The sequence below is a fragment of the Pteropus medius genome, unplaced genomic scaffold, assembly GCF_902729225.1.
Source record: "Pteropus medius unplaced genomic scaffold, Ma_sr-lr_union100, whole genome shotgun sequence".
In the NCBI taxonomy this organism is placed as follows: domain Eukaryota; kingdom Metazoa; phylum Chordata; class Mammalia; order Chiroptera; family Pteropodidae; genus Pteropus; species Pteropus medius.
In genome coordinates this window covers 227781-288728 of record NW_024342471.1, presented here as the reverse complement: position 1 = coordinate 288728, position 60948 = coordinate 227781, and the positions used below count along the sequence as shown (strand labels likewise).

The 60948-nt window shown below is 36.9% G+C and overlaps 1 protein-coding gene and 2 pseudogenes across 1 annotated transcript; 1 reads left to right on the top strand and 2 right to left on the bottom strand.

The window, feature by feature from the left end:
- Positions 1-10217: 10217 nt before the first annotated feature.
- On the bottom strand, positions 10218-51789 carry TMX4 (thioredoxin related transmembrane protein 4). Its single transcript, XM_039863740.1, has 8 exons — positions 51388-51789; positions 38597-38712; positions 31162-31207; positions 30149-30277; positions 27308-27353; positions 20010-20111; positions 15865-15928; positions 10218-14346 (listed from the first exon to the last, which is right to left on the bottom strand). The coding sequence occupies exons 1-8, from the start codon at positions 51561-51563 to the stop codon at positions 13985-13987; spliced, it is 1041 nt and encodes a 346-aa protein (XP_039719674.1). The 5' UTR covers positions 51564-51789; the 3' UTR covers positions 10218-13984.
- LOC120604013 (uncharacterized) lies at positions 20557-20675 on the top strand (annotated as a pseudogene).
- Positions 34377-34495, bottom strand: LOC120603992 (uncharacterized; annotated as a pseudogene).
- Positions 51790-60948: the final 9159 nt, after the last annotated feature.

Below are 60948 nucleotides of genomic sequence, written 5' to 3'. Positions count from 1 at the left end.
CAGAGAGTGAGAGGGGACAGTGAGAGGGGCAGTGAGTGGGACCCTGAGTGTTTGGGAAATTCAGTTTATATATGTCATTGTTTAGTTCCTGTGAGTTATAGTTTAAAAGACTTTGTTGACCCATTTCTTTGACATGGACATACAGTGAGGAAGGATAAGAGTATGTCATGTAAAAAGGTAAGAATGCATAGCTTGAAAGGACTGTTGGCAGTTCTCAGCCTTTAATCCATAGATTCCCCGTGGCTTTCGCCATAGGGAATGACTCTGTTGGTTCCTGTTTCCCCTTTACAGGTATGGGGAATGGGTTGCTATCAATCTCAGCAGAAATCTTCCTTTGTTCTGCAGGTGTCCTCCTGGCCTGGCTGCAGGACTGACCAGCATATTGCAGGCTCTGAGTGTAGTGAGATTAACATTTTAATTCTCTTGCCTCCTCCCTACACTATAATCATTATCAAAAGCATAAGCTGTTAAACTAAGACTTCTTGGGTTCAAATATAAACTCTTAGATTAATGAGGTAGTGCATATAAAGCACTTTATACAATCACTCAATAAATGTCAGTGGTATTATTATTATTATTGTGTTTTTAGTTCAAAAATGTTTCTAGTCTTGTGCTCTGTAACCTTTGGCTGCACATTACAGTCACTTGAAGTTAAAAATGCTCATGATTTATCTTCCAAAGGCAGGACCAGTGACATAATTTGCAGGGCCCTTATTTATAAATTATTAAGAATTTCCAAACAGCAACAGCATCACATTTAGGCCAAGCCTTGAGCCCTTCTAAGCAGGGGGCACTGTATGACTGTGCAAATGGCAATCCTGTGGAACCCATCTTGTACAAATGTTCTGAAATAATTTTTCTAGGATAATATTCTGGTATCTGCGATATTTAAAATCCAAATAATTCTAGGATAAAGCCACAGTTAAGAACTACTGATGTAGCCCAACAATATCATTAAATAAATCAAAAACACTGAGCCCCATGTCCAATGCTGGCTCCCCAGAATATCACTAAAACAACCTGCTGAGAAGACAAAGTTGAGTTTATTGCTCACTATGGTAATGCAGAGCACCATCTCTACAGATTCTTACTAACATCTCCAAGGGGGGAAGGGCAAAATTGGGATATAGTTTGAAATTTGGAAGTCTCTTTTAAGTCATTTCTTTTTCATGAGTGATGGACATACAGGCTTGGATAGGGACTGGGTAAGAATCAGAATACAATAATTAGGAGCAGTGAACACAGTAAACCAAAAAGACTTGTAAATTATCATTTGATGCCTTCTATTGAAGAGTCTGATGGAACTTTTAAACACTTTCTGGAAATAACATAAAGTTATTTGCAACTTTTAACTTCCTTTGCAAGTGTTTTTGGGAATATTAAAATTAACTGATGAAGACAGTAGAATAATAAAGTCATGTTAATATAGGCTATAATCTATGTTAACAACCTGGATTCTCACCCAGAAGGGTTAAATGATCTGCACAGTATTATGCCAGTTGAGTCAAGCTAGAACCTATATGTTCTAATTCTGAATAATGTTCACATAGGCTGCTTCTAGAGAACACAAGCAATGTGCAACCATCTAATTAAAACCTCTCTAGTTACACAGAATTTTCACAAAACATTTTAAAGGCACTATCCACAATAGAATAATTGTGGATTAAATTCAATTTTCAGGAAAACTGTAAAATAGTAACTTCCAATTGGGTTTTATAATAGAAAAGCTCAAAGTATTAATTTTTTTATCATTAAAATATATTTTCAAATTTGTAGGTAAATTATGAGAACAATTTTGGGAATTTTTAAATTGTTATGCCACATATATAATATATTTGTAAATCTTAAAGTTAAGTTTGTATCAGGGAATATTGAATTGAAGAGGAATTTCCCACTTAAATGGCTAACTCTGTAATCAGTTCTTTGTTTTGCTTCTGTAAACATGCTTGCTGCATAGGCCATAGATCTCGGGGTCAACTGAGAACTCACACTCCCCTTTAGATGTATTGCCTTAGTACCCGTTTTAAAAAAAAAATTATTCTGCTCTGTAACTGTCTGTAGCCCATAGTAACTCCTGGCGTCTGTAAATCAGCCCACGCCAACTGTAACAACGCAGGTATAAAAGTGAAATTGCCCAGGACCCAGATTTTCAGAGCACTAGCTCTTCTGGGACTGCCGGCATAATAAATCCGAGTTCTCCAACCCTCCGAGTGTGGCTTGATTTCTCACTGATCTGAGTTTTGCAACTGTTCTGCAACAGAATGAATTTGAGAAAGTTTCACAAATTATTATTTCATGACTGCTACTGTAAATTGAACCCAGTTTTCCAGTTTAAGTGTTTTCCTTTTTTCAAATGATGAGACAATATGTTTTAGAAACTTTTACAAGAAATTCTCATCCTTCTATGTTTACTGAGTTACATCAAGAAGAGAAGTCTTCATTGAATTTTACCTAGAGAAGTTGTTTTGAAGAATCAGCCCATATTTTTACAAACTTTTACAATAAATTCTGTCTAATTTCCTATTGGCATTAGCAATTTTTCTAAAAGGAAATCCAATTAATAATCTTTTCTTTAATAGAGAGACTGTTTCTTTGAGTTGACAATGGTATAATGCTAAAAAAGAATGCAGCCCTCTGGAGAAATTTTAACATATAAAATTAAATTGTATACAGAAAACAAACATCAGTCATTGCATACTCTTTGTTGGAACTTGTGATAGTGACATGGAGGGAAGAAGAGGGGCTGTAGCAGAAAATGTGAGATTTTCTTTTTCTACACCCTCAAAACTAATTTACTTCTGGGCAAACAGAAAGAAATGAATGAAATAAATACCATTAACTTGGGAAATCATTATAATATCTTTCACTCAAATGTGAAACTTCCTGGAATAGAGGAAGAAAAAACGTTTTCATTCTAGTTTTAGATTGAAGACTCAGAGTCAAACACAAAGAGAGAGAAGAAATGGGGGAGTGGGGAAAGAGATGGTAGGCTAAAATATGGTCCATAGAGGCAACCAATTATATCAGCTGTAATTAGTATTATTTCATTGTAATGTGACAGGGACAATGTATTAATTTATGAGTACTTGATGATTCTCCCCCACCCCCCAGCAAGGAATAGCATAGCTGTATCCTATTTCTTCCTTTGTTCTCCTCCTTACTCGTGGACCTTATTATATAAATTCAGAGCAGTCAAGTGGAGAAAGAAAGTAAAAGATAAAAGTAGCAGAAAAAGTTAAATTTATTTGTGAAAGGAGAAAAACAATGAGGCAGGAGAAAAAAGGAAGGAGGAGAAAAGAAAACAAGAGCTTAAGCAGAGTCCAGGGGAAAATTCTTGGGGAAGAGAATAGAGAATGAGAAAGGGGTGGAAACTGAAGGGTAGCCCCATGCACCCATGTAAGGAATAGAAGAATAAAAGAAATGTTAATCTAGGGAATGAACTGGACATTCTTTATTATTTTTCCAGAGATAGAATTAATTATATGTTTCTGGTTCCTGAGTTGTGTTGGTTGGAAAGACTGAACCATGTAGAGCCACTGAATTTAGATGGGTTACATTTTGGGAACGAATCTCCAAGCCTTTGGATTTGTGATGTGACATCCAGCTGCACCTTGAATTAAATTATCACCTGAGTCAATAGTATATTTTGATACGAAAGCCAGACTTTTGGAACAATGAAATAAGAAATTGGAAACTGAAGAGTATGTTCTTGAATTAACTCCAGAAAGTCAGAACAATGTGTTTGAGGCTTTGCTAAAATGAAAAGTGTAGTTGGGAGAGGGAAAAGGAAAAATAGTTCCAATTTGGAAATCAGATTTATGAAGTAAATATCATGTATTAAATTGATATTGTCTTTAAAAGAAAAATTTTCTTGTGAAATTGCAAACTGGACATTAATTTTAAGACAGTTTCGTTGGTTATCTAACCTCTTAGGAAGTTATATTTTATTCTTAAGAGAAAAAGAAGGCCTAACTCAATCCTACTTGGAGTGGTCAAAAGCTGCTGCTCTGCTCCACTGGTGGTGAACAGACTCATTCCAAAGTGATCTGGCTGCAGCAGCAGAAGTCAACTTCGAGTAGACTTTGGAACCACTAGAACAGGATAATAGCTCCCAGAAACTTGAGAAATTTGTGGGAAATACCATGCCAAGAAAGGTCAAATCACAAAAACCTTGAGTTGTGATTTGAGGATCCCAACAAAATGGTACGAAGATGCACATACACAAAAATAAAGAAATGCCAGCATCTAAGATCCTATACCAGATGACTTATGAAGTCAAAGCTAGAAAAGCTGTCATTAATGTTATAGATGGTTTTGAGAGGATATGTCCATAAATAGTTAAGTGGCTGAGAGAATGAATTCCTAACGATAACTCTGCTAGGGGTGGTGAGGTTTGACAAATCTACTGGTTGGAGCAAGTAAGTGAATGAGCCATGATATGCTGAGTTTTAATCCTAAAGCAAGAGCTTCGTAAAGTCTCACTATTGGTGAAACAGATCTAGGCTGAGGATGATAAAGAATGGGTTGTAATGGCTTTTGGATCACCCAGCGGGGCTCACACCAGAGGCTTTGAGCTGATTTAGGGAACTGGTTACTGAATCTTATTGAGTGAAGTCTTCTCTGGTGAACATAAATAGAATCCAAATCTCAATTAGGGACTCTGAGAGACAGCTTTTCTTACAGATTGGGACACCAATTTGCTTCCAGTACAAGTAGGTTTCCTGTGGTGAGAGATTTGAAAGAACCAGGCATGGAGTGAGTACATGTAGGGATCTGCCTCATCCTGCCTGGTCAAATCTGGGGTACTGACTGTAGCCAGTGTTGGCTCTTGTTGTGGAGAAGAAGAACATTTAGAGGTAGTCTCCAGCTTGAGGGTCTCTATCAGATGAATGACCTTTCATTATATGAGGAATGGGGACTGGAGGAGTGAAGTGGAGAGTCTCAAGAGTGGAGATTAAATTTTAAATCTGACATGTTGGCCATTAGGGAGTTTTTTCATTCTCTGCCTCCAGTGTTTGTAGAAAGGACAATGATGAATTGTGGCAGAGGTAGCTGAATCTGACATGGATTTTGATCTGCCCAAAACAACCTAGAGAAGTTGGGGGCAGCAGATGGAAAGTGTAATAGGCACAAAGGTACAACTTATTTTGACACACAGGTATTTGTGGCCTCCCTCTCACATTCCCTCCCAATGAAGAATTCTGGCAATGTCATTTTGATATTTACTACTTTTCTGGAGTCTGTGGCTTAACTGTGCAGTGAGAAAAACCTTATAAGCTGAGATGGGTTATCTGTATCAGGGTCTTTCTCCATAAAGTATAAAAATGGAGAGGTGGGAGGTAAAAGAAAAATGAGAGGGGAAAAATAGTAATTAATGTTCACACTTTGGGAACACCATAGAGAGTTTTTCAGGGATAGACTAAAGAGTAAGGGGTGGAGGGGGGAGGGTGAAGGTAAATGCTGGCTTGAAGAAGGGATTGCTTTGGGAACTAAAAAAAAACAGAAATAAAGAAATGTTTACTTTTGATTGTTAGCTTATGGTCCTTTGAATGCAACAATCCACAAACACAGGGCTATAGGAAGCCCAGGAATCCTACCTCATAGCAAAGCACAAAAAGCAAGAGAACCCACAACTCAAGAACTCAATCATTACCAATTTACTTCCTCCCAGCCTTTACATTTGCTTCCAGAATTACATCATCTTGTTTTCAGGAGATGAGTAGATCAAGGCTGAGCTGTGGGGGCCTGCATATTTTTGGTTCATCCTTATTCCTAGTGTGAGTCCTTTCAGAGACCCAACCCCCAAAATGGGGATGTCACAGGCCCTCACATCCTCAGCTAATCCTTGGACCCTCAGCCAGACAAAGCTCTCAAAAGCATCACTCAGGCTCTGTAACATTTTCCATACCTGCTCCTAAAAACAGCAAATGCCACCAGGATCATATTCCTGACCTTTCAATTTCCTCTAGATCCTGGTAACCTGGTAATCCTTTGTTATCTTTTAAACTCTGATGACTTCAAGAACTTTATTAATAGATCCCTTGCTACTCCTCCTGTAAAGATGAGGCACAGGGAAGTTAAGTAACTTGATTAACACCACTGGCAAGTGGCAGACCTGGGATTCAATCCCAGGAAGTGCTGCTGCAATATCTGTTTTCTCAAGCATCTGCTCCCTGTAAGGGTGATATGTGTTGTTCTCTGGTGGTACAAGAACAAATCTTGGAAAGTCCTAAGGAATATATTTACAACATTCTAGCATTTCTACTAAAGATTATTAGTAGTAATGTATTCTTCGGAAAGTCTCATAATCAGAAGAGTCAAAAGGCCAGCCAAGAAGTGGAAACACTCTACATGTCTGTCAATTCATTTTGTAGAATGAATAAACAATGGGATATATATTTATGCACTGAAATACCATACACTAATAGAAGGGATTGAACTACTGATGCATGCTCATGGCTCAACCTGAAATGTTTTTCTGAGGAATATAGTACCTGATTCTAATGTATTTTATGTTCCTTCTTTCATGTTTTAATATTTTAAAAGCTTGAAGTTTTCATCTAACAATATTATTTCAAGGATTAGGGCAAGTCTTAATCCTGCTGTCTGATGAATAGTTTCCATATGTAGTTTGTAATTTTGAGTTGTGAATTCATCTTAAGTGGGGCTTTGTCTATAGGAATATTTATGCCAAGATGAGTATTTTCAAGGGCAGTTTGTTCTGTTTGCTTCTGTTGGTATACCTTCCCATTAGCATTTTTTAATAAGAATTGCATGGGTTGAAGACTAAGAAGCTAGTGTAAATTCACATTTCAATTTGTATAAGGTCAGGGCCATATGATTTCTCAAGGAAGTCTATTGTTTTTCAGCACAAAGACAAGGCCAAGACAGATGAGCTTTCTTATAGTCTCCATTTGCTAGTGACCAGATTTTTTTGGTTTCACTGAGAATGGAGCTGGGAATTTTATGTAGTTTCAGTTCCAACTTCTCACTTTGCTATAGTTAAGACCCTGAATCCTATCCCTGAGGCCAATGAAGCACACTCTCTGGTTACCTAGGGCAGCAGCTCTTTACCACCACCACCACCACCGGGGCAGTCCCAGTCCTAGGTCATGTTATTTGCCTCATGGTTTTTGGCCTCTTTGTGAACTTTTCTTTCTTTTGTGGCCAGCTCTGCCTTTAAAATAGTGTCAGTTACATTTTAGCCAATATTTCTAGTTTTTATAACGGATGGGTATTCGATTTTTCTGTTCCACAATATTTGTTGTCAACTAAGTTTTGGAAATGCTAAAGTCCTCCTTGTAGACTCATATCATTGGCCTGCTAAAAGGCCAACAATTTAACCCTGTTAGGAACAACGAACACTAAGATGTCTCCTGACTTGGGTTTACCCTAAATCACCATTTTGTTTGTATATTGTTATATACAAATCATAAATTAGGCAGTTCTCCTTGCTCAAGGATAGTCATAAGTTTAACTGTTCCTTGAGGCCACTATTTTAATCTGTCACTAGGATTGTGTTGTACTCACAGGACAGGGGGCTTATCTTTCTGCTACAGCATGAGTCCAAACCTGCAGTTTTAAAACAAATGCCAATACTATTCATTATAGAAGAAAAAGAAATCACCCAATTTTGTGCCATTTTAAAGAGTAATTTGGTCTTTTAGGAGTCAGCTCTTACTTTTCCAGTCAGTAGAATAAACAGTCTGAAGAAAGGTCGAATGACTCGATGCCATTGTATGATCGATCATATGGCTTTGCCCACAGCTGGTTCCCATTTATGAAGCAGTCAATGATATGAAAAGTCTTGGAATACTCTGTACAATATTGTTATTAGTCAAATAGTTAAAAGTCAATGGTCAACCCATAACCTGCTGGTTACTAATGATTGAGACTCATGCTTAGAATTAATTTCAGAGAGCTAGAGTTTGAAGGACAATGCTGTAGAATGACAGCTCTATATTTTGTGAGCCTAGCAGTTTGTCCCTTGGGCACAAATGTGCTCTGGATTTATCCTATGGTCTCTACTCCAGTAACTAATAATAAATAATTTTAGGAGTTATATACCTCACCAGTGACAACAAAACACAAAGAATTATCTTTCCAAAGGATAATTTTTAGATTAACTTGATTAATCAGATGTCTTAACTATAATCACACTTGGAGAGATTTACAGAGTTGATAAATTACTGGTTTCAATTTATACTGATTTTAGAGATATTAAAATGAGAGATAAAACTCATGCAAAGATTAGTAAGAAACAATGCCTCCATCAACAGGAATGTGAGGCCCAGAATCTACCGATGGCTCCGCAAAGAACCTCCCATTGAGATAAATACTAGTCCTATTTTTCCACATGTGTAGCTTAAAGGTTGCTTGTGTGCACCTGAGGGATCCCAAGTCCATCTCTGCCTCAGCAAGTCCTAACCTTGCCCTCCTGGTTACATATACCATCTAAACCATCAGCCTAGATCAGGTTCCTTTTTTATTCACATAGTATCTCTTAAGTTTCCCATTTGTAACTGTTATTCTACTTATTAATGTCCATCTTCCCAAGAACATATCACTCACAATTTGAAAACTTTGGAATCTTGAGGACCAATTACAGCAAAGTCCAGAAGGAAGACAACCAGTGTTGGGTCCATGTGTTCTTTCCTCTTCTGCCATGTGTGCATTCGTACTAACATTTCTCAGCAGCTTACTCTTTGTGAGGCACTCGAGTTACAAAAGTAGGGAAGATGAAGTCATCGTGCTAGATATTAGCTCTCGAATCTCCCTTTGTTCTTAAGCACATGGCAAGACGACATACTCCCACCTCCCTTTTTGTTAGGTGTGACCCTGTGACTAAGTCTTCTCATAGGAAATATGAACAGAAGTGATGTATGTGCGCCCTTGACAGCCTACTTTTACAATCTCCCAGGAATGCTCCTCCATTCACTTTCCCCTTTTGACTAGTTGAGATGAAAATGACTATAGCCGCCTTTGAAGCTGCACGTAAGAAAGCAAAGCATTCCTTGACCTGGGTCCCAGAAAAACCTGCATGAAGCAGAGCCACTACTGCCTGAGATGCCGCATGTGAGCTAAGTGAAACAATAAAAGTTTTGTTCCTAAGGTCCTGAGATTTGGGAGTCTGTTAACACGGTCTAGTCTAGCCTAATATAGTTATCAATCTCAAGAAGTTCACATGTTCTAAGAAAGAGTTCTTGTTACTGTGGAATATATTACAAAGAGCCTTCAAGACTGGGACAAAGCAGGGGGTTGCATTTTGCAATTCAGTGTCATTGACTTCAAAAGCTACAGGTTTTGTTCCCATCATGGATGAGTAACCAAGTTCATGGAGGCTGAGACACTGCATACTGGATATTTTTTGCTATATAGACAAATAAGCATTCTGAGCCAGTTTCTGAGGAAGGGACTTGGCAGTATGGAAGTTTAGTCAATTTTTTCTTAGTACACATCCCCCTATTATTATTCAAAAGTGAAAAATCTAATCTCTATTATTCAATCCCCAAGGGTGTTAGAAAGTCACCACCATCTCTTGTGCTTTTCCACTGCTATATAGGTGTAGACCAGTCTTCTGAATACCCTAGGGGACCAGGTCAGTCTAGTGTCTTGAAGGATTCGCAGTCTCACTTGCCACGTGCTGCAGCCTTGGCCACCCCCAGACCTCAGGACAGGGGGGAACCTGAGAGGCGAGTGCATCGAGTTTCTACAGACAAGACAATGGGCCGTGACAAGGAGAGGTCCTTTTGATCTTTCGTTCCTCATTGGTTTTGTGTACTTTCCAGAGCAGGTAAGACACATAGTTTGGGTTTCACCAAGTCGAGAAGAGGAGAAAGAAAGAGGGAAAATGAACAGACAGGGTGGAGGACAGGCACAGAGGAAAATGATCTTTTTAACAAAGTAATATTTTTAACTGCCTAGGCAAATGACTTTTGTGAAAATACTTACATGAAAAGCAATACACTTTTGTTTTTACTTAGTTTTCACTATCATTAGGTTTTGAGGTAAATAGAAATTTACCATAAAAAGAAAACATACTAGATCAAGGATTATGTATAATTTTCTGATTAAAGTGCTTTGTAATTCAGGCAATGTACTGCTAGAAACTCATACCTTGCTTTTCCATTCCAGTTGCTGCAGATGCTATTTGAGGAAGCAAAGAATACATGGATAAAGAGAAAAATAATTATCATTGGGCCAATTAATGAAGACTATTACAGAGAATATAAATAATAAATTTATAATATATTGCAATACAAATAAGCATTATTTTTAGTATAAAAATTGCACTTGCACAAAGAAACTATTTAGTAACAAATATGATTAAACTATATTGAGAACACATCAAAGTTGTGAGTTACATGTATACAATGTCACAGGTTACATGAAACTTTACTGAGAATAAGCCATCTGAAGGCCATGTCCTGGTCTGAAGCTATCAAAGACCTTTTGATTGAATCTCAGGTTCAGGAAAGCTTTCGAAGCTTTCAAAGTCATCGGACTTGATTACTCCACGTTTGGTTTTTCAGGACAAACTATAATCCTCAAGAGGATCAAAACGTAGGACTGAGGTAAAGGGATAACGAAAAGGAATTTTTTTGTTAGCACAAAAGACTTACGTGAATACAAAGTGTTGTTATATTTGACAGGATGGGTCAACCGCATTTATAATACTGGCAGAAATAACACTTCAATACCGAGATAAAGGATAGATAAATATTGATATTCACTAGCAAAAGCACCAATCTCTCCTCTCACTCATATCAATTTAAGGTTGTACGCTGAAAAGTCAGGTGTATTCCATATTTTCTACTTTTTTGGTTCTTTAATATTTCCTGTACTGTAAAGCACACATAGGCTTCATTCTTGAAGGACTTGGTAATAAAATGTCACATGTTAAGTACTTGCCTTAGGACATTTTTATCATCTACCTCCAAATGTTTTACAGGATGCAGGCTCTGCAGGCTTACATATACCCAAATCATGTAGCAACACCGTAGCTATCAACAGGATTTTGGGCCATAAAAAAGTCAAAATTTTGCTTTCTCCAGTGTTAAGCCAACCCAGCCAAAGCTTGTTTACTTTTTACTACAGTAGTTATTTTGAATTTCTTTATGTAAAGAGGCCTGTGGCTAACTGGGATCACACACATGAGGTCAGGTTGTAAGTACAAGCCCATGTAGAGAACTGAATGACTCCTGACTTCACTCCATTCAATACTTATACTTTAAAAAGAAGAGAAGATGTGAGATTGCCTGTTTGTTGCCTCAATATGAGATCTCTAAGCAATTGGGATGGTGTAGCTGATCTAGCAAGAGATGAATAATACAAGAAACTAAGAAAAAGCTAGTTAGAAGTTTCAACCTCCTTCTAACTGATGGAAAGATAACCTGCTCCAACTATTCACACACCCCCATTCCAAAATCCCCAGTTACTTTAATTTAATTGACCTAATTTTGATTATATAAAATACTATTGTATAATTAAATAACTGATATTGCAATACAGGGAAGCATGATTCTTTTATTTTTTAAATCACGTTTCCATGCACTTGACTTCTGGAATGAATATATTATCTATAGAAAATGTCCATAAAATCCTATTGAAATGTTAATCTAATTTCAAATTATTTACGTTGACTTTTTTCCTTTAGTTTTATTTTCAGTAGGTATTGAAAACAAACCTAAAGTTATTAAGTAAAAAGAAATGAAATTAGATGTATATTCATCAGACGATTTAGTAAAACCCCATTTTTTGGTGGGCTGTTAAAAAAAAAAGGAAAAATAGGAAAAATGGTTCTCATAGTGAGATACTTAAACTTTTAATTAACCCCTTCTCCAAGATGTTTTTCTCCCCTCACTCCATTTTTTTTAAGTATTGCTGAGAAAGAAAATACATTTTTTAAAAATTATATAATTAGGTACTTTTTGCAGGTCTAACTGGAAATTGGCCTTATATTTATAAAAAGCCAAAGTAGATTTTATTTCTTCATTCCCTCCCCTCTAGTCAAATACTTTACTTAAAAAAAAAAAACAAAAACAAAAAAACCAAAAAACTATAATATGAGGGTTATGCAGAAAAGCCAAACTATGAAACCTTTCTTATTCCATACATCTGAACTTGAACGTAATAATCTTTGAAAACTTACTTTGGCTAGTTAAGAGAAATAAATTCGGTGACAGGAGGACAGGCCCAGCTCAGCAATGAGCCAGAAAACTTCCTAGTGTCAGGTAGGCAGAGCTGCCACCATCAGAACCATGGTGCTTTAGGTAAGGATGTTTCAGAGATTTACGTGGTGGGAGGGAAAGGAAATGGGCAAAAGTCAAGGTTTTCCTAGTCTCTCAGTTCTGTGATGGCCTCAAACTATTGAAAACAATAGTTTTCAAACTAGAGAAAAACTATTTTCTTTTAATGAACCTCACCACACTGGGGAATGTGACTGTCAGATAACTGAGTTGGAAAAATGAAAAATAACCATCTCTAAAAATTGGATTCTGGCAGAATAAAAACTCCCTTTGTATGAGGCTTGCAACAGGCTCATTCAAGCACAAGAGGAAAGCAAGTTTGAGAACCTTCCACTCCTTCCAGTGATCCAGTGTTCAAAGTTAATACAAGGAAGGGGTTATCTAAACAGCCAGATAGTATACCGCATATTTCTTTTTTAAAATGACAGAAACTTTTTGAATTTCATAAACCTGTACTACTTATTATTCTGTTCAGACTCGAGGGGTGTAGAATCAACTTTACTCATCTTTCATAACCCTGGAATCTAATTTTATGAATTTATTCAAAGACATAAATCAGGTAAGACAGAAGTAGATGGATGGATTTTTTTAAAAAAAGAAATTGGGCCCTCTGGGTACTTTTAGTAGATTGAGTATTCAGAGATTTACAGGGATAAAAGTCTTTGCAAGATTAAGGAAGAAGGAAATGAAACCAAATCTTTCATTTCCAGATATTCACTTTCACTAATTCTTTCACCGAAAGCACATCACTGTAGAAAAACCAGAAATGGTTTTTCAGTTATTATTAAAGTGGTTAAGATCAGGGAACAAAACAACACAGTGTAGAAGTTCTCTTCACAAGACTACCTTGTGAAGAGGGCAAGGCTTAGGGGACTTCTAGGGTTTAAAAAGAATATTGCTAAAAGAACTTTTTGAAAAAAATTACTACATTTTGGCAAAAAACCAACAAAACTCTTTCCTGTAAAATCCCTTCTTTCTTTGGAATCTCCAAAAGTTATAACACTGCATTAGAGATGCTTGGCTGTCACAGTTTCATGGGCTGTGGTTCTTGATTATCTAAACCCTTAAGTCAAATAAACATAGCTGATGTCAACCTGGCTGCTGTCTGCTCACTAAGGAAATACTGTGAAGAGTGTGGGGAGCCTGCAGGCCCATGTGGGAAAAGTTGGAAATGTTAAGAAATGAAACATAACAAAGGAGATTTAAGAGTCAGGATGAATTCTAAGCTCTTTTCTTCAATAATATCCAGGCCCTCTCAATTTCTACCTCTAAAAATGTGTCCCTGTACTATGGTGACTGATGTTTCTTACAGTTTGATAAAAATAAATATTTAACACAAGAAGAAGCAAGACTTCTGCTATACTTGAGGATGCTCAAGCTGCTTTGCTTTCATTTTATGGGGCTTGCGGCCTTGTCAACGAATAGTACTCATGAGAGCTAGGGGTTGCTTCCTCTGGTCAAAACTCTCTAGCCCCAAGTAGATGAGCTTGTGCCTCTCCCAAGTCCCCAAATAGATCCTAACACCATATTTGTTTTTCTGTATTCTGATTGTCATGCCTCAAAGAGTCTCATCAATATACATGAGGCTTAAAGCCATAAGACTACATGACTAGAGATCATTTTTTAGAAGAAGCTTGCTCACTCAGGAAAAAAATAATGATTTGGTTTAAATTACAGACCAGAGGGAAACTGACTTATTCTTCTGGTCTATATTCTTGGAAAGACTGTCATTGAATCTATGGTCCCGGATCGGCATGCTGACTTTTGCGTTGCCTCAATGTGTCTTCTGCCAGCTCTGTGTCAGTTGAACGGGGCTGCTCAGGAACGTCTTCTTTAGGCTCGTCGGGTTCTACTTCCTCCTGGGCCTCCCTTGGGGACCCCTGATCCTGGGTGTCACTCTGCTCCTCATCCACACCCGTGGTTGGGCTGTCTTCTTCTTCTTCTTCCTCTGCTTCATCGTCATCACCAAGATCTTCTTTCTCTTCCTCATCATCTCCAAGGCTGTCCTTGTTTTCTTCTTCATTTGAATCATCTTTTTCCTCCTCTGCATCCTGTAACAGTTCAGCCCTATGAGCCTCCTCTGACCTCCGACTCTGCTCTGTGGAAGGAAGAGAGAGGAATATTCTCTAAATAAACCATGGTCATTCAGCAATCAAGTGCTTGTGTTTAAGTGAAATGAGAAAAAGGGCCTATATCAGTTTTCTCCATCTTGAAGTTATATTATTACACAGGACAGATGTCTGGTTGGTGTCCTAGTCCCACCCCGGGCTTCCCATCCCTCTCTGGAGATTTCACTAACCATGCTGACTTTGGCAGAGCATGTGGACAGGGAGAGCAAAGGTTCCTTCGTGCTTTGTATTTTGTACCTTGTAGAAGGCTCAGTGATCCACTCACCAGTGATGGTAATTTGTTCACCATGTGACTTAAGCTGAGCCAGTCAGAGTATTCCCCAGGAGTTTTGGGCCAGAGTCAGGAGGAAAAGCTTTCTGTCTTTCTACAGGATTGCTACTGCTATCGACAGCCACTGAACCAGTCACATAGAAACAGAAATCTAACATGTCTTCGGTTGTGCTTTAAGCCAGAACATCCCTGGACTTTTCAGTTTAGTGAGCTAATAAATTCCCGCCCCCCTCCCTCACCCCCGGCCCCACTAATTTGCTTTAAATTGGGTTTCTGTTATTTTAAAAAATTTTAAGGAACATAATATGCTTTCTAACTACAGTCATGTGCCACATAACGATGTTTTGATCAACAATGTACCACATATACCACAGTGGTCCCATAAGATTATAACAGAGTTGAGAAATTCCTATTGTAGCTATCATAACATAGCAATGCAATGCACTACTCACGTGTTTGTGGTGATGCTGGTGTCAAAAAACTTACTGTACTGCCAGTTGTATAAAAGCACAACAGATACAATTACAGTGGTAGACCATACCATCTATGTTTGTATAAGTGCACTCACACTATGATGTTTGCACAAAGACCAAATCGCGCCTACTAACAAAATCGCCTAATGATGCATTTCTCGGAATGTATCCCTAAGTGGTGCACAACTGTATCTATGGAAGTCTTGAAGCCTTGAAAACTTCAAAAACTAAAAAGAAATATAAAGTTATTTAAAACTCCTACATAGAATTCAACAATTACAAAGTCTCATAAAACATTTCATGCAAAGTCTCAAAAATAGGAATAAAACATGCAAATCTAGGGCTATTTGGTCTCAGAAACAATGTGGAATAGTGAAAATCGGGGCAGATTTATTTTAAAAGACTTAGAATAGTTACTGGTACACAGCAGAGACTTAATAAAGGTGAGTTCCCCTGCCTCCTCCCTTCTCATTCTAGTCTGAATGAAGAAAAAGGTGTCAATTGATTAATGAAGGGCATACACTTAAAGGTAAAAACAAATTGCTAAAATAAAATATTCCCTAATTTAAAAGAAAATAAAACTTTTCTTCAAGCCTACCTGGAGAACATATTTCAAGGAATCTGGTAGTTGTGATGGTTTGCTAACCTAGCAAATGAGGGGGAAAATCCACTGCCTCTATGAGCACAAAAGGCCACACCACACAATTCCAAAAATACTCTATACATGAGTTTATCGTACTTACCAGAACCTTCAGATAAATGCCTTGGAAATGGCATATAGAAACATTCTGATATTAACACCAAGACCTAGAGGAGAAAAAGAGTAATTTTTAAAGTGAGTAGATAAGACATTTGTTACAGAACTTCAAAGAACTTCAAAATTAGACCTTGCTTCTATAACCAGAAATTCATAGACAAATAATTAGCAGTTGGTCAAAAGTCCTCACAAAAGAAAAGGCTATATAATTTTTAAAATTTCTTATTTTTTAAGTGTGACACAAATATGGGAAAATACTATTAATTGAGAACAGGGGTCACAAAGTCAAATGTCTACAAATAACCCAGTAAAAACAGATGAACCAAACAAGTATAAGAAATTTAGACACTATTGACCAAGTCTAAAATGGTCTTTTAAAAAACTCTCTCCTGGACAAACAAAACTCATGTGTACATGGCCTGCACCTCACCAACAAATATGAATAGTGCTTTATATATTAATGTTTTAAAGCTAACTCTAAAATTTTAAAGAACTCAAAGTCATAGTCCTTTTGATTCAATTTTATAAACATCAAGTGAATATCTTACTTTGTGTTCAAGATTATTATCATCTGTATTTTCATATATTACTTTACTCAATACTTGGTTCATTAGGTTCAAGGTATGTTAATATTGGGGGCAAGATTCAAAAAGAGAAAAAATGGCAGTTTAATTATAAAGCAATATGGAACATGAGTTTTATAAGAAAAATGAATAAAGCATTTTGATACATACTTAAGAGACACAGAGATTGCAACTAGCAATAGCATTAGGAAGAATCAAGAATGACAGCTTGAAGAAGGTGCATAAAGGCCCTGGTCATAGTCAGGAGAAGCTGGATAGCATCAGAGGTCTGGTTCCTCTAAGCTACAGCAAATTGGACCATAGGGCCTCTTGTATCCAGAGCAAGCTAAGAATGTCAGGCTTTGGAGACCCATGTCGTGGGGCAACAGGATGCACAAATTTCTGGAGGCTGGGGAGGAACAAGCTCCAAGCCACTGAATTGATCTGAACACCAAAGAGGAAAACATTTCCACATGAAAAGAATGAGCCTGAAAACTTACATTTTTAATATGATAGTCAAGTGCTTATTAGCTATTGACGGGAGGGGAAATTTTTGGTTCTGACATATTGCAAAAGAAAGAAACACCAGCCAGTGACAAGAAATATCGGCATTCAAAATAGATGGGGGGTGGAGCAGGAGTAAGTCCTACTTGTGATCCGCCTGGGTGATCTGGGTAAGGGCGCCCTGAAAAGACTTGTGGGGCACTAAGCCTCAACTTTGTCTCCAATTAGCTGTGTAACCCTGGACAAGTTCTCTCACTTGTATTCTCTCTTGAAAGGACAGGTTTGGGTTAGCCTATCGTCGAGGTCCATCTGATGTCTAATAGTATATAATTCCATTACATAGTCTTTCTTTCCAGAAACTGGGAGTAAAACCCTCTCATTCTCTCATATTCTCTCAGTTCGAGATCTATTTTGTGGTCCAGAGAACCAGTCCCTTGGAATGGGCCACTTTTTAATCCACTTATAACGGCACTATTTAATAATAAGGTCTAAAGGGAATGGTACCTTCCTCTTCACTTCCCTTCCAGGGTTATATTTTCAGGTTTCAGCTTTTACCCAAGCAGGTGCAGATAGCCATACAGTTAAATTAGGAAAGCAGAGAGATTTATTGTCTTTCATGGAGCATGACATGCCTCCCAATACTGGGAAACCCTCCTCTGTGGCAGGCTCTGTGCTAGGCACTGGTCAGCAGCAAATAAGTACCAAAATTTAGACAGTGTCTGTACCAACTGATAATAGAGGCAAAAGTGCTGCCTGTGTTTGCCATTGCTTTTCTGCTTTTCTAGAGATGTGCTGTCTTCCATTCTTCAGAGCGGAATCACTGATGGCAGGAAATGATGATGCCAAAGTGATTTGATATATAGACTATGCACTTAAGGATCTTTCCCATGTTGGTTTAAAGTACAGAATATATATTTGGTTTCTAAAACTGAGTCCTTTGTTTACATGTGAAAAACAATTTAGTAAAATATTTCAACCATCACTAGGTTCAATCAAGAAAGTAAACAAAAATCAAACTAGGAGCCTTGTTTTGACTTCCCATCTTTTAAAATTAGGAAAAATTAGGAAATATAATAGTCAGACTTATAGGAAACAATGACTTCATCAGGAAATCACTTCCCTATGGAAAACATCCTGCCCCTCCAGGCATAGGTAAATTCCATAAACTCAAAGTGGGAAGGAGAACCTACAAAGTCACCAGGACCAAGCTTCACATGACTGCATGCCCGGGCTCTACTTTCAGCTCCCAGTTAATAGCAAAGGTGACATAGAGCACTGAACTGCACATCTGAAGACCTCACCGATGGTACAAATTCTAGCTGTTTTGTGTTTAACACAATTTACAGTCAAAGAAAGGGCATTTTGAGCAGAAACGTGTATGCTAGTTTATGAAAATGTATTAAAAATTTATGAGTCTGTTACTATTTTGAAATTATTATTTTATTAAAGTTCTCTTTGTAACTTCTTATAAAAGAATAATATTCTATAGCACTAATCATTTGAACAGTCTAAAATCAACTCTCTTTTTTCATCAAGCCACTTAATAACCTTCCTACACTGATTATTTGAATTTAAGTTTCCAAATGAACTTAGGGCATAGGCAGGACTTACTTGATTTCTTTGACTTAAAGTCATCCTCAAAGATAACATTCTAAAACTCTTTATGCTGAGAAAAAAAAGTTTTCAGTGGTCTTCCAATAGGCTCACACTCACCCTACATTCTCCATAACTCTACCTCAGAATTTCCCAGGATCTCATACTATTCCTCCTAGAAGAGCCTCACACTTATGTGGTTCCAGAAAACAGAAAAATCTAGCACTAAGAAGTAGGTAGGAGTAGTACATGTATATCCAAAGTCAAATCCTTTTAGACCAGAGCATTAGGGCCATGTTATGTAGCAATAAGAATAATGCATTAGGATAGAACGTACCCAGCACCTAATGAAAGACATCTGTAAGTTCTATATCACCACCCTCCCACTCGGAGAAGTTAACACTAGCAGTCAAATCTCAAATATAAACCATGATATGAAATAAGCATGTTTCTGGCAAAACAAAATTGAGCCTCCTTGGCTCCTTGGAATATGACTTGTTGCTAAGTTATATTTACTATAAAGGCAATTGCTAGTATTTAAAGTTTATTTTTAAAAAGACATTGCTAAAGAGCCAAAATTCGCTATAAAATGTAAAGACAGACTTTTAAGATAATCTTAACTAATAGTTTGTATTTTTTTAATAAATTTTTAGTAATCGTCAATTCCTATCATATAGCTTTTAGAAGCTATGTGATTAATATGCAGTATAATGGCTTTTATGAATTAACTTAATTAGTTTAAAGCTCAATCAAATTGATCAATTGCAGGTAAAGAGAAAGCTTAAAACTATATCAAAGAGTAAAACATGCCAAAACACTTATAGTTGGCTATACAGTTAAGTAAATAAATTTATTATTCCAACTCCCACCTAAAACACCTAGGGAGAAAATGAACGGATACCTACTAGGTACCAATGGTCACATCCAAAGAAGACACAGTGTTGTGCTCTGCATCTTTTATTTTCCCCACAATACTGAATTATAAAATTCACCTTGAGAAAACCAGAGTGTATGTATAAGCAGCTGGCCAGGATTAGAGGTTCAATTGGAGGATAAGAACAACAACAAAAAAATCATCATGCTCACTCAAGGAACAAATTCACAGATATGGCCTTATCACCACAGTGTTCTAATCAAATAGGCATTATGTGAAACCATAGATGACTCAGTTGTATTGCAGACTATTAATTCAAGTAAAGTCTCTGTATCTTTCATCATTGCCTACATTTTGGGGAGCACATATCTTCGAAATATTTAAGGGATAGATAAGGAGATAATAATTTAATGAATTTTCCATTATATCTCAAATCGCCACTGAAAGTCTTATCAAACAAGCAAGTGCTCTTTAATTGCTTAGATTATACACACAATGATGTTTGTTTATGTGCTTTTTCTTTTTTGGTGCTTTCTAGTTTTGCATGAAACCCACCTGGCTTTAAAGACATGAAAAAAGATTGGTATTATATCTTACCAGACCCATGAGAAGGCCAAAAATCAAGGTGGCTATGACGAAAATGGCGTAAGAACACCAAGCAGGAATTCCAAGGGTTACTGTGAAATAGTTGTGAAGATGCTGTAATCAGAGGAAAAATAATTATTTATTATAAAGACCAAAAATGTTTGAATCTCTCTCTCTAGCTATAACTCAAGTCTGCAAAATGTTTCCACATACAGGTGCTTCCAAAAGGTCATCCAGGGGTTTAAGCATCTATATGATTCTTCAAGAACAAGTCAAATTTTACAACATTGAGAACTCAAGAGAAATATTCAAGGTTATATCTAGTAAGAGTTATATTTCCTTGGAGTTCTTGATCTGATAGAACTCTGGTAGCATTGTTTTTTCTAGTCCCTTCTTCTATGACGATAGTTTTTTCTTTTGGTCACTCTCCCCTAATAATTACATATATCTCAATTTTTACTCATAATATGGCACTCATAAAAAAACTTTTTGGGCCTTGATCAGTTTTTGAAGTAGAACTAAATAGTACTTATAGTACATTAACTATTTAAAATGTCTTAACTACGGCCATGCCACCCTGAATGTGCCCGATCTTGTCTGATCTCGGAAGCTAAGTAGGATCGGGCCTGGTTAGTACTTGGATGGGAGACCACCTGGGAATATTGGGTGCTGTAGGTGTTAAAAAAAATAAATAAAAAATAAAGTAAAATAAAATGTCTTCATACATTCCTTTATCTAGTCAGACTCTCATTGCTCTATTCCTACCCATCCTTAACAACTTTCCTCAATCATCATGAAACTTAATGTAATATTAGACAAAAGGAAATTTTTCCAGTTAATTCATTATGAGGAAATGAGATTTCATCAGGCTTTGAGTAGAGTGCACCTCCTTTTATGCTTACTGTTCCCTAAAACTCTATTTAACACCAAAGCCAAAAAAGAAAATGAGTGCAAAGAGAAAATTTGAGCTACAAATTATTTCCATGCTAAATCAAACAGGAATTCAGGAATTACAGGCATGAACTGGTAGTTCAGAGTCAAAGTTCACTTATATGTAGACTTATAGGAACCATGCTTCCTCATGATGATTTAGTGACATTACAGCTTCAAAAACAGCCATTCGCTATAATCCGAGCAACTACTAGGCACAGGTTAAAATGGCTCCAAGCTAAATGCTACCAGGACTAAATAACTTGCCTAAAACATATGTGATAGCTGAATATGAGTCCAAGCTTCTATTTTAATTTAAAGTTTTCCAAAATCTAAATTATTTAAGTTTTTCCTGTTGGTTTCTCAGTTTATAAATGTCAATATAATTAAATAATATATCTCCTTCTGGCTTAAATCTTAATGATAAACAAACAAAAAAGCTTGTTAACTGATCTAGAATATGAGATTGCCTCTCTCCAATTTCTTATTCTGCAGAAGAGATGGCTCTAAAGACACAGCAAATATTTTAAACACTGACATATAATTAGTGTCTAATGAGCATTAGGTGAATAAGGAAAAGATACTAGCAAATCCTTAAACTATTTACAGAAAATACAAACAACTCTTGATTTATAAAACCGTCATCTGTCTTCTGTTGACTGCATTGATCATCATTCTGTTTTCAACCAGGGCAACTGTTTATTAAGAATAATCCAGCATTCTGGAACCCAGCAGGCAAAAGAGGTATTGGGTTACCAAATGTTGTATCAATAGAAGTTCTAAAATGTAATGCACAGGTTCCTGCTTTAGCAAATTCTACGTACTGAACATAGTTGATGCTTTTCTTGATGATTCAATTCCACCATCAGCATTAAACTCAGAAATCTGCCAAAGAATTAGAAGATATAGAAAGCCAGTCAGCCTTTGTGCTGACCCAAGGATATCTGTATTCTGGAACTTGCTTTATTAATAATACCTGTCCATTTGCCTTACTCATATGGTTAGAAAGAATACTGTGCAGTTACAATCCTTCCAGATGGTATCTTATGCCTTTTCTTCAAAATAAATGATTAAAGTAGTCCTCGAGAAACTTTCTATTTTCTAGAACGCTGTAAATTATTTGCCTTTGTGTGACTGCATTCTGAGTCACACACTTCTTAGCAAATTCAAAACATCCTCTTATTTTAATAAGCTCTACTTAAATATTCTTATATTGACTTACACTTTAAAGAGCTTCTTAGAGAAAGCCTACCATCTTGTAGTCTTTTAGGTCAGCAGTCCCCAACCTTTTTGGCACCAGGGACTGGTGGTCCTACAAGAATCTAATGCATGATGATCTGAGGTGTTGCTGAGGAGGTGATACTAGTGCTGGGGAGTGGCTGCAAATAGATGAAGTTTCGCTTGCTAGGCTGCCACTCACTTCCTGCTGTGCGGCCTAGTTCCTAACAGACCACAGACCAGTACCAATCCATGGCCCAGGGGTTGGGGACTTCTATTTTAGGTGATTATTACTCAAGCCTCATTAGTCAAGTTGTGTTTTCACAACTGCAGGCATAAATCTTTATCTGTTTACTTTATCTGACTCCACAGTGGTTTTTGAACACTTTAAGATTGTGAGGGTTCATGGTATTAGGTACTTGAAGTTTTGCTGTAGATATGTTTCTGGGTAATCATTGATTAAAACTGATCTAATTCTGTGGTAAATTTCTGTGATTCTGTTTCCTTAATTGCTACGCAATGACAGTTTTCACTTGTGAAAAATACTGATCTCTGTTCAATATCATATGCACTCATTACAAGGAAGCATCCCACTCTGTTTCCTTAAAATACACAAAAATGTTGCCTGATAAGCCCAATACCTTACACTATTATACTATTGTAATAGATGACTGAGTTAGAGCCAATTTTTGGCTACATACAGATTTGAGTAAGAAGACTAAATGAAGATACCATTACAGAATATACAAGAACATTCCAACCAGTAGTCAGATGAATTTAAAGAATGGAGCCAGGCCAAGACATCCACAGATCCGAGGTAGAGCTTTCCCTCCACATGAAGACCAGGACTGCCTCTAAGACCTGAACTACAGCAGGTCGGATTAGATGCTGACCGAGGGAACTCACACATCCAGCCCAGTGTTGCACAGTCTCACTCAGAGTTGGGCTGGCCTAGAAGGACAGAGAGCCTCTTGAATTTATATCTCGCCTATGTCATAGTACATATTCTGGTAAGTTTGGGGACAAGCCTTACATCCCTTTCATACACAGATCAGAATCCTCAAAATATATTCCCTATGTGGGAGCAGCTGAGAATGACTTCTCCAGTGATGGCCAAGGGTTTCCTTCCCCTTCCATGTTTTGACACTTGCAACAAGATGCAACCACACGGCCTCTTGTAGGCATTAAGAGATATATCTTCTGGATGTGTACCATCTCACTGCAATATTGTTCTAGATATTAGAAACAAGAAAAAAAAGCAGAAGGAGAAGAGATGCCACCATCTAAAATACAAGGGGATGCTTTGGAGTTTTAAAATGCACTCTCATTATTCTCCAGTCTAAATACTCATGGCTTTTAATTCTCATCATGTGATATTTATGAAGCATTAGATCTTCTCCATCATACAGATTATCCTCCCAAAGATGTACCACACCTTATTGTAGCTAAAATTTGCCATATGCCTGCATCCTTTCATAACAGTAACACTGAGAAGTGGTAAGTCACATACTATATTAGCTCACTGAGCAGCACAAATTCATCAAATCAAGTAAGATTTGAATATATTCAAATGCTAAACATAGTTAGCAAAAGTACACATTGTACACCTGCCATAGAACCCTATTTTAATCCCACTATCAGATTTTGTTAAAAAGATAAATGAGTAAGAACATAAAATTATTCCTTGTTGCCCATTTAGAGGGGAAAAGTAAAGTGATAATGACAATAACTAATAAATATAAGTAACAAAAAAACAGTTATCAAGTATGTAATAGGTGCCAGGTTCTATGCTAAGCATTCGAAGTGTTATAGTAACAGTTTATGGCAGAAAAAAACAAATAGCTTCAGAGACATACACCTAAGGTAGAGGTAATGGCTTGTCTCTCTGGAAGAAAGCTAATGCCTCCCTGCATCATTGTGAAGAGAGATGAGAAGACAGAAAGACTGGAAAGTCTCTCCATACACGTGCCACAGACAAAATCTCAACCCCAGGATTCCCAATCCTGATCTGTGGTACCACCCTTGACAGTGGTGTTTTCCAAGTTCAGTCTTCTGTACATTGCTTTCATGGCATTACTTTCACCTTGTACTATCATTTATATTATTAATATTTTTCATTAAGTTGTGTCACTTGTTTTTTAAGTTGAATAAAATTGTTAAAAATTTTACATAGCTACTATAAAATAGAAAATCAGTACCATCAGTTCTGTAGAAGATGTCCACTCTGAGAAACTCCTCTAGTATATCTTCCAGGCTTTGTTATCTTTTCCCCCACTTAATAATAGGCAATTTTCCTTACGGAAGTATTTACATCTAATCAACTACCTATCCAGGGGATTCTGCTGGGGGAAAGACTGACTCCCCTACCTGTTTATGTACCCACGAAATCTCAGTAGGATAAAAGGGACTGTGGATGGGCATCAACAATCTTGCCTCACTGGCATTAGCTGCTCTGTCTTTCCTTATTCTCTCACCATGTTTTCTCCTTTGGTCTCTCTCTCTCTCACCACATGCTGTGCTTTTTCTGTTCAGTGGTTAATATGGTTGCACTACAGTTTTATATTGTCTACACATGAGTTAAAAACAGATTATGTTCCCCTACGATTATACATTCAGCACTGACGAAAGGATCTTGGGCAAAGAGGAAGAGCAGTTAAGTAAGCTGAGCGGGTTAGGTAGTCAGCTAGGAAGGCTGTCTCAGTGAGAGGTTCTGTAAGAGCAACAAGGCAAGACTGTACCTAGAGGCTGACACGGAAACCAGACACCTGACAGGTAGCTCAGGATTGGGTTCCACCAGGCCAAGACCATACTCTGTAAGCAGAGGACAAGGGCTGAATTCTAGAAACACAGGTGGTTTCTAGCCCTTCCTAGAGATTTCATGACAGGCTAGCAACTTGTTTTCAAGAAATAAAGAAACCACAAAAGTTGTCAAGAGGCTTGGGGAAGCTAGATGCTGATACAGAAGATAATACCAGATTTCTATAACAGATTTTTAAGGTAATGTATACATATGCATGAGGGGATCAAAATAATCTAAAAACAATCTACCATTTATGTTCTTTTAGTCAGGTACACTCACCCTACCCCACACATCCACACGTAATCCACAATCAGGGCAAATGTGTTAGTGATTCCAATAAATACAAATGGACTAAATGTATCCGTTAAAATAATTACTTCTTGCTATGTGCTTTTTACAAGACTTGCTTAAAACATAACAACAAAAAGGCTGATGGTGGAAAAAAAATTCCAGGCAAATGCTAACCAAAAAGAAAAAATACGGTATTAGTATTAGATAAAAGGAACTTTATGGTATATAAAATGTAATCTTTGTGTGTCAAATTTTACAGTTTATCTTATAAAACTTTTTTGTTCCCTTTTTAAGTATCCGGAAAGCCATTTGAAATATACATATAAATACCACATATACTCTATTTCTCAATCACTAAGAATATCTTAATTGGTTATCCAGAGATGGATCATATTCTATTTTCCAAATGGCCTTTTCTCTGCAGTCTCAATGCATCCACACAATCCATCCTTGCTGTCCATGGCTGGACACTGTGCAGATAATGATAAAACACCCACTCCTGGCATGATATAATTAAAGACTGTAACTCCTTATTTAAACTCTTGTTTATCTAAGTATTAAATGCCAAGTTGTATGAGGTCAGGACCATTATTTTTGTCTCTTGATACTATGTTTAAAAGTAAAACTCCTTAACAATGTGTGAAAGCCATGACCAGGTTCCATCTAAGCTCTCCTAAACCCACAGAACAAATGCACCTCTTTACCTGCACTTATTATAGGTTCTATGCTAAGATGTTGCTCTTAGCGGTTCTTGACATCCATCTACTATAATCATCCTGTTAAATTAGACATTGAAAGGCTATAAGGCTCTCACATGGCTACCAGAATATGACTCTATCAACCTTTAGTGTCAATATACTGTGAAAGGCAGAATTCCTTACTCTCAGTTCCCAGTTGGCTATTCATAATTCTCATCCCTTGAATAAACTTGTCACTAATGTTAAGAAAATGGTAGAAAGAAACCATATGAAACTCATACTATCTGGAGAGAGGAAAAATGCCAGTTATCGTTTAATACACAATAGCGCCCCCCCCAAAAAACTGGTTAACAATTTTAATCAAAAAAAAAAAAAAACGAATCAAGAGATCAATTGCTTCTATTGTTAAAAACAAACAAACCAAAAAAAAAAAAACCCTGAAATTGATATTTTATCTCAGAAAATAAAATATATCTGAAAAAAGTTTGTTCCTAAATTTCCGTCAACATATATCAATATGCATGAGCAAAAAGAGTCTTCATGAGCTTACTGAATATTAAGTTCCAAATATGACGCTATGACCTACAATCATAGCTTAGAAAAGACTTGAAATACTTTAAGGATATATATTTAATCCTACAGCAATTGTGTTAAATCTGGCAGGATTTAGCTCATTCTACACATAAAGAGGAGCAAAAGATTTTGTGACACAGTCAAGAATACATAATTATTCAACCTTTTAACCTACATAATAGTTCTAAATCACTGAAATGATACAATCACATATAGCAGGAGTGTTCAAATTTTTCCTCAAAGGGCAGGAGAGTAAATATTTGAGGTTTGTGGGCCACATGTTCTCTGTCACAACTGCTCAACTCTACCAGTATATAATGAAAGCAGTTATAGACAATAGATAATGAATGAACATGGCTGTGTTCCAATAAAAACTTTATTTATGAAATCAGGTGACCAGTCCCTAAGCTTTAGTTTGCTAATCCTTGACATAGAGATTCACTTTCAGGCTTAGATCTTTGATCTATAAGGAGATTATAACAATGGAAAAATAAGATGAAGTAAAATCATAAGCCCATTCAGCTTTGATAAAGGGATTTACCACTGATCTAAGAAAATATGACTTTGACACAGTAGTTACAGGTCCTTGTTCAATGTATGCCCTTCTATACAAAAACACATTTCCATTGGGAACCCCACGTGAGGATAGCTGTGTTGCTTAAAAAGAAAAACGAAGGTTTAAAAGTATTTACAAATGTTTATTTTCCTATTGTTATAGAAGCTGCGTTCTTACTATTTAAAAAAAAAACAAAAAAAAACTTCTGTAAAGAATTGCAAAAGTTACATTTAAGATTACTTACCCATATCTTGCCAGACATGCTAAAAAGACCAGCCATTCCAGACATCCTAAAAAAAAAAAAAGAAAGAGAGAGAGAGAGAACTATTGGTGATGCTATGAAAAACTATGAAAAACAAAGACAAAAACAAACCTCAGATCACAAGGATCTGTCTTTCTACATTTTGCAGTACATTGTCCTCTCTACTCCATGGTTATCATTACAGTCACTGCTGTAAATACATTCAAATCCCCTGGCCCTTTCTTCCTCTATTGTACATACCTGGCAAAACCCCGACCTTGGGCAGCTGCATGTCTCTGGGGAAAAATCAGATGACCAGCTGACTGTTCTCCCTTCACAAACCTCAGGGAGCACTCAACACTACATTTTTTAAAGCTCTGCAAGAGAGGATAGCTCATATCCTTTCCCTCTCTTCATACCCTTACACACCCTCCCTTCCCCATGCATTCTTAACTAACAAACACTTCTCATATGTCACTACAAAATCAGAAGCCATTGTGTGATCTCTCTTATCTCCCCAGCACCGAATCTGAGCTGAGGTACACCTGCATCTACCTTCTCCTGTTATGATAGAGAAAGTCTACCTGCCTGACCACAGTTTAATTTCTCCACTTGTGGCTTGGATCCCATCCCTTTAGCTTGTGAATGACTGGGTTCTTTCTGCCATCCCCTCCTCCCGCATTAGCAGTTTCTCCCTTTCTGTCGGTTTATTTTCATCAGCATGAAAACATATTCTGCCCTCTTCTCATCTTTTAAAAAGAGTATCCTTGGACCTCACATGGCCCTCCAGGTTCAGACAAACTTCTCCAAAGAGCAGTCCACACTTGCTGTTTCTCCTTCCTTATAGTATATTTAACCCATCCAAACCTGCTTCTGTTCTCATTACTACACTAATACTACTTGTCAAAGCCAGTGACCTTGCATTGCTTCATTCAACATCCAAATCTCAGACTTGATCTTTCACCCATGGTTAACTTGGGACAAAAGTGACTACTCCTCCTCCTTGAGCACCTTAATTTACTTGGCTTCTAGGAAATCACATATCCCCGCTTGTCCTTCTGCCTCACTAGCATTCATATTTACTTTCCTTTTGCTGACTCCTTCTCTACCCGACTTCTTAAGTTTAAAGTGTCTCGTGGCTCAGTTCTAAGCACTTTTCTTTTTCCCTCTCTCTAGGTGATCTCCTCCCTCTTAATCCTTTAAATACCATCTATATGTTTTGTATTTGTGTTCCTGAATTCTTCAGGAGAGACTCATCTCCATGCATCCAACTTGACAGCTCTACAAAGAAGTCTGCATCTCAAACTTATTATGTTTAACACTGAACCCGTGGTTTGCTCAAATCAGTAACTGGTACCAACACCCACAAAATACTAAAACCAGAAACCCAAGAGATTTTTTGTGAATCTTCCCTTTCTTTCATCTTAGCCAGGTCTATCTTCGAAATATATTTTAAGTCCACCCAATCTCTCCATCCTCACTGCTGCCACCCTGATAAGCACTAGCACTAGGTTAGACACTACAACAGCCTTCTAACTGTCTGACCTCATCTATTCTTGCCCTCTCTGGTCTCTTCTAAGAACCACCTTGTCATTTGATGCACTGACAACACCCAAGTTCCTCATTGCGGTTAAAAGCCTGTGCGATCTGGCTCCTTCTTGCCTCTCTTTCTTGGCTTATATATCACTCTACCTACCTTTCATTGTCTTAACCTCGACCATCTTTCTTCTCCTCAGTATACCAAGACCTTTCCACGATGGAGCTTATATGCATGTTAGACCCATTCCCGGGAATATAGCTCCCCCTGTTCTTCACCTGGCTAGGCTGTCCTATCCTTCAGGGCTCACTTGTAGTCCCCTCCCCTCAGAGTAACCTCTCCTAGCCTCTCATCTAATGGAGGTCCATGCCCTCATGGTAATTCCATGTCTTAGTAAAGGTTTTCATTTGCTTGTTTGATTTTCAAACAGCCCTTATCCGGACTATGATTCTTCATATCTCTAGTTTTTTTCTTAACTGTGCCTGACTTTAAGTTACCTGAGGAGAATAGAGGGACCATATCTGTCTTGTTCACTTTTGACTATCTAGCACCTAGAACAGTATCTGGCATAAAGTCAGTACTCAAATATTTGTAGAATGAAAGCTGCTTTTTGAGTAAGCTGCATGTTTCCTGGGTATTATATAAATGCTACTAGATGATTCTTTCCTGAAATATAACATAATTTGATCCTTTTTCAGCAGGGACATTCCTTACAATTATATATACTAACAAAATTAACTCCAAATATGACAATTCATTCAAAATTAAAACCAAATGTGGAAAAAGTTATTGTGGTTTGGCCTTATCTACCTCACCATTATGGAGTCTGCCATTATGGCCATGAGTTACCATAACAATATTCCGCTAGGTGGCCAAAGACACCATAGGTTTTATTTTCCATATAGATACAAAAGCAATTCCTTCATGTACTATATAATTCAAGAAAGAGTTAGTCTCCTATATTACCAATAATTTAAAAGAAAGAAAGAATGGTATATGGTATTCAAAATCATATTTTGTAAAGAGAAAACAGCTGTCATGACTTAGTGCAAAAACTAGGGGAGAGGCTTTCTGTAACCCACCTGAATCTGGATACTTAATTCCCAGTATACTAACAATCAGCTGTAACACATGTGGGTCATAAAACCAGAAATACAACATGGTCTAAGCATGATCATGTGTAATCTGGGTAATTAGAGTGAATATGAAGAAAAATGTAACTTTCAAGGTCCATGGACTGTTCACTTGATATCTCTTATTTTATAATAATACTTTCTTGTTTAAACAAACAAACAAACAAAACTTACGCTAGAGAAGCTGGGGATTTCCAGCCAGTCAGAGGCTCAACTAATTGCCATTTCTTCTCTAAGATATAATTCTGCAGGTCTTCGTAGATTCCTGGGCCACGGTAACGGCGGAATATCCCATCCTTAGCACTATAAATTATAAAAACAAATAGAAAATAAATTCGTTAAAATAATAAATGTTACAGATAACAAAAATCAAAATAATTATTGGTTTTACATGTGAACTCCACCCTGAATTTTAACTTGGCTCAAATGAACAAAAAAATTATAGTGAGGCATATATCAGAAAGCATGTATAAATATTAATCTTCTCAATTCCTTACTCCGTGTCTGAAGGTTGGTCAATTCCAAGTTCTATCCTTGACCTACTCCTCCTCTCACTGTATATGTTTTCTCTAGATATATTCCAACTGTTACCTACTTCAATACTGAGGAATTCCTAATATGTATCTCCAGTCTAGATCTTTCTTCTGAGCTTTAGATCCTGAAATCAAACTATCACCTAAACTTTTCTATTTGGAATTAGCATAGTCACTTAATACTATCTTCTCCATTTGGGCCTTTTAGAAATGAAGTTTAGAAAATAGAGGCCCAAATGGAGAATGGCTCCTAATAGCTTTTACTAGTTATACATAGCATATTGGTAGTCATCTTAGGCTCTCCATTCCTTACGGCTAATCAGTCACCAAGTCCCAATGATCACACCTCCTAAGTATTTTAAGAACCTATTCAGACCTTTCTTTTTCCCCTCTCACTACCTGAGCCTCTCTAGCCTCATCACCCAGGATGATTCAACTGTACCTTTCAGGTCAGCCGTACAGAACTAGTTACAGTTCTTGGAAGGTGAAAAGGCCTTTTCCACCTTGTCTACTTAACCAATTCCTACTTTTCTATTAAGAATCATCCCTCCTTTTATGTTATCCAAAAAAAAGGTATGGAAAACAACTGAGAATTCCTCGTACATATCTACTGATTTCTAATATTTGCAAGAGCAGAAAACTATTTAAACTTACTGAAAAAATGCTGGGAGAGTGGTAACAAAGAAGCGGCCACTCAAACCTATAAGAAGATAAACAAAAAAAGTTATGAGTCAAACTCAGACGAACTCAAGTGTCTAAATTAAGTTGTAAGAACAAGAATGCTTGGGGCTTGCTTTTATAACCACAAATTAAATCATGGATATTGTTTATTTTTTTGACTTAAAGAAATTTTATTTTTACCCATTTTTATTTACCTAGCACTCTCTGGACACTGACATACAATTTGCTTATCTTTGATGTGTTACACTTGAGTTTTCTGTCTTGTGCATGACTTGGAATTGTATGGTGGCTAAAAGGATAGGCATGTGACCTAGATTAAACACTAAATTCTCCATTTACTAGCTTTATGACCTTATATAAATTACTTAACCTTTCTCAGTCTCAGTTACCTTATCTATAAAATGGGTATATTAAAGCCTAATTGAATTGTTCTGAAGTTAGATTAGATCAGTATGTTAAGTGCTTAGCACATAGTAAAGTATTCAATAAATAATAGGTATATCAGTTACATGTTTAAAAAGAATTATGAAATAATAAGATCATGTATAATCTTTGCACATTTATAACATTTGCAAGTACTTTGTATATTAAACAGATTTTTTCAATTTGTCTTAGCAAATCATTACTGAATACTAACCACATATCAAACGTTATGCTTGGTACACTAAAGACAAAAACAAATAAAACCCTTAGTTACTCAGCAAATTTTTACTAAGCTCCTTCTCTGTTCCAGGGACTATGACAAGATGCACAGATAAGCAAAAACGTGTACAGTCTTTGTTCTCGAAGAGCTTAGTCTAGTAGCAGACAGAAAGAACTTAATACTCTCAATCATGACTATAAACAGAGATAGATATCAAGAAAGGGGCATGTAACAAAAACCTGAATGAGATAAAGAGTAAAAACCAGATGCTTGCTCTCTAAATGTTTACAAATAAATAATACTCATGCGGGCACCAAGAGTGAGCAGGCCTAGTTCTGGTGAAGAGAAGGAAAGTTAAAGATCTTCCTGGCCAGCATGGAAAAATGACAGAGACATCATTTGTACATTCTTACCATGTCTGCCTTTCCCACTGAAGAACAATCTGGACAAAATAAAATATGTAATCAAATAAAGTAGCTCAAATTTTACATCTCTGTGGTCACATGCAGTTTGAAATTCAGCATAATAATTATTAATGATGAGTATTCCCAAAGAAAGATTCTCTATTTTTTTCTCATATCAAACCAAGTAGACTCTAAAATAGCCCTATGGCACTTAAAAGAAAACACGGTACTCTGAAGGCAGTAAAAGTCAATGTTATAAAAAGAAACATCTACAATATACATTTATCATTGTACATTAAACAAAAGTACAACAAAAAAACCCACATGTGACCTGAGAAGCTACCTGGGGATTGTTAACAATCACATCTGTCTACAGGACAGTCTTATCTCTAACATGCTTGGAATTCCACCCTAGCAGAGAACAAGGGTATCTTTTCGTATAATTCCGACTCTAGATTGCTAAGGTGGAAAGTATTGCTAATCCTCAGGGCTTGAAAAGTGTTATATGGTTTTGCTTAAAATAATTATTATAAACAATTTCATATCTCACTTCTTTTCTAGTTACAGATTCTTATGACCACCCAAAAACTTTATCTAAGGAAAATGACAATGTTATGGAATCATGCTCTATTTATATGGTCTTTTAAAATGGAATGAACAAACAGCATCCCCTCACTTCTTCAAGTTTCTATTTGGGTTTTATTTTTATCAGAATACGTTGATAGGATTTCTAATAAAACCACTGAAGACAATATTTTTAATTTGTTCTTTAAAATTTTTCATACATTCTTCGTCATCATTGTCCATGGCAATAAATTAAAAAATAAATAATAAATATAAAAAATACTTCATAAAATACATTAAATTATATAAATATGCAAAACAATATTTCCAGATTCAAGACCAGCTTGCCTGGGGTCAAACCCCACTTCTGCCTCTTACTAGCTTTTATCTGGGACATTAAATTTAAATTCTCTGGGCTTCAGTTTCCTTATTATAAATGGGCATCATAATTTCTATTTCAATTTTAGTATTAATTTTATATTTACAAAGCACACAGAAAACATCTGACATATAATAAATACTAAATAAATGCTAGCTTATTTTCTACATTTAAAACAATGATTCAAAGGTAGAAAAAAATGAGAGGATGTAACATATTTAGTGTTAAACACCTTGGAAATTGTACATTATTTTAGATAACATATTTTTACTAATAAATGTATCCAGAGATAATAAGAAAAAGAAGCACAGTGACAGATGGTCTCTGAGATTATTCTGCAGTTTTCTGGTTCAGGCTATAAGGTATAACAGGATGCTTGTTCCCAAAATTGCCAGGTTAAAGGGTATACGAATTTTATGGTTCTTGATATGAATTGCTATGCTGTTTTCTGTAACGACTGCACCAATATACAAGAGAACATAAAGTAAGGTTCATATAAAATAATGACCATTATTAATAAATTGTTATGCCTCAAGATTGCTTTCATTTATGTCTGTCAATATTTCTTCAAATAACACCCATGTGGAATATTAATAGTAAGGTTATAGTATCTAACTCAGATTTAAGTTCAGTTTGTTGTCTGGAATATACACTGTCACTGAGGACATATTCAGTAAAATCAACAAGATTAAGAGCAACCAAAACAGTCCTTAGATTATGACCACTTCTAAGCCCTTAAAGATCTGACACTATAGAAAATTCACCTCAAATAAATGTCACTTCTGAGAAGTCAAAAGATGTCAGAAATCTCTGGGTCTCATGTCAGTGCTCCAAAAATGTCATCTAACTTTTAACATAGATACTATGAGGTGTCAGGGGAGATACTAATTACCTGAAAATTTAAAACATGATCAACTTGGAACAGAGAAGCATCATCTTAGGTTGCAGCTTCAGGGTTGAAAAGCAAGTGTGGATCTTAATGAAGCATTTTAATAAGGCAGGAGCTCATTTGAAGGTTTGTATAATGGTTCACTGCAACAAACTTCAGAAAGTGTGGAAGAAACAAGTACACTCTTAAACCTTTAAGTAAGAGAGATAAAGTTTAACTACAGGTCTCCTGCAATTTCTATATGCCTTTTTTACTTTAAGGGTAACTTCCACTTTATTATTATTATTATTTTTTATTATTATTTTTTAACGCCTACAGCACCTGGTATTGCTAGGTGGTCTCCCATCCAAGTACTAACCAGGCCCAACCCTGCTTAGCTTCCGAGATCAGATGAGATCGAGCCCATTCAGGGTGGCATGGTCATAGACATAACTTCCACTTTAAATTAAAGACTGTATTGCAATATAAAACAAGCATTAATCCAAAATGCATAAAAAATTACTTATTAGCAAGTTTATCTTAAACATACACAGCAAAAGAAAAAAAGAATGAAAAGATCGGAGAAATAAAAATGATGATGGAACTATATTTTGATATGCAAAAACACAACAGAAATTATTTAAGTTCAATATTAAGAAAATGAGGATAGCTACTAGTTTTTCTTCTACCATTCATTAGCTGTATTACCTTGGGTATGTTACTTAACCTTTCTGCGCCTCAGTTTTCTGAGTAATAAATACAGAGAGAAACAGTTTGTTCTTCTTAAGAAGCTAAAATTCATGTAAGTGCTTAAACACAATTAGAGGCTGAAGTAAGTGCTTAACTAAAGGTTAGTTATTACCACCAAAGGGAGTAGCAGAAGGAAAACAATGAATAAAAAGGAGAACTAATCTTACCTTCGAGATTGAAATAAAGTTGTCAATATAACAGAATACAAATGACAAATTTTTATAATTCTGAAATTAAAATATTAACATTAACTGAAGTATAGTAAGCTAAATTGGCTTCTGTAATAAATTAGCAGTTTTAATTACAAAGCTTATTCTTGGCCCTGGTAGAGGGTTTGGTTTACCTCTAATCTAGTGAAATAGCCACAATTTTACCCATGAGTGCTCTATAAGCAGCTACTGTTTTCCTGTCCTTGACAAATAAGCTCATCTGCATGGAACAGAAGGTTCAAATATATCCTCATTAAATTTAATTTTTCAAAGTCAACTCAATTGAAAAATCGCCTGGTCTATGTAGTATTAAAAAGACAACGTAATGTTACCTAATCTAAGGCCTGTCCTTTCCTTGACTTCTACATCCCAGCTATAAAAATGCAATGAGCTTACAATCTCCAGTCTTCAAAATTCTAAAACCCTATTTTTGGTTTAAAATACCTAAAAAAATCTTTTATTAAATAGACCAGTGGAATAGTTAATGGCATAACTAAAGAATTATGCATGAACACTTTAAAAATTCTTGCTTTCTCTTCTTTTTAAATTTTACTTGCAAGGAAAAGAAATGAAATTATCCTTTACTAGCACTCCAGTTGCAAGGTAGCCCTGAAAAAAGAATATAGTAATGGAGATCTGTAACCAAATATAAATCTGTATACAGAAATATCCAGTAAAGTGTTAAACTGTGAGGAAAAACCATATCGTTTCAATGGTTCCCCACTGCTTGATGAGGATATTAGATTTCGTAAAAATGAACACTCAAATAGCTTCCTACGAATAGAGACCAGCAATCCCAGAGGCTTGCCAGTGAATCAGTACCACATAAGACAGTCTCTTTTTATTTGGCTTCCAGGAACCTTTACTTCTCCATCTCTCTCCTACACTAGCTTCTCCTTTTCTTCTGCTCAAACTTTTCTTCTAAATGTTGGAGTCCCCTGGCTCTCAATCCTCTAAACATTTCTCTGCCAATTTAAAATTTTCCCCTCATTTCAAAGACCATCTACAGTGATGATCCTCAAATGCATATTTCTAGCTTATCTCTATTTGGATTTCTATTAAACATCGTGAAACTTAAATTCTGTCTCAAACTAACCAAAGGAATTCTTTTAAAACATAAATCATATCATGTTATTTACCTTGAGTACTCACTCCCTGGCTGCCACATACCCCTAGCTACACAGTCTATTTGCTCTGCTTGGAATGCTCCTCCCTGAAAGCTTGTTGGAATTTACTTCCTTACTCTGTCAAGACTTCTGGTCAAACAGTCCTTCCTGACCATGCTATGTAAAATAGTGGTTTTCAATATTTTCTACATGTTTATCCTGATTTCTTTTACCATCAGATATTATTTTCCATTTTACTTTTGTTACTGCCTATCTCCTAACTAGAATGTGAGCTCAGTGAGGAATCAAGTCTTCGTCTTCTTTATTCACCTGTACCATTATTCACCTGTATCACTGTTATCCAGAACAGGGCCTGGAACATGGTAAGAACTCAAATATTGTTGAATAAACACATTAATTGAAAAACATTAGGACTGTAATTTAAACTTATAAACATAAAATAGTATAATCTGAAGTGAAATACTCTCTAGGCCACTCAATAATGTGGGTAGAATTTTGTCCCCGAATTTTTATTTGAGTTATAGTTTTTAAGTTTTTATCATTTAAACTAATTCGTGAGCCTCTACTTTAAAAAAATTCTTCTAATACATATAACACTTTTCCTTTTTGGATTTTATTTCTTCACTATTCATACAGAATACCAGACCAAAGACCTTTTCTATTCTTCTTTGATATTTTAAATATACATAGTTTATATTTACATAAATACCTATGAGTCAACGATGAATTTTTTTGAATTTGTTTTTAAAATATTTCATCATAATCGACTTCTCTTTTACTTCATTATCAAAAAAGTACTAATCAATTACCAATGGAAAAATAACTATAAGTCTACAATTTAGATGGAAAGACTACATTTAATTAGACTTTAGATTTGTGAATCCATCACAAAGTGGTTTAATTCTTTTAATTCAAATCATGCTGTGAATTCACAGCAGGTATACCAAATGGCTAAAATGTGAATAGAACTGCTGCATTTCCAAGAAACTCGTAAAACGTGTCTGGTGCTCACTAACTACCAAGGCTTACATCTGATTTCATTGGACTCAAACTACTAAAAGATGAAAACAAGTTTACAGCAAAAATGTAATTGCTATGACTGACCTCCAAACAGAATAACTAACTATAACAGCCCAAACCATGAACTAATAACTATAATTTTCTGTCTCTAAATAGCAGATAGGCAGAAGTGGCTTTGATTCAAATGTTTTAAAAGGTGGAGGCTTGAAGACTAATGGCTTTTAATAGAACTATCTCTCCATGGGTTTGTCAACACATTGATCTTAACAGACACCATCAATTTTGTTGTCCAATTAATCGGAAATTCAGTACTTTGTCTTTTTTTAACTCACAGTTATTACAGAAACATAATAGCTACATTTGCATAACTGCCTTCTTTTCCTTGTAAAGGAATAAAATAGGTAGAAATAGAATGTAGATAGGAAAAAATGCCTAATAAAGTTTGAAAACAGTCAAATTTGAGATTTGTGTCATAAAAGCCCAACTTTCCTTTTCAATTTATGTATAATAGTTATTTTTAAACTACAAATATAAATTGTGTATATCTTTTCAGAATATAAAAGATTCCTCTACTCTCCCCTTCTTTCTCTTGAAAAATTACATCATTAACAGCTAATAAATGTAGATGGAACAAGAGAATTAGAAATTCATTCTGGAACTCACAACAAAATATTTGATTCAGGTTAAGATCATCATTTATCTTAAAACTCCAAAGTATCACCCCACAGATTACCTGCTAGTCACAAAGTGGGATCTTTTTTTTACAATGAACATGTTTAGTGGCATCACCTTAACCAAGTATTCAAGCTCAACATCACTAATGGTGACAGTATGTGTCTTCTAGTGGGATAAAATAAAAAGTCACAGCATCACCTATGAACCACTCTTGCCATAAAATGTCTAACCTGAATCATGCCTCTAGGCTGAACTTCAAGTTTATAGAAAATGCAAAAAAATATAAGTTAAATGTCATCATAAGGAAATTACATAGGCAAATATCTAGCCTGTTCTCTACGGAATATCGATGTCATGAAAAAAATGGGGGACTATTCTAGATTGAGGGCGGTTAAAAACACATAACAACCAAATGCAAATGGTGAACCTTAATTAGGTCCTGGTTCAAAAACTATAAAAAGACATGTGGGAAATAATTAGGGAGATTTTAATATGCCAAAGTATGGAAGGGTAAAGTATCATGAGGTCTGCAACTTATTTTCAAATGACTGAGCAATAGAAAAAATAATAAAAATATAAACATATATACTCCTATACATGTGTAAACACACACATACATAGACCCAGATCTGCTAAAATGTTATCTGTTGATTCTAAGTGGTCAGTTCATAGGTATCAATATCCTGGTCTTCAACTTTTCTATATGTTTGAAAAAATTTAAAATGAGAAGTAACAAACTTTTGCATTTAATGTTCAATATTTACAGTACCTGGTTCTTGAATGACATCTACCTTCCCCACATTGATATGAAGTATTTCACCATTCTTTGCAAATGTCTCCCATTCTGAATCAGTCTGCTGGCAGGATGGACACCAAGGGGCATAACTATAAAAGAATAGTAGCTAATCAATATAGACACATGAAAAATACTTGTAAAACAAAGCGAATAGAATGTTTAAATTAAAAAAATAAATCCTTAATTAAAGGGAAGCACAAAAGCAAGCTTCCCCAAAGTCATCTGATATAGAAAAACAGAAGCATATTTCTCTCCTAAAATTTAATACATGAATATTAATTCCCCAGGGAAAAAAACAGCCAAATTTAAGATCTTCACAAACTACTGTAATATGTAAAATATTTTATTTCAAAGTTAATCTTACAATCAACCCAAATTTTGTCACTTTCTACAAAGCTCTTTGATTTTTGAGGCAAAACACTGTTTTGACTGCCCCACTAAAGGAAGACAATTTTAAACTAGCCAAACTGGTTTTGGATTCATCAAAGTTACACATCTGATGAGCAGAGATGGGAAAATTTGTTGCTAGTGGGTCCCCAGGAATGTGAATCATTTCCAAAGATCTGTGGCAGTTCTGACCCAGTCCAAGAAAGCAGAAGCAAGCTGTGGGCTAAACCAGCTCCACCAAACACTTTCTTAAATAGGAGTTAGAAATAACTGGGCCTTCAGCCAGAACCCTTACTTCTTCATTCAATAAATATGAATTGAGCATCGTGCTAGAAGCTGAGGCCACAACTGTGAACAAGACAGACACGGTACTTCCTCTCCTTGTGGGTACAATGCAGAGATGAACATTGGTACGCAGAAGGATAATGACAATCCAAGTGGCAAATGCCATGACTGAGAGTTTGGAGCAGATGCTACGGAGACACTCTGGAGCTGGGTGATCTCAGAAGTACCCACAGAGAAAAAAGGCATCTGTGCCGACAGCTGCATAAGAGTAACAGCCAGAGAAGGCCAAAGAATATTCTGCTCTAAGCAGAGAGAACAGTAGATGCGAAGGCTCAGAGTACTGAGAGAAGAAAGTGAATATTATCCACTGCCTTTTAAAAAGTTGTATTAAAGAAGTTTGGACTTTATTCCAAGTTCTATGGTAAACCCTAAAGAAGTAAGAGAATTTGATGACTTACATTTTCGAAAAATCATCTGGTAGGTCTGTGAATAATGGATGAGGGAAGGAGAAGATGGAGGCAGAGAAAAAAACTGGAAGGCTGGGCCATCTTCCTGGCAATATGCTAGTGGCCTCACTCTGCCCTCACGTAGTCCTGGAAAATACTACAAACACTCAGACCATAAAACTCTGAAATGGTCTAGGATTTTACCTGCAGATGTTAAAGTGGAAATCCAGAGACAGTTGCTGTTTAAAACGTATAGTGGATCGAACGGTATTCTCTAAAAGGATATGTCCAAGTCCTAAGCCTCAACACCTGTGAATGTGATCTTATTTGGAGTGAGGGTCTTTACACATATAATTAAAGGATATTTGAGTGACATTATCCTGAATTTAGCTTAGACCATAAACCCAATGACTGGTGTTCTTATAAGAGAAAAATTTGACACAGAGACACAGAGGGAAGCCATGTGAAGATGGAGGCGGAGATCGGTATTAGGCAGCTACAAGTCAAGGAATGCTAAGGATTGCCAACAGCCACCAGAAGCTAGAAGAGGCAGGGAAGGGATACCCTCTTAGAGCCTCCAGAGGGAACCATCTATGCCAACATGTTGATTTTAGATTTTTGGTTGTCAGAATTATGAGAGAATAAATTTTTGTTGTTTTAAACTATCAAGTTTGTGGTGATGTGCAGTAGCCCAAGGAAACTAACACAGAAAGGAAGATAATCTCTGAAACTAGAAGAAATTGAGATCAGATATTCCTTATGAAGACTTAAAGGGCTGGTAGGGCTATGCTCAATATAAATTACTGTGAACAAACAAAACATTTGCTGGAAATCCATTTTAAAATACAAACATATGACACAATTAAAATGAAGATAAATATTACAGAATAATGTCACAAAATACATTAGTGCAGCTGGAGAGATGTTTTGTTTTGCTTAATAATATCCAGAACAAAACCAGTAAATAAAACAAGTTAATAAATGCTCACAAAATAGAACAGCAAACTCCAGGGGGGAAAAAAATCCTTGGGAACTTTAATAATATTTCAAGATGTCACCAACTAGACATTTTATTTTTAAAATCTGCTTAAATTATATTTAAAAAATCTTTAACACCAGTCAAATATTGAGGAAATAAATGTAATAGATATTTAAAGAATACCTGATATCACTAAATTGTTTATGTATAATGGGTGAATGTTAGCATATTTAAATTATGCCACCAAGTAGTAGAGGGCAAGGTATATAGATGAACCAAGATTGGCAATATATTGATAACTACTGAACCTGGATGATGGATAATAGGATTCATTTTACTAATCCTTTCATTTTTAGTGGATGTTTGAAAATTTTCATAATAGTTTTTTAAAGATTTGCTTAAATGAGAAGATATACCAAGTTCAAGATAAGCAGGCTCATCAGCACTGTAAAAATATCAATTTCCCCAATTTATTTTCCACTTTTTCCATTCAGGAACTGTTTTTACAAAATGCAGCATCTATTATTTCGACATTAAGAAAAGAAAGGGGCAGGAGAGTAGGAGAAACTGGAAAGAATGCTTGCCAAAGAAATACATACATACACACACGCACACGCGCGCACACACGAGAACAATGCCTTAGAGAAAGGAAAAAAAGGAGGGGGGAGGAGTGCTAAACAATGGATCAAAGGTGCTTTCAGGTCATCATTTACAAATCTTTTATCATGAACTAAGCAGAAGTATATACTATATAAGTACTATTCAAAACTCAATGCAATCATGCACATAAACCAACTTGGCTGAATAACAACAAAAAAGTATAACTGGGCAAGATATTGATCTTTCACACTATAAAAAGGTGGGGGTGGGTTTAAAAAGTCAAGACGAGGGGGAGGGATGCATTTATTTCAGGAAAAGTACGGAGACTGGATACAGCCCAAAAGAGAGAGGGCTGCCCAACGCAAGGCATGCATTTCTCTCTCCAGCCTGGCCCCAGGGGCAGCCAGACTTAGTAAGCACAATTGTTCATCCTCTTTAACTCCATCGCTAGAAAAGACTAGTATAGTTAATTCTAAGATCATCCTAAAATGTCATTAATTTTCCCATTACAGCTCACTGTCCAATCCCTGAAGTCTCAGAGACATTAACCGGAGATTATGGTCCAAGAACAATCTACCGAAATCTTTGAAAGTGGACTTTTTAAACACCCTATCTCTACATTTCCAGGGAAAAGTATATTCCTGTTATACAGTAGGTGTTCAATAAATGTTTGCTAAATAAACAAATGAACAAACTTTAAAGAAAATCATATTCTTCATCTGAGAAGTTATTTTCTATATATTTTCTACATATCTAAAATGTCAAGTGAGACTGGGAAAGCAGTTGGTAAACTCTAGGAAAAAAAATAAAACAAAAAATTTCATTATTAGGTACTCATCAAAGGCATTTCAGTATATTGGATAAGAGTTCTGCCAGAGGGTTCAGAAAGATCAACCATAAATTAAACATGTGGATTTGGGCAGGTTAATAATCACTCCATGCCTCAGTTTCCTCAACTGTAAAATGGGATAACAGCAGCTACCTTAGAAGGTTATTGAGAGGCATATATCAAGAGCAATAATTAAGACAAATTATGTTTGTAATATACACTACTTGGTTTCGTTAAAAACAAAACAAAATTCAAGAGTAAATCTGAAGATCTAATTTGCTTTATGAAGCAGTTCATGAACTGGGCAGCATCCCATCTACCAACTAAAAAGGTGCTCTGAGGGTTGTACAAAATGAAAGCATTTTTTATAGGGGCAAGTGAGCTATTAAGAAAAGAAAGTATTATTTTTGAGCCAGGACATTCTTTCTTTGAGGGAAGAGAACCGAAAGTGATATAGGACATCATCTGTAAAATTCTTAATCTTTTAGCAGGAAATGATATGGGACATCTCTTGCAGAATTCTTAATTTTCTTTTTTGTAAACCTAGTTAAGTTTTCTTCCCTCCTTTCTTTAGGAAAAAGGCCCACTCCCCCAAATCCAGATAATGACCCTGAAACTGGCAACTCAGGTCCTCGGGCTTTTGATAAGGATCATTGGGATCATCATACAGGAATGGCCCTAGGCCAGGCAGGATCCTTAGAGTCTGAGAGGGGAGGGGACTTTAGGCCAAAGATTTTTTTATTCTTTAAGAAATATATTGAGTCACATGAGTTCTTTGTATATTTTGGATATTAAACCTTTATTAGAGGCGTTGCTTGTAAATATATTTTCCCATTCGGATAGTTGTCTCTTTACTTTGTTGATGGTTTCTTTTGCTGAACAAAAGCTTTTAAAATCACATGATATCACTTATAGTGGGATATAAACCTAAAAGCAACAAAGGAACAGGACAAACAAACAGAGACTCATGGACAATGGACTAGTGGTTACCAGAGGGTAGGGGATGAGAGAGGAGGCGGGAGGTAGATGGTGTAAAGGGGGTCAAATATATGGTAGCTGAAGGAAACTAGACTTTGGGTGGTAAACACACAACAGAATATATAAATGTCAAATTATAATGTATACCTGAAAATTATATAATTGTATTAACCAATGTTACCCTTACAACAAATGCTGAAAAGAAATATATTAACCAAGTCTGTTTTCCTTTACTCACTCAATAGGCAAATCAGTAATAGAAATTAATAGATATATGATTTAAATAACAGGTTTGTATCTTCTTTTCCTTATCTAGGGACTGAGGTGGCACTTCAGCAGGAAATCCAAGACCCCGCCCAGACTAAGGCAGAAAAGGAAAGAGCTCCATGAAACCCCAATAGGCAGGGATGACGACCCTTCCCAGCAGGAAGCAGATACAGAAGAGATCTCCCCTCTCTCAACATCCATACTACTAATAATGGGGTTCATGGCTCTTAGAAAAGAGTTAAGCAGGAAAGTTGGATAGGGGGTTTTGGGTCTGCCTGCAAAGACAGTGAGGTCATCCTACTCCAGAAAGGGTCTGCCCCAGCCCACCCACAATTAAGCAAGCCAGAAGGCATTTTTGGGATATAAGTAACTCATACCAGGAAACAAGGAGGCAGAAAATTGGGTACCAGTTTTAGCCACTCACTCACACCTGAACAATGAAGACCCCCCCCAACGACCTTCAGCTCACCTGAGCCTCATTGTGCCTTCATTATAATATGATGCATATGCCCAGAAGTTCATTAATATCATTATAACAGACTGAATTCTGGGAAAGAACATGTGCAGAAAGCAAATGATGAATCACTGAGTCCTATCAATATTAATGGTCAATCAAGGAAGCCCACTCCTCTAAGAAAAGTGACCACCCACAGCAAATAGGGATAAAACCCCCTAAGGCTTTCTCACCAGGCCTTCTGAGCCACCGTTCTCTTGCTCAGGCCCGCTTCCACTTCTGGAAGTGTACTTTCCCTTCTAATAAAGCTTTCTTCCCTACTGTATTTCAGTGTCTTGCTCAATTCTTTGTTCAAGACATCAAGAACCTGGACAGCGTGTCGGGAGAAGATCCCCGCTCCCCGGTAACAAAAGGGTTCTTATCATGCAGGCTGTCTCTTCTTTGGGGGTGGGGGTGAGGGTATGCAGGGGTTCCCGACCCCTTGGCTGTGAACCAGTACTGTGGCCTGTTAGGAACCAGGCCCACAGCAGGAAGTTAGTGGCAGGCGAGCAAGCGAAGCTTCATCTGGATTTGCAGCCACTCCCCAGCGCTAGCATCACCACCTCAGCTCCACCTCAGATCATCGGGCATTAGATTCTCATAGAAGCACCAGTCCCTGGTGCCAAAAAGGTAAAGGACTGTTGGGTGGATGGACAGATTAGCTTACTGGTGCTTGACCAGAAAATTCCAGACTGAATGATTTAGTTATGTTTCTGGGAGAGGTCGAAACTGCAATTAGAACTGGTATTAAAGCTAGGTTTGGTATCATGGACTTTTAGCATGAGTGACACCACTCTGGACTTGCGGTTTTCTCTTTAACATTTCCAAGACACTTTTATAACACACTAATTCATCTGAACCTTACAAATTCATTGCCAAATAAGGCATAATTAGAGAGACTTGTTTAAGGTCACCTAAACCCATATAGAGACTTGTTTAAGGTCACCTAAACCTCATCTATATGGAGGTATTTATGTGATTAAAAATCTCCAAGGAAAATAAGACCTAACATCAAAAGAGAGGGAAAGAGAGTGGAAAGGTGAGAGAGAGAAAGAAGGAGAGGTTAGAGGAGAGAGAAAGAGAGGGAGAAGGAGAGGAAGAAAAGGAATAAAAAAATAAATTACCGAAATAAGTATATAAATATAATAACCTCTAGCTTCTTTGTTTCCCTAGGCCTCTGTTTTTGCATATAACATGGAAAATTTGCTACCTCAGTAATTATTAAGTCATGCAAATTTCATCATTAGAAAAAAAAATCCCAGTCCTAATCTTTACACAGGCTATTATATAAATTGGATTTCTTTGTAATATTGACCTTTAGATATACAAAGCCATTGAGGTAATTTTAGATATTCCATTTTCTACATAGCTGTTACCCATTGGTCTGTAGTGCTGTTAAAGCCATTCTTTCTGAGATTTAATCAGAGCTTATTGTGTTGGAATGCAAGAAGATCATTCATTCACCTAGAGTGTTCTTTTAGAGATGGAGATAAGCCAGCTCCAAGTCTCCAGTGTGGGAATTGGCCCTTTGTTGTTACGGCTTTTTAATTAGTATTATTTTGTATTTAAAGGAGAGTCACTTAAGCAGTAATTTAGAAACTAAATAAAATACCCCCAGGGGCCAAATGAATACAAAGGAAACTAATGTGATGTTCAAGCTCTTCTTCCTCTGTGTGTATGTATACATATTATACATAAAAGTAATTTATTTATGTACATATGCATGAATAAAACTCACCAGAAAGGACTGAATACAATCTTCGTTTATATTACTTAAAACTAATGCTTAGTGGAAGTCTTCTCCTAAGAACTGACTAGTGCAGCTTTGTCTTTCACATACAATCTTTCTTTGATTTAAGAGTGTTGAAGAAGAATTAATACCTTACGGTCATGGAAACTCTAAAACAGTATCTTCCTTATTCAAACTCTTTGCTGATGATACTGGTATACAAAATTAGTAAACTTCACAATGACATTAGAAAAATATTCCAGACAGACAAAACACTGTTAAATTACGCTGACTAGGATATCAGTCTACTGTTTTTAACCATTTCTCGGAAACAAAATTCAACATGCTTTTCTTAATCTACGTTAGTATTCACGTAAAAATTATACTTAAGTTCTGCTTTATGCAATGCGGTTGAAGGCCCCTGAATCTTTAATTGCATGAACTCAATTTGCTATAAGATTTCAATAAGTGTACTAAACACTTCAGAAAAAGAGTTAAATATATTTCCTAGAAATAAAACTTTACTAAAAGTACATTTTTATTCCCCCAAAATGGGCAATTTTTCTTCTGTCTAGGCTCGAATTTCACCAGTGTTTCCCAGTACATTCTTTTCTTATCCTTGCAGAAATGAGTTGGGCAATGACAGTCAATTTTCACTTAGAACTTAGTTTGACCAAAATGCTCAGAAGAATTTGTGGCAATGAAAATGAAAGAGGTGTACTAAGTTTATTCTCCTGTGACTTAAATGAAATTAAATAAAAATGTCAACAAATGATGCCTTTACTACAACCAGTGCTATTTTTATCTTTGGAAAATCTCTTAAGAACCCAAAAGTTGAAGTCTTATGCTCAAATATATTTCTTAGGAAGATCATTTCTAGGAAATTTTATTATACAATGTAGAGGAAATAACACAAATTGAGGGCTCTATGAAAACCATAACAACACTTGCTAAGGAAAATGGAATTCACTGTTTTTTACTAGAATGAACATTCCATGAAGGCGGTGACTGGTGCATTGCCTGTACCTAGAACATAGCCCAGCAGGTCTTAGGCCAAAGTAAATATTTATTATACCAATGAACAAGTGGTGAACGAGAGCGATTATCCTTAATATCTAAGAAAATATATACAGGTATTTCCTTCAGTGATATACTTAAGGAAGCTCTTGATAAAAGGAACAATTAAAGTCTATTATTCATTCAATCACCTACCTAGTCAAAAAGTATTTATTGAACACTAGTACTTGATAGTTATTAAGGCTCTTGAGATAAACAGGAAGAAGAAAAACTTAGTTCCTCTTCTTAAAAGCTTATCTGTCTAGAGGAGGAGTCAGACAAAAACCTAGTATGAAAGCATATAAATTAATTTATAATTACAAGTTGTGATATAGGCCATGCTAGATACAAACAAGGCACAGTGAAAAAGAATTTTCCTGGGGGACTGGGAAGGCAGAGCAACTGTTTGAGTGTGAGGACTGTCAAGAATGAGCATATAGTAACAATGCTCTTCATTAGCAAAAACTAGAGAAACAGAAAAACCATGGGTAGCCCCCTGAATTCCACAGGGAAAAGGCCTCCCCTTACGTGGGCCAGGGTGCTGGGTAGCTGTGAGCCTAAGCAGGAATGAGTCAGACTCTGTCTCCCTTCAGGCTCTCCCACTACCCAGCTACTCTCTCTGGCTTGCATCAGGAAGCTCTGGCCTGCATTCTAGTTCTTACCTTCCCCACAATTTACTAAGGATCCAGCCTTGGCCAAAGCTTTAATCTTTTCAAGTTTTCCTCTCCCCTAATTAATGAGAATGGCAATGAGAATTCTGCATCTGATTGCTGGAATGATCAAATAAGGCAGCATTCAGAATGTATGATGTAAGCAATGTAACTGTTTACTATGACTGAAATGCTGCTGCTGCTGCTGCTGCTACTGATGATGATGATGATGATGGAAGTGATGTAAATGAATACCCTTTGTGGAAACAATCTGAAATAAAATATTTTTAGTTAGCTTATAAGCTCCTCTTTTGCACGTTTTTAAATAGCTATAGCAATACCTAAGGTAGTGATTTTCAATCGGAAGCTTCTGGAAATGTGCAAAGGGGATAGAGGTTGTTAAAATTTTTGATGTCACGTGATTACTAAAACGTAGCAATGGCCAGGGATGCCTCAGGTTCTGTGATGTGTGGGCCATTCCCCATTACTAAAGAACTATCCAACCCAAAATGCCAATAGTGCCCTGGTGAGAATACTCAACTGCTGAATATACACTGCTGAATACTCAACAGAGAAGAAGTATTCACTAAATAGTTGCTAAATAAATGAAAGCTACATATAATATTTCCTTTCAGAGCACAGTAGACAGTCAGTCCCTTGAAATCAAGGAATGTAGCTCATTCATCTTCATTTTCCCAGGTCTCCAACCCTGAACCTGACACATAACAAGGAGTTAAGGATTATCTCAAACACTCACTCAACAAATCAAAACAATCTGTTAAACTGCAAGAAATTCTATTTGACATTGGTAAGTTATAACAATAATGCTGACGATGGTCTCTTCAAGTATAAGAATAATATTGGAAAAACAATACAAAAACCTAGTGGTCCTAGGGAAATAAACACCCCAGGGAAAAAAATTCTTCCATCATCAGATGATTAATTTCAATTTTGAAACACCATCGTCCAAAGAATAAAGTCAGAAAGAGCAGTGCTTTATAAAGATTTATACACTTTACAGAGGTAACTTAATCCAAGGACATACTTCTCCTCTGGATATCAGTTTAAAGGTAGGCAGGTCAAAATTAAGCTACTTAGATAGCATCATATTTCTTTTGAGGAAAAAAAGCACCAGAACAGTATACAGAATGCATTACATTACATATTTTTCTGTTTCAAAAGAACAAAAGTAGTATTCTCAGACTGATATAATGGGAGCCAAGTAAGTATTTAAAATAGCAAAAAGTTTCAATGCAACTGAATGAAGATATGGAAATAGGGGAAAGAAAAAATTAGGAGGCATTTTAAGGATGAGGTAATCTTTCCTAACCCTGAGAAAGAGCGAACTTTTCATCAAAGGTTAAGGATGGAAAAAAGCACAGCAAGCCAATTACAGAGACATGGCAGAAATAGAGATAAAAAAAAGTCCACAGCATTAAAGAAAACATAAATATGTAACAATGGAAGAATTTTTCAGATCTTAAAAAGGTTCCAGAATTGCAAATATATTTTTAACTATTTCTCCTTAGCATAGAAGTGCTTTTTTAAAATTGAAAATTCATTTGCAAGGATCAAGAAGAAATGACTGTTGGAAAGACAAAAAAAATAACAATTTTTACAATAGAAGCTTTTCATGTCTCAGAGCAGACAAACACTGCTAGGTCCTTAAAAATAAATTATCAATACCAATATAACCAGAAATTGCATTATAGCAGCTTTGTATAAAGTGGAATATAAAAGAAAAAAATTCCCAGAGGAGAGGTAGCACATAAGCAAATAAACACGCTAAGAACTGTCATTCAAAGTAATGTCAAATTTTTAATACTGTCAGAAAGCCTAATTTGCTTCTTTAAAGAAGTTAAATACATCATCTAACAATGTGGACCCCTAATAATCTCCATTTATTATGACCAGTTTGCCTGAACAAAGTGTTAACATGGAAGCTAATATTAACACATTTTGTTCTTTGTTATATACATTAGAAAAAAAATCTTATAACTTATTGGCTGTTTGAATGAATTTTTAGAAATTTATAGTAGGCCTATCATGATGTTAAGCATATAATGAATTTTATATTCCTTAAAGTGTTATATTTTGTCAAAAGGAAGAGAAGGAGTGTCACAACTAGACAAGAGCCACAATATTCATTCAGGATGAGCACCTAGGTTCTGGTACATAGTAAGTCGGATGCAATGGTTTAAATCCTCTTTCCTTTCCAGCTTTACTTAATATTCTTAAGCGTACTGGATGAAGAGGGCTCCTACTAAAGTTCGCAAGTATATACACAGTTTATTTCCAGTTTACAAGTCTCGGCATGCATAACGTATTCCATGCAAAGGACACATGACAAGCCTAGAGCAACTGATTACATCTAGGCTTGTACATTTATAAAGAAGTAAAATAAACTGTCAACATGGCCAAATATAGTTGTTGACTGTTGCTCATTTATAAGCTTAACTAGGCTTACTCTGACCTCGGCTTTAGTGTTCTTAGTTCTTTAAGTTAAAAAATAAAATAGCTATTCAAAAAGGAACTATACAGAAGTTGAGGCCTTTCTGCTTTCTTTCATCATGTACATACACAAACTCAGTTTTAATAAAAAAAAAAAGACATCTAGAACTCCATTTTGTAAGCACTTACTGAAAAAAGAACTCTGTTGTACTATCTGACAAAATACAGCCTCCCTTAAAACTCTTATAATTATTGTAAACATGACAGACCAGAATAAAGCTCCATTTATTTTAAGTTTCTCTCTTAAATGGAAAATGACCTCACCTCCACCCAGTAGTTTATTTTTAATAACTGCTTCATGTCTACAAATTTCTTTAATAATTTCATTGATTTATTATGATACCAAAGGCATTTACTCTGAGATTTAAAATATCTCCTTTGTGACCAAAATGCATGTTTGAAGGGGTAATGTGCATTCAGTTCTTCAAACAATGTAATCTACTGAGTGACATAACTTGCCCCTGATCTCTCACATAAAGTGCTCCATAAGCATCTGCTCACAATCTAAACTGCAAGGTTCAAATTTAGACATATAAAAGAAAGATCCAATTCTGTGTCTGTGTCTTCAACAAAAATTAATTATCAAATAGTAGTGATCGAGTATATATATAGCTGAAACCACAAGCTAAGGAGATTTGGTCTCAGTGATCATTTCTCCATTCATTTTCTCTGCAAGCCCACCACTATGGTTTCTCAAATGTATGCAGACATCTGCTCACTGTCTACTTCAAATCTTTCAAGATCAAGTAGATCACTTCCTTTCTATTATAAGTTAATTTTAATCCACGAAGAACAATCCCTTGCCTGCTCCTAACTCAAAACTATATTTTCATATCTCCTTCGAGCAAAGGCATTATCCACGAGTCACCTTCTATTGTTCAAAAGGGGCAATGTATTAATGTTCTTTTCTTTATGACACTAGCACAATTAAGTTATGATATCGACCCAGAAAGTCCTACTTCTAAAAATTACAACAAATATTAACATTTATTTAAAATCGTGTTTTAAAACTTGAAAGGCACCCATATTTGTTTTATTATTCACAGTGACATCTCGGGGTCTGCAAAATGAAGACTAACATATTTTATACAAACTGATCTGCCTTCATCGTGCTGCAATTATTCATTCAACAAATACAATGCCTAGCTCACGCTAGGTATTTATATAGCACGTCATTGAATGACCGCCCTTTCTCCTCTACCAACACACCTTAAGAAAGGCGCGCGATTTTCTCGCAGATTTTTTCCGTTCCTCTTCTTTCCCTTGGTAAGTTACTAATCCACCCCATCCCTAAAACACTTTGCCTTAAAGCAGGGAGAGAGCAAGGCGAAGAAGTGTAAGAGGTGCGCTTCAGTTTCAGCTGTCACCGCAGAGGGCCTGGCGCGCATGCGCACCATGAATGGCCAGGCCCGGCGCCGTAGGTCGGTAGCAGAACCGGCCCGGGCCTGAGGTCAAGCCTAGCGCGTAGTGCAGCGTCCCGAGCAGCCTGTGAGGCTCTGGGAGGGCGGCGCCCACGAGGACAGGGTGGCATGTGGGGCGGGCGGGCACACTCACAATTTCAGCATCCACTCGCCCTCCATCACCAGCGTCCAGTTGGAAGCGGACATGGGCAGCACCAGGCTCTGCTCCTCCGGCAGCGCGGCCTGCTCGGGGCCGGCCTCAGACGTCGCCGCAATGAGCCAGGCGGCAAGTAGCGCTGTCAGCAGCGGGCCGCAGCGCCCGCCCGCCATGTTGGGACGTGGAGCGAGGCTCCTCGGCAGGGCGTGTGGGGAAAGTGAGCAGCGGGCTCGCAACCTCGCTCGCCTGCCCGACTGGCGCTTCCCAAGTAGTCGGAGGCGGCAGCGAGGAGCCTCGCCTCCTCCTGGCCGCGCCGACAGACCGCGTTCCCTAAGCGAGCGGCGGACACCTTCTCTTATCGGCCCGAGCCAGCCGAGGCCACGCCCCCTCTCGCCGCGACCTTCCGTTGCCCGGGGTGTCGGTTGCCTAGGCAACAGCCGCCTTTTCTTCCAGACCACTATACTGAAAATAAACAGATGACCCGACTTTGCTTAAGTTAGAATATGAACGGCGTGTGCCCAGGCTACCCAGTAAGGCGAGATGGCACGTGTGTGTTTTTCTAAAGAGAAACATGGCCAGTAATTTAAAACTTCATACCCTCTTCAATAGTAGCAAAAATAACCATGGACTACAAAGTGAATCTGTTTAACAACAACAACAACAACAAAAAAAAATGGAGGAACGTAGTAGGCATCTCTTACTGAAAGGGAGAGGAAAATTAAAGTACTCTCTGCGTGTGTATATTGAAATATCCCTTCCTAATAGGAGCTAATAGTGAAACTAGACTGTAGTTCTATGTTTTCTAAAAATAATTTTAATTTCATAAAAACTTTTAAAACATGGATAATATTAGATAAAATGAGTCAGTTAATAACAATATTGTCAGTTGCAATTAAATGCACCTTTCCTCTTGGCTACAGTTTTGTCAGATCTAAAATGAAAGTAGCCTGAAATGATTTACAAATTTCTTTCCAGGTACATATTAAGTACATCCAGGCCACCACACCCTTGGTATGTATGACTAAAATACAATTAGAAGGTGGTGAGCTTTTCAAAGTGTACTTTATAAGAATTCATTTGGGGTTCAAAGCATGAAACTGAGTAATGTGATCAATATATCATGAAAAGAAATGTGATTTCTGTCTTAGGCTTTAAACGAAGACAGCTATACAACTAAAAGTATTGCAGATTACATGAGATCAATCTCCCATCAGTACAAATAGAAAAGAAAGATTAATTTTGCCCCCAGAGAAGGTCTTACTTGAATTAGGTGTTAATTTGTAGTAACTAAATTCTATGTGGAACCTGCCCTTATCATCAAAATATGACTCAAATTTACAAACTATTGTAAATTAGGAAAATGTTTGTGCAATAGATGTTCCTGAGAGTTACTGTTATTGAATACAGATTAATCCTATGAACTCATTGGAAAACATTTTCTTTGTGTGCGTGCTTATAAAAAGAAAGTACTCATAATTGGCAATTCTATCTATTCAGTATATGATATACAATTGGTTTTAAAAAGTTCTTAAAAATAAGATCTGATATTAAAGAACTACTATTAATTTTCTTGGGTGTGATAATGGCGTTATGACTATATATGTTTAAATTTTTATTGGTTCCATATAGTGAAATACTATGGTTAAAATAATATGATGTCTAGAATTCCCTTTAAAAAACTCCAGAAAATTTCTGGAGAGTAGAGGGAGGATGGATGAAACAAAAGTGGTACAATGTTCATTAATGTTGAAGTTCATTTTTGCTATTCTATCTACTTTTGTGTATGTTGGAAAATTTGCAAAATTAAAAATGAAAAAAGAAAGCCATATCTGCGGCACAAAAGAAACTAATTGCCGAAGCTTTTCCTATATTTAACACAAAATGTATGTTCAAAAATTTTATTTCTTGGCCTCCAGACTAAAGTAAGTAGGAAACAATATAGCAAGAATGTGTGGAAATGAGTGCATAGTGGGGTGAGATAGACCAAGGACAGGGAGCGATTGCTCTCAAACCATGATTGACATCTCCGACTAATACTTCCGTCTTATGCGACTTGGGGCTAAAACTAGTTGACACAAAGGTTCTGTTTAAATGCAGGTAATAATAGAACATACTGCATATGATGGCTGTGACGATTCAATAAGATAAATATGATGTCTAGCCCATGGTATTCAATAAAGGTTATGTATTATTATTTGGAAGCAAGGACATGTTATAATGCTTCTAAGGCTCTCTATTTTTCAAAAGTTAAAGTCAAATTCACTTTTATCATGGTACACGAAGTCCTTCACAATATAGCTTTCTAGATCAGTTTTGTCTACTTTATAGTCCACCATTCATGCAATGTGCCATGTGCCAGAACACAATGCTGCACCTCATTCCCCAAACATGTGAGGAGCTGAGGCCTCAGTCCGACAGCTCTTAATAACTGAATCCTGAGAACAACCATATGAGTGACCTAGAAGCAGTTCTTTCTCCTACTCTTGAGATGACTGAGCCTAGAGAGTAACCCGGAGCCAGAGGGAATAGTTTAACTGGGTCCTCTAACCAACGGAAACCATGAAATAATAAATGTTGTTTTAAGCTATTGAGATTTGGGGTAATTTATTATGCAGCAATAGGTAACTAGGTTAGTGCTCAATCCTTTTTATTTTTGAAGAACGGAATTATAGTTTTAAGAAGGTTGGTACCTGGTACTGGGAGAAAGAGCTTTTGTCCCTAAAGTAGTTTTTGATGATGGCATTTAGGGGCAGCTATGGTTACGCAGAAATACATGGCTCCTAGTAGGGAAAGGAATCCCTTGGACTCTGACGAGGTGACACAATAGCAGGAGAGAGAGGATGAATATGGTAGATGCATATCCATTTCTCTTTTCCTTCCCAGCCTGCAGAGGAGTATGCTTCCATATCCTCTTTGAAGTTAGGCCTACCATTGTAAAAGTTCCGGCCAATGGTCTGCAAGCAGAAGGGATGCGTATGGTATGCAGGTTGAAGCTTTTAATCATTGTTGCGAGACACTCCAGTGTTCCCTTCTCCTGTTATGGAACTTTTAGAGAAAGGATCAGAGATGCCTGAATTGCTGAGATGGATCCTGGAGAACAGTTGCCCTGAATGTTCCCCTGTATTCTTAATGGACTCTGCATAGGCAAGAAATACATTTTTATTGTGATAAGCCTGTTCGGGTTAGCTATTGCTGCATAACTAACCTCTCCAATAGCATGTCTCATGGTTCTGGGTGTCGATAGGCTTAGCAGGATTTTTTCCCCTTGGGTTCCTTTATAGGGTAGCAGATACTTGGAGGATAAGGCTAAGATTTTGAAGTCTTTGCATGCACAGGTCTAACACCTGGTAGAGGGTGGCTGAACAACTGGAGACTGATAAGACTACTCTTTTATTCAAGCAGCCTCTCCATGTGGCTACTTGAGCTTTTTTCAGTGTGGCAGTTTTGAGGGCTGTCATACTTACTTTCTCTACAGGAAGAGTTCCCAGAGGCCTGGGTAAAAGATGTAGAGCTTCTTAAAATCTCGCTTCAGAAATCCAAACATGTCACTTCTATCACATTCTCTTGGTCAAACAAATCACTAAGGGCCAGTCCAGATTAAGGAGAAGAAGAATCAGATTTTACCTCTTAACAAGAAGCAGCTAACCACATTGTGGCCATCTTTCATCTATCAAAAAGCCACTCTAAAAAATTGTACTTGTCACTGAAGTATAATCTACCCTGTTCTGACTGTCTTACTTTGATGACTTAGTCAAGAGTAGCATGGGGTGGTATTTCAGAGAGATGATATTTCCAGAAAGCAGAGTGGGAACTACCTCTCCCTTTTACCTTTTGTGGGTAGGCCTGCCCTATGAGATGCCTCTTTGGGCAAAAGGTATTGGAAAAAATGGTTTTCAGCCTTTGGGCAGCCACATGCTTTGACAATATGGTATTTAAGTAATCATGGGATTACATAGGACTTTAGTTAAACTTGCTCCAAAATACTCAAAAGAATGTGGTAAGATTTATGTAAATAAACCCATAAGGATCTGTCTTTTGTACCCTGAATCGTTTTTATACATTTTACACATGTTTAACCGAACAAGATAAGAACATATATTCCAATGGTAGAAACTTTTTTGGAATTTGTTTATTTTAATTAGTTTCAAGTGTACAGTACATTAGTTAGATATCTATATAGTTCATAAAACGATCCCCCCAATTGCTCCCTCCGTCCCCTGACCCTCCATCTAGCCAACATATTAATGCTAACTGCATTCCCTATGCAGCACTCCCCATCCCCGTGACCATCCATCAGCTACTAATTTGTATTTCTTCAACCCTTCACGCCAGTCTCCCAGCCCCCCGATTCCCCCTCCCCTCTGTCCGTCACCAAACTGTCCACTATATTTGTGAGTCTGTTTTCGATTAGTTTGTTCTTTTTATTCCTTGGATTCTGCATATAAGTGAAATCATATCGTGTTTATCTTTCTCTGTCTGACTTAAATACCTTCTAGATTCATCAAAGCAATATCTATTTCCATCCCCTTCCTTTTAGTCTGTGTGTGCCTTTTAATCCGAAGTGATTCTCTTGTAGGCAGCACATGTAGGGGTCTTGTTTTCCCTTCCATTCATCCACTCTATCTTTTGATTGGAGCACTTACTTCTTTTCCATTTGAGGTACTTATTGATAGGAATGTAGTTGTTACCATTCTTCATTCCTGTTTTTGATACATGTTTTTTGTTCTCAAAGAAGCCCCTCCAACATTTCCTGTAATATTGGCTCGGTGGTGGTCAATTGGGAAGCTCTTTAACTCTCTTTCGACTCTAAATGATAGCTTTGCTGGATAAAGTATTCTTGGTTGTAGATCCTGGGTCTTCATCCTGTCGAATACCTTTTGCCAAGCCCTTCTGTCCTGCATAGTTTCTTTTGAGAAATCAGATGCCAGTCTTATGGGTGTTCCCTTGTAAGTAAGTGTCTGTTTTTCTCTTGCTGCTCGGCATTTTAATTATGATGTGTCTTGGTGTGGGCCTCTTTGGATCCCTGATTTTGGGAATTCTCTGAGCTTCCTGGGGTTTATGTCCATTTCCTTCACCAGGTTAGGGAAGTCTTCCATCATTATTTCTTCAAACGGCTGTTCAACATCTCGATTTTCTTCAGTTACGCTGATCAGACGGATATTTGGACCCTTAATAGTGTCCCATATGCTCCTGAAATTATTTTTGTAGTCTTGGCATCTTATCTCTTGCCATTCTGATTGCATGTCCTTGGCTTTCTCATCCTCTAGATAGGGCATTTGATCCTCTTCTTTAATCACTTTGTTTATTCCTTTGTTTATTCCATTTAATATACTTCTCATCTCAGACAATGTGTTCTTCATTTCAGACTGGTTCCCTTTTATGATTTCCATTTCCAATTTTATGTTTTTATCTCTTTGTTGAAGTTCTCATTGAATTTATCTACACTTCCCAAAAGTTCATTGAGCATCTTTCTAACCAGTGTTTTGAACTCTGCATCTGTTAGATGACTTGACTCCATTATATCTGGCTCTCTGTTCTGTTCTCTCATATGGTTTCTGCTTCTTTGTCTTCCCATTTTGGCTGCCTTTCCGTGTCTGTTTCTATGTGCTAAGCAAAGCTCTTAAGTTTCCCAGTCTTATTAGTATGGATTTTCGAAGTAGGTGTCCAGTGGCCCAGTCCTGAGAGAGGTTCAGCTGCAGGCCAAACTTAGCCCAAGCTTTTTCTACTCCTCCGGGGCCACCTGTTAAGATTCAGCAAGCACCCCACAGATTCTATGCTTATAGTTGCCTCAAAAGGCCACACCAGAAACCGAGGCCAGCTCCCTCCAGTGTGAGCCTAGGTGCTGCTCAGCAAAGAGCACCTGACTTGCTAAGGATCTACTTGGATGTGGCTTAGGTGAATTGGGGGAGGTGGGGTTTCAGGGAATCCTCTGGGTGAAGCAACCTTGTCATCCAGTTTGATGATGGGCATGACTATGGCGGCTCTGTGTCCCCGCACTGGGAGGCGGGAGGGCTCAGCAAGTAACAATGGATACCGCTGGCACTTCTATACGGAGCGAGTCTCACCTGGGTCTTCACTCCGACAATGTCTCCCTGTAAGTCCCTGGTGTCTCCTGTGCACAGCCGAATGGGCACTGGTGCTCAGAGCAAGCAGATCCGTCACCATGAAAATTCGCTCTCGGACTTGGCCCCTTTAAGAGGCGTCTGCCACTGCCGCTGCTGCAGCCTCTGTCACACTTAGCTGCTCCAGTCAGGGCAGCCCTGCGTCCTCGCCCCATCCTACCTTCTGCCGTTGCAGGGTACTTTCTTGGATTTCTTCCTAGTCATTTGGCTTGTTCATCTAGATTCCAGGCGATTTTTCCTTGCTGCTGCTCCTTGTTTCCGTCACAACTTTGATTTGGTCTCCAGAGGGATGAACAGAGCCTCTATCATCTACGCCATTTTTTTTCCTCCTCAGAAGCCACCATATTTTTAACAGCGCGTGAAGATATGATCACTGCCCTTCGTGCTCCAACAGCTCCATTCCAAGTTCGGTCACTTTCCAGATGCTACACGGGACTAGGATCGCAGACGCCGGGCTCAGGAGGCGCAGCTCCTCTGTTCCTAATTTTTAATTTTAAAATTTTATATGACAAAGAGAGAGGAGCTTGAAATAGGGACAAAGCTTATACTTAGGAATATAAAATTACATGTATTATATGGTGAACAGTTTTCTACTTTCACTGACACGTAAACAAAACAAAACAAAAAATTTTAAATGCATGATTTAGGTGCATTGGATAATATTTGGCTCAAATATTTAGAATATTTACCTCAATGAGATCTGTAAAGTGAATTCATGTGTGGATACCAAAAACTGATCATTTAAGTTAACATGTTGCCTTGGAGCAGGGCAGTAAACTCAGTGGACATCTTGGTTCCTTTCCAATTTCTTCTCTACAGTAAAAATAAATCTTGACTAAATGTATTAAGGGCACAAGAACATTTCCTGATTTCCCAACCTTCAAATGCCAAAAGTCAACAGATATTTGTTCATAGTAAGCATGAATTAGATTTTTTTTTGAGACTGAGAGGTTCTTATAATTTCATGTTATCATGTCATATTCTCTGTCTAGAATTTTCTATGCCCCTCGTCTTCATCTGTTCTTTTCTTGCCTTCATATCAAATTAGCTCTAAAGCTGAGTATCTTCCATGGCATATTCTTAGCCTTCCTATTCTGAAATGCTCTAGACCATCCAACACTTGATATTTTCTGAACACCACTTAATTTTTACTATTTAATGCATTTTCAATTAATGCCTTACTCATTAAGAACAGAGGCTCATGCCTCTCTTGCTCTCACAGAATCTAGCACAAGGCCTATGCATAATACATGCTCCATAAAATTTGATGAATGAAATGAAGACACCAGTTGGTATGCTCCAATGTCCAGGGCCTGGTGATTATTAGAGATCACTAAACATTATAAGCAACTTTTATACTTGGATACATTGAGGGTTTTCTCTCTCTCTCTCTCTCTCTTTGTGTACAATTTGCCAGATTTGAGGCACACAATTGCTCTAGAATAAAATTTATGGCTCCCTTGTTTTCAGTTTCCATTTAATCCTACCTTAAAACAGACACATATATGCCAGGTTCCCAAATATAATGTAATCAGAGATTATAATCAAAAAGTACTGGGGGCAAGTAGTTGCAGAAGGGGAACTTGAGATTTTTTAATATTGGGGTGACTTGTTCTAATAATGGTTGGTTGAATCCCAAGGGAAATCAGAGGAAGTCAACAAATAAACTGTATAGTATCCACCCTTTATTTGCAAGAGATACGTTCAAGACCCCAGTGGATACCTGGAACCGCAGATAGTACCGAATCCTATGTATTCTATATTTTTCCTATACATACATACCTACGATAAAGTTTAATTCATAAATTAGGCACAGTAAGAGATTAATAATAATAATAATAAAATAGAACAACTATAACAATATACTGTAATAAAAGTTGTGTGAATGTGGTCTCTCTCAAAATATCTTCTTGTACTATACTAACCTTTTCACTTAAAGGAGGCACTTTACAGCTTCTCTTTGGCATATCCGATTTGCCAGCATCAGTAATCTTGCGCTATGGGACCATTGCTAAGTAAAATAAGGCTTACTTGAACACAAGGACTGCGAGCAATACTATGACACTCAATCTGATAACCAAGAAGACTAGTAAGTGACTAACTGGCGGAGGGAATGTACACAGAGTGGAGATGCTGGCAAAGGAATGATTCACATCCCCAGGTAGGAGGGAGCAGGACTCGCAAGATCTTATCACACTACCCAGAACTGCATGCAATTAAAAACTTAAAAATTATTTATTTCTGGAAATTTGTATTTAATATTTTTGAATCATGATTGACCTCAGGGAACTGAAACCTCAGAAAGCAAAACTGTAGATAAGTAGGGACTACTGTATTAGCAACTATAAAATGTATTTTCTTGATGTGCAGTATGCACAAAAGCTTTTCATGCTCAGCTGCCATTTGCATTTCTTTTGTGGTTATTTATAATGTTTCCTGTTTTCCTATTGGGTTGTATGTCTATTTCTTAATTATTTGTAGAACTTCTTGAATTTTAGGAATATAAAACCTTTGTGTGTAATTTCTCTCACCGAGGCGAAATGCCATTGTGGATATTATTAGTGCATATCAGTATTCAGTTCCTGTGGACAACCACCTTCCCTATGTAAGTTAGTCTTATGATTAGTTCTGGCCAGTAGACTATGAGCTGGACTTGTATGTGTTGCTTTTGGACTAAAGAAATCAAAAGCTCCTTGCAATATTTTACTTTTCTCTTTCCCCGCCATAATCATGGAGGAGGCTTCATGTTGAGCTGGCAGAGCTATTCGATTGAAGCAGCTGTTTTATGAAGATCCTGCCCAGTGCTCAGCTTCCCTAGAGTGCCTCTGAGATCCAAGGTGGATTTTGTATGCAGAGAAACGAGGTTTCTGAGTCAGGCCTCTGAGATTTTGTGAGTTAACTGCAGCCTAAGTCTTCCTTATTCTGACTAATATACCACCTTTAACATATGTAAATAGCCATATAGGTTTTTTCCTAATACCAATACCTCCATCTTATTGTTGTAGAAGATTTTAACATTTGAGAGGGCAAGACCTACATTATTATTCTTTTCCAAAATCCTGTTGGCTAGTCTTAAGCATTACCTATTGAACATAGATTGTATAGAGTTCTATATAAAACACCTTGGTTGAATTTTAAATCATATAGCATTAGATTTATAAATTAATTTGGGAAAATTGATATCTTCACCACATAAAGTCTTATAGCTTTTTTCATATGTCTTACATGCTTCTTTAGGTTTTTTGTTTTTTATAGTTTTTGTCACTTGTGAATAAGATATTTGCCTATATTATATTTTAAAATTAATTCTTACTGGTATATAGAAAGAGAACTGATTTATGTATATTTGTTCGGTATGCAGTTTTTCCTGAGCTCGCTTTGGAGAAAAGTTAGTTGATTCTCTTTCACTAGAAGGTGGTCTGAGGGTTGCTATTTC

What these genes read in the sequence shown, in the direction of transcription:
- TMX4 (XM_039863740.1), bottom strand. Translation starts at nt 51,563, where the DNA reads ATGGCGGGCGGGCGCTGCGGCCCGCTGCTGACAGCGCTACTTGCCGCC. An exon ending in GGCGAGTGGATGCTGAAATT is followed by an intron (nt 38,713 to 51,387) that starts GTGAGTGTGCCC and finishes ATTCTTTTATAG; the next exon opens with TTATGCCCCTTGGTGTCCAT. An exon ending in AAATCCCCAGCTTCTCTAGC is followed by an intron (nt 27,354 to 30,148) that starts GTAAGTTTTGTT and finishes TTTTTTTTTTAG; the next exon opens with GATGTCTGGAATGGCTGGTC.